The sequence below is a fragment of the Elaeis guineensis genome, chromosome 6, assembly GCF_000442705.2.
Source record: "Elaeis guineensis isolate ETL-2024a chromosome 6, EG11, whole genome shotgun sequence".
NCBI lineage: Eukaryota > Viridiplantae > Streptophyta > Magnoliopsida > Arecales > Arecaceae > Elaeis > Elaeis guineensis.
Genome location: NC_025998.2, coordinates 29,160,424 through 29,232,512, shown reverse-complemented (window position 1 = coordinate 29,232,512; position 72,089 = coordinate 29,160,424). Strand labels below are relative to the sequence as shown.

Below are 72,089 nucleotides of genomic sequence, written 5' to 3'. Positions count from 1 at the left end.
TTTTACTTGTCGAAAACATCAGCATAGAACAATAAAGTGGATCAGATTAATAGTCATAAAGGTAGTTTCACCCTGATTAACAGCCCTACAATGAGAAACACAGCATGGGTTAGAAGAATATGCTTATATTTGCCCTTTGCCCTTCACATTCAAAGGAACCGTCTTTTGCCAGAAGTGACTTTATTGGTCCTTTGCAGTCTTTTACCACATGCATTTAATTCGCCATTAAGTGGTTAGATGTGTCCAAGTTTTCAAGGTATTTGGACTCTACCTCGAAGCATCTTTACTCATCTAAAGCCTTGCACAACTATCATGATGCTGAATAGGCATAAGTACTGTAGCTACAGACAGTATGGTGTCGGCAGAACGGCGCATTGTTTTTGATCATTATGTTGTCATCTTCTTACAGGAGTATCCGTAGGTGATTTCTAGAGGATCATCGAGTCTATATCCGAAGAACAATAGGGAAAAAAAAAGAAAAAAGAAGTAAAAAAAAAAGAAAAAACCTTCTTGTAGAAACCTATGTCGCATGACCCTTGCCATCTTACACGAGATTTTTTTAGATTAACCTCATGTTGCTTCGCCGTCCCCTGCAACCCTGGGCCCCACCCTTTTTCTGACGTCATCAGCACCGTCATGTCCTATTAAAAAAAAAAAAAAAAAAAGGGAGGCTACGTGCGCACTCCCTTATACATTCCCCGAAATCTGCGTTGCTGAGAATCCGCCGTCGCCCAAAACGAAGGCATTATTGCCCACAATGCGTGCGTTAGTGGGATTCAGATTATATCTTTCACGTGAAGAGGGATATGATTGATCTTCTATCATGATTTTAACCATTAGATTATATTTTATATAATGTTCACCATATCTTGAAAGTTATGCAAAATACAAGAAAAAATCAGTCATTTTTTTATGCAAAAGATATATACAATCTGAATTTGCACTGGTAAAGCCATCTATGTAGTCAATTGCGACCACTGGTTTCTGTGATAATATATTAAGAAACATGGATAATGAATAAGATCAGAATGCGTGATCATATTGGTGCATGCATTGTAGATAATAATCTTCAAAAGGCATGAGGCTCCAGCGACGCCCACGTGGTAAGTTGACATGGTCACGCTCTCAAAATATCCATGTCTTATCCACGTGGAAAGATGTTTCTACGTACAGAATGTTGGCACATGAGTCAGCCTACGACACCGACATGTGCAGTGAGAGAGACATTGCTCGTATGAGAGTAAGAGAGAGAGAGAGAGAGGGAGAGGGAGAGAGGGGAAGAGAGGTGGTGGGGGTCGGCAATGAGAACAGTGAGGCGTATGAACCAGGCATGTGGCTTGCTGGCAGTGGAGAGAGAGAGAAGAAATAGATATACAGCAATCTCCCCTTCAACTGGTCCTCGTTCCTCCAACCCTATCCCTTCCCCACCCCCAACCGTCCTCATTCCTTGGCCCCCTCTCATTTCTCCTCTCTATGTCCTTCCAATTAATATCTAATCACTGTAGCAAAAATTTGATCTCCATTTCCTTTGATACTCCATAGAGAAACGTGTTCTTCTCAACTACCAGAAACAAACAAATGGCCAATGCTTCGTCCGCCATCTGTATATATATTCTTGCTCCACGTTCCTCCTCCTAACTTCTGCTCCCACGGTTCTATCCCTCCGATCTTTTCCGAGTAAGTTCTTCCAATCATCCCATGCTGCCTTTCGGTTTTAACTTATGTGAGAGCTCTTAATTATCTATATATAAAGGGTATTTGGTTGGGGAGTTGGAGCTTGGAATGGAAATAGAAATGAGAATGGATGACTCTCATTCCAAACATCTGGTTGAGAAAAGTCTGATTAGGTAGAATGAGAATGGCCCTCTCTAAAACTCAATCTCAACATTTTCACGAGGACTCAAATCTTCATTATGATTCCGATTCTGATCACAAGCCAAATATTTTGGAGGGTATGGCCATTCTGATTCTTATTTCAATCTATTTCAGTTTCGGTTTCGATTTCAATTCCGATCGTGAACCAAACACTCCCTATGTTCAAATGAATAAGATTCTATCATATATACATATATTTATGTTATTTTTTCGAAACATGTACTCTTCCTCTCTCATGTCTGCATGTGTACATTTTTGCTTGATGCATGTTACATGAAAGCATATATAGCTAAAAGTGATTAAGTTCTTAATTTCATTTGACTAGTCTGTTGGTTTTCAAGTGATTTGGGCTTAGCTTGGCACCACGTGCATGATATTATCTTGCTAAAGTCTGATTTCATAAAACCTTGTTTGAAGACTTGGAACACTAGAATCAGAATAGCTTTAGCCATTAACTAGTTGGAACAGCAAAGTTGACTGAAGTTATGGTTACGGCAGCAGGCTGATAGACACCCTCTCTTGAGGACGGTTCCCGAGCTCGAACTTGGGTGTGGTGGCATATCGCCATCATATTTCTGAAAAAAAGAAGCAGCGGCGCATTACCGCCGTATTGCTGAAAGTAGAAGAAGAAGAAGAATAAATTTATGTAACTCACATAATGATGTTAATTGAATATATAAACATAATCTATATTACATATAGATATGTATTTTTCATCCTGTAATTATAGTTAAGCTCATTCTGGCTAGTTGAGCTGAAAGGTCGTTGTTCTAACACAGTTCTATTGAAGGCTCAGTCTTTAAATATAGGCCAAAATGTTCTATTCAAGCTTAATAATTTTCTCTTTGTAGGATATAAGAGTGTACGGTCTAGGTTGGCTAAGTGACACCCCTTAGAGTTGTTACACTTTACTCTTATATTCTTATGTTTAATTCCTTTGACAAGTGATTATAACTCATTAAAGGGCTATTCGGCTATTTGGACTCAAAATCTTATAGGATTTGGCTATCACAACTAAAGAAAATTAGTCTGAGTTAAGCTTGTTTAGACAAAAATCTATTTGAGTGGCCAGCCAAAGTCCCATGGAAAGAAAAAATGACGGCTGATGCTAATACCCTAAAATAGATAATTGATCTATAGGAAAAATACAGTAATATCCTTCAACTTTGGATGGGAAACACTTTAATTCTAAAAGTCAAAAAACCTTTCAATTAATTTATATTTTTTGTATCAATATAGTCCAGCTGCCCATCTTCTATTTATTAGGAAATATTATAACTACATGATCAGCATGTGATAACTTGATAGCATCATTTTCCGTAACACCTTGGGCTTTCATTTTAATGCATAGGAACAAATGGCGGTCATGTGATTTTTTTCTCCAATTAACCCCTCGAAGAAAAGTACTTTGCGGTCACCACCCTCAAGTTCTCTGCCATTGATTACCTTCCTGCAAGCATACCAAAGATATATATATATATATTTTGTTGAAGTTATAATCCAAAAGTTTTTCAAGAAGAGCACTCCACCGTAACAATGACCACCAGCTCGCTCTCCAATGATGCATTCTCTATAATCTCCGTTAATGATGATATGATGCTCACAACCTAGAGCCTGAGCCCTAGGTCCAACAATCCCTACCATCATTGCCATCGATAATACTCTTGCATGGTTGGGAGTAATTGGTACAAGGGAGCCATGGCAAGGTGCTGTAGCTCAGAGGAGACATTGAAGTTGAAAGCTATGCAAAGTATGATTTAATGATTCATCTTGTGAAAGAAGATCAATTGAATTATGAGTTAGATGGAAAAGTTCGGATCCATATCTATGACTCCAATACTTTTTATTATTTTTATTTTAAAATCAATATTAAGAATATTACTATCATTTGATTCCGTCTATTCATGATACCGGGAGCTAGATGAATGCTAGACTATGTTGATACAGAAAAATATTTTCAAGAGGCTAACCAAGAACTTTTAAAAATTTAAGAGCAAAATATTTTTTCAAGTAAAATTGAAGTGATCTTGTAATATTTTTTTCTTAATTAATCTGGTACTATTTACGGACAAGCTGTTCATGCTACTGTTAAGAGCTCCAATCATAGATGCCCTCAGTGAAGGCTTATGCAAGTATACAGCACTTTATCCTCTGGCCTTCTTTTTGGGGTGTCTGATTAGCCTTGTCAAACCGTGGGAATAGTAAGGCACGTTTGCCCACATGCGGTTAGCCTTTGCGCCACGTAGTATGGGTTGAGGCGCTGGGTAGTTCAGGCACCAAGATTGGATAAAAGCAGCATGGGAACATTCTCAGTTGTCAAACTTGTAATTACAACTACTCCCATTCTCAACGATGATGGTGACATGTCAATAGAAGAATCTGTACGGGGGATAAGATTCATAGAATAGTTCCGCGGCAGCCTAATCTCAATAGAATCTACATTCTTCTTTAAAATATGTTGCATGAAAAATCTAGAGGGGATGTAGGCCCTTGTACTTTGTAGATATAATATTGATGAGAAGTGTGGTGCACAGGTTCACACGGAACCATATGTATAAGTATAATCAGACTGCATGATCATAGTTCATTGATGGATTGACTAAAAAGAAAATTCAAAGTAGGAAAAATTAAAGGAATACTTCTTCAAGTTTGGATTAGTTGCATTTAGATTCCAAAAATTTTAATTAACCATCAAAATTTCATTTTCATTGTAGTATGTCTCACTCATCAATCCGGATCTTAACATCATTAATAGAGTTAGAAGGACTAAAATACCCTTCATTAGGAGAGGTTGGATTGTGGCTTTCATATAATTTCAAAGCATTCAATCTTTTACGATTTATCCACTTGTATAATTTATAAAGTAATCCATCCTTTGTCATTAATTTATTTATATAGATCTTAAAGCGCTACATTATCTATCATCCACCTACCTAGATAAATCTTAAAGCATTCCATCTTCTATCATTTATCTGTTTACACAAATCTCAAAATACTTCATCCTCTATCATTATGCAGTTGCATAGATCTTAAAATACTTCATTTATCATCCATTTGTTTACTTAGATTTTAAAATACTGTATCCTCTATCATTCATCTATTTATATAAATTTTAAAGTACTTCACTCTCTATTATCTATCAACTTGTATGGATCTCAAAACACTTCATACTCTATCATTTATCTATCTGCACATATCTTAGAGCACTCTATCATTTATCATCCATCCACCTACAAATATTTCAAAATACTCCATCCTTTATCATCCATTCACCTGCATAAATTTTAAAGACCTGCATCCTCCATCATCCATCCGCTTGCATAGATCTCGGAGCATTTCATCATTTATCTTCATAGATCTTAAAGTGCTCTATTTTCTATTATTCATTTATTTACATATATCTCAAAGTTTTCTATCCTTTACATCTATTTGTATGCATAGATCTCAAAATGCTCCATTCTATGTCATTTATCCGCTAATAGAGATCTCAAAATTCTCTATCCTTTTTTATTTATCTAAGTAGATCTCAAAATACTTCATTCTTTATTATTTGTATATCCATATAGATTTCAAAGTACTTCATCTACTATTATCCAAATGCTCACATAGATCTCACAGTACATCATCATCTATCATCCACCAATCTATACAATTCTCAAAGCACTCCATTCTTTAATATCCATCCACTTATATAAAGTGTTCCATCTTTGTCCATTCGTGTATGATGTTCCATACTATAATAGTAGCCATCTCATATTATTACAATGTATAACATTGTAGCGATCCCATACCATAATAGCATATTCCATAGCTGATACTAGCATTCCATAATAGTAGGAAGATCCAATAAGCTAATTTTTAACGTTTAGATTCAAATACAAAATCAAATATCACACCCCTAGCAAATTGATGAGCCCGTCAAGGACCAATTCAATTTTGAGAAGTTTGAAGCATGGAGAAGAGAGACCTTTGTGAAGATACTTGTAGGCTAATCTTAATTAAATATATCACACATCAATATCCTTCTAGACTATCTTTCTCTTGCATAAAATGACAATCTTTCTTAATGTATTTAGTGCATATGAAAAATAGAAATGGAGGCAAACCAAAGTGTAGGAGGTGATCATATAAACATTTGTGATTTTTTAAGCAACTGAAGAATCCAAAAACACTTTAGGACTTTCTTGGGTGTTTGGATCCAAAATTTCATTGGATTCTTGGATTGGACTAGTGCAACTAGGAACGATCAGCCTAAGTTAGACTTGTGTTTACAAATATCAAGGGTCTTTAGAGTGAGCAGGCCCAAATCTATCGGGAAAAAAAAATCTATAGGCCGAATCCTATAGAGAGAAAAAAAAAAAAAAAATCTACCAAGGCCCCGAGTATTTATGAATATAAGTCTAGTCTAAATTATTTTTTTCTAGTTGTACTAACCCAATCCATGAATTCTATGGCATTGTGGACCCAAGATCCAAACTAGTCCTTAATGGTAATATGAGCTAGAGTATAATATTTAGCTTTAATAGAAGAATGGGCTACTATCGGTTGTTTCTTGACACTTCATCAGATAGGGTTGGACTTGAGGAAAATATAATAGCCACGAGCATCAAGTATCTAAGTCTCTAGCCCAATCGACATCATAAAAGGTTGAAGATCCAATGTACCCCAAGAAAAGTGATTGCCATGAATAACCAAGCCTCTCAAAAAATGCAAGATTCCTTTTACAATGACAAGAACATCGGATGTTGAGGTATGCATGGACTGGCAATTTTAATTAACTTCAGAAGTCAAGATCTGACCAAGTGGGAGTGAGATATTGCAATGCGCCAATAACACTACGGTAGTAAAAGGGTTTGACTATGGATCACTGGACTAAGAGCATAATTTGTGAGAAGCAATAATTTGAGAGCTATATAATTTGAAATTTTCATAGTGGCTTAGTGGGGAAGATCAAGAGCAGATTTTGTTTGAAATAAAGTAATCCGTCAACCATCGGTGTGATTTCAGTCCCTAGAACGAAGTGTAGAGGACCAATATCTATTATGAAAAAACTGAGAGCCAAGTTGACTTAGATGGGTGCTATAAGATCCATCGTTCCTAGTGATCATGATATCACAAAAATAGATTAATAAAATGGTGATTCTGTGACTGTGCCACCGAACAAAAAATATGGATCAACATGAGTACCAGAGAAACTAAACTCAAAAATAAAATTTGTCAAATAGTCAAACCAAGCTTGTAGGGCTTGCTTGAGGCTATAGATGGTTTTGTGAAACTTACGGACATGATTAGGATATTGCGGTCAATGAACCCTTGTGGCTATGAAGAATGCCAGTAAGAGAAGTATTATTGACATCAAGTCGATGAATTGTTTAGCAAAATTAAACAAACAAGGCAAGGACCACTTGACAGTAGAGGGTTTCACAACTAGGTTGAAAGTTTTATATTGTAACCAAGTTCTTGATGATAAACTTCACGATAAGTAATAACTGCATTAGTTCCTACTGCATAGGAGAGTGGATTATCCAAGTGTGATTAAATGAAGCAGCAGCCGTGGAGAAGTTGCCATGGTCAATTCGTCAACTGGTCAAGTGAAGCGATGGGTTTTGCCCACCTTTGCTTCAGAAATTTAGAAAAGAAAATGTTGGACTGTCACTATTAGTGGTCCTAACACTTCTACTTTGTCCAGATAACAAGGGCAGCGTTTGACTAATTCTTGGGTACTCTGGTCATTTGGTCACAAAATTTTATTTAAGAGTATAGCATTTATGATTTGCCAAGGAAAGTTGAATGCTTTAATGGGTTTTACGAAATGAGAATTCTTTACAGGAACCAAATCACAGCAAGGATTTCCATCCTCTGCTTTGAGACAAACACCAAATTGGCCAAACTTTAACTGGCCCTTCATTATTTCAATAATTCTCCTAGACTCCATCTGCTCATTGACATCACTACACTGCTCCTTTGTTTGGATGCAGCGGTGAAGCCGTGGCCTAAGCGTGTGAAAAGTCCCAGGCGACGTGGCTCAGTGCCCCCCTCATGAGTGAGGGGGTGACAGAGGAGAGACAGCAATCAGGGTTTTGCCGCACAAATTACGCGTGGAGGCTTAATTCTATATATTGTTAACCTGTTTGATACTAATCACTGCAAGGGGAGAAGAACATGGCAAGGGAGGAATTGATGCAGGTTTTGGGAAAGTCTTCAGAAGAACTGTTGTCTCAGGTACTGAAGTCTGATTCTTCTTTATTTCTTTCATTTATTTGTTTAAAACTGTAAAATGATTACATGTCTACTATGTGATATAGTACAATGAACATACTGTTGTTATCATGCAGGGGAATGTGCATGAGATTGATAAATTCTTAAGCTCACTTTATTTTATGAGTTTTCCTTTATCTTTTGTTTATTTGATTTTTTTGTTCCCCTTTTTTTTCTTTCCTTCTTTAACTACCATTAGTTTTGCCTTTTTCCTATACATTAAGTTTTTCTTTCTTTTTGAAATTTTTTAACTGTAAAAATACTAAAATATATTTAAAAGCAAAAACCAACGACATGAACCATTGCATGACCAATGTCAAGATGAACCAGAATCAGAATTTATCTAAGCTGTGAAACTATGACAAAAATATTGGTATTATGGAATATCTTGCTTTCTCTCTATTGTTTGCTGGTGATTTTAAAGTAGTCTCTTTGCTATCGTCTCTTCTAGCATGCCGAATTTTTATCACTAAAGTGTTACTTAGGATCACGAAATGAAATGGATATCCCCTAAATGTGTGCCTTATCTAACCAAACATCATTTTTTTTTCTCAAACGAGAGTTATGTCCTAACATGGGTTAAGTAAGAAAAAAAAATATAAGGGGATGTTTGGTTGAGAGATGGAAGTTCAGAATCGGAATCAAAATTGGTGACTCCCATTCCAATCATTTGATTGGGAAGAGTCCCATTCCGATTTCGATTTCAGGATAGAATGGGAATGGCTCAATCTATATAGAACTCAATCCCTACTCTCCACTATGGATTCAATTTTTCATTCTAATTTCGATTCCATTCTAATTCCGACCACGAACCAAATGCTTCGGAGAATTTGATCATTCCAATTCCAATTCCAAGCCATTCTGATTCTCATTTCTATTTTGATTCCAATTGCGAACCAAACACCCCCTAAATTTATTCTACCATTTTGGTGGAACAGACTTATATCATGGAAATGGAGAAAGCTATCCCCTCTAATTACCTTTTTCACCTCCGATCATTCTCTAAATATATCTAAAGTAGGAGAACAATTTCATCATTGTGATAAAATTTAAATCATTGTGGAATTCATAGATTGGATTCATGCACTTATTCCTTGCGCCAAACTATCCCACCAAACCCGGACCCATGGATGGAGTCCTATTCCTCTAATAATAACTACATAAGTTCCATTCATCCGTTCAAATTCTATTCTGCAACCAAATGCACACTAGAGCCCATAACCATTGGATGTAGGAATTTCTTAATATATCCGTTGCTACTAGATTTGGCACGGGGTTATCAATTTGCTACATGTGTAATATGAAAAGTATTTGGCTGTCTGGCTAACTATGATCTGGTGCAGAGATATTTTTTCCCATATTTTTTATTGCGTTAATCAATCAACAGTGGCAATATAGGGGAATCCAAAGAGTAATTACGCACATAAAAGTTATTCACGAGGCTTGTGTATTTGTGGTTTCTTATAATGGATTGATGATATCTTTTGGTTGTGTTAGACAATACCTATGTCTAAATATTGTTATATTGTGTTTGCTTATTGGACATGCCAAGTTCACCAATCAACAATTATTGAAATCAATCATTGAAATGTAATACCACCGGTGAATTTGAATTTTCTCATTCTGCTTGGCTCAAAAAGCTTCGTTGGTGTAAGTTTTAGGATTACTAGGGATGTGCATTGTTCGATATAGATTGATTTAAGATTAATCATCAAAACGAACTATTTTGGATTGGTTTTCTAAAACTAAAGCCGAAATCAAACTGGCCATATGGAAAAACCGGTTTAAACTGATCTGAAAAAAATGATTTGGCTCAGTTGGGTTTATCAGATTTGGGCCATTGAGTTTCTGTCAAATGGATAGCTTATGAATTGACTAACTAGGTTACTATATATTTTAAGTTTTAATTACACTAAACGGACATCTTATAGGATTGCTAAATAGGTGTTTTATGGTTCATCATTTATCTATATTTATATACACAAGTCAGTTTGATCTATGTCTAAATATTGTTATATTTTGTTGGCTTATTGGATATACCAAATTTATCGGTCAATAATTATTGAAAATCATTGAATATAATATCATCAATAAACCTAGATTTTCTCATTCTACTCCATTCGAAAAATACTAGTGGCATAAATTCTAAGGTTAGTAAGAATGCATACGGTTTGGCTTGAATTGATTTAGAATCATTTTTTAAACTAAACAAACTGGAATTGGTTCCTAAATCAAAATCAAGTCGGCCATACAGAAAAAAAAAAAAAAAAAAAATCAAATTGATCCAAAAAAATTGATTTAGTTCAATTTAACTTATTAAATTATAAATTATTAAACTTCTCTGGAATGAACAGCTCATGGAATCAACTAAATGACTTGCTATCTATATTAAATTTTAACAATACTAAATGGACAGTTTGTAGGATAGATTAAATGGATAATTTATAATTTATTAATTATTTATATTTATATATATATATAGATCGATTTGATTTAAATCAAATTTTTATTATTTAAAATAAAATTTAACTATTTTTTAAATTTTTAAATCAAAATCAAATCGGATCTTAAAAAAATAGACCCACACCAAATCAAAAATAGCTGTCTGGTTTGGAGTTTGGTTGTACACCTCAAAGGATTAGTACTTCTTTTATCAAAAAAAAAAAAGGATTGGCACTTCACTCTCAAATCCAAACATAGGGCCCCACAATACTATATATTGTACACGAGGAGCCGATTTTGATATAATGATTGAAGCCCCTGGCATCACTTACTCTCAAAATATAATTAGTGTTCATCTCGAGGACTTTAACATTAGCGACTGTCGTTTGATAATTGCTACGATCACCATGTTCTTTTCTAGGCTAGCCGTACTTACATGTTATCGTCCAAGACGCGCCCGCCCCCTAAATTCGGAGACGTTTATGCGGCTCTACTAACTATCGAAAATGACAAACCGAACCACTTCTCATATTCTTTCCTGTATCCAAAAACCCTCGTCTATTTCTCCTTTTGTCTTCGTTCGCCATTCTGCTCATCTTGTTTCAAAATTTAGACCTCATCACCGTGTGAAGAGGGGACTGCTCTTAACTAGCTTATTCTCCTATATCAGAGCACGGATTTTATGGTGCTATCTTCTAAAGTTTTTTCTTTTTTTAAAATTTCTTCTTTTAAATTGATGCTCGAGAATATTTCGAAATTTCTATTTCCGTGTAACTCTCATCTTGTAGCCCATAATTAGCTGTGCCAGTAATCACCTGATAAGTTCAGTAAGAATATTCTTTTAAGAATAGATGTTAGCAAAAAAATTAAAAAAAAAAAAAGAATATGTTGCAATTATCATATTTTATTTTTAGATTCTCATAATTATATTTACACTAAGTTGATTTAATATGTCCTTAGTACCGATAGATATGCTTACTATATAGGATTAGTTGGACTAGATTCTAATTGGATCTACATAAAAAATTTGATTGTTTTTTCAAGCAAAAGAAGGATTCATCTTTCTTCACATGAAATCTTCGTTGATCACCTACCATATAGATTTCAAAGATCTCCAAACTCCTTTACTCATCCAACAGCATCATTTCAAAGTGAGTAGTTGATGGTCCAAAAATAAATTTGTTCCGCATGAAAGATATAAGACAGTGTCAAATTCTAATGTTTAAATTACTTGAAAAAATCATTTTATTTGGATCATATCCACCATTGAGTTGAAGGATCAATCTAACCATAAAGTAACATCCACAAAGAGGTTCTATCTCCTTCGTCCCTTCTTTTTCTTCTTAGTCCATGTTTAGCCATGCTGCTTTCTAATTAGACTGATCCACCAGTTCAATGGCAGATCCGGTGCAATTAATTTCTCATTGAATGGGAGCAGTGTGTGAGGATATGTTTTACCGAGCCCGATTACCAGTTAATTATGACCCCACGACCCCACAAGGTAAGCTAATCCACTCACCTCCGGGTGGGTGACGGGATCCCAACTCTCTGTAGCATACAACGCAATTAAATCACACCTAGTCTTGGGAACGTCTACTAAGAACTAACCTCGTCTTTTCTGCCCAAAAAAACAAAAGTGACCTCGTCTCATTCTTATTATCTTCCAGACTGTTAAAGATCAGAGCACTGTGCTAATGGACCCCGATCCTCCATTCCTCAAAACATACGAGGCTCTCTTCGACAGCCAACCAGAGCCGTCCGATACTAATCAAGCGAAGGAAGTCGAGGAGTGTGAGCTGCCCCTCATCGATCTCGGCCGTCTAAATCGCGAGTCCAAAGCGGAGCAGTGCAAGCGAGACATCATGGTTGCTGCCTCCGAATGGGGCTTCTTTCAGGTGGTGAACCACGGCGTCTCAAGTGGTCTCCTGGACAGGCTACGCGAGCTACAGGTTAACGTGTTCCGGGCTCCCTTCGTGAAGAAGGCCAGCGAGAAGCTGCTGGATTTGTCACCCGAGAACTACCGCTGGGGGAGTCCGAGGCCCACCTCCCTCAGCCAATTGTCATGGTCCGAGGCGTATCATGTCCCCCTCACGCCGGCCAACGGTCTCACCAAAACCAGCACAAGGTACTCTAGCTTTTTCTAATCAAAGGTATTTACTCTATTTTTGGGCGCTTTCTCCAATCATATTTGGATTGATAGAAGTATCCCGGACAAGGTTACCAAACAACAATTTTTTCAAGGGATCGGATTGTATCATACGAAAGAATAATTCATCTTCTACGGACAAATTCGAGATCTATGCAGATGGATGAAGAAAGTGATTGAGTATTCTGAGTACTGAGATACATACAGTGTATGATCCAATGGATCATGCTTTTGGGTGAAAGATAAAATCTGTCACATGCTTAGCTCTCTATGGTTCTACCATGTAAAGTTGCCGGTGTCGAAATTTATAAATTTTGGAACATGTTTTAACAACCATAGTCTTCCCACTACAAAAAGATAAGACTGCAATTCTACTCCAATTTCTTTTAAAATCTTAAAAGCAAAAAAACTTTTTTCTCCGCGAACGAAATCATCATGTAAACAATTCTAATCTTTGATACAGGCACATAATGGAGGAGTTCTCAACGGCAATGTCGTGGTTGGCACATATACTAGCGGGGATCTTAGCTGAAGGAGTGGGTCATGATGGCACGTATATACCGGAGAATTGTAGGTGCAATACTAGTTATCTACGGCTGAATCGCTATCCTCCGTGCCCAGTAAAAAATCGAGTTTTCGGATTGGTCCCTCACACGGATAGCAGTTTCTTGACCATAGTACGCCAAGATCAAGTAGGTGGGCTGCAATTGATGAAGGATGGGAGATGGATCACTGTTAAACCCAGTCTTGATGCATTAATTGTCAACATTGGTGACTTGTTCCAGGTGTGTATACATTCGAATGCCACAGCTTTCTCCTAAAAAAAAAAGAGTTATTGAGAACGATTATGTTGCTATAACACAAAGTGGCATGACTGGTAAAATTTAGAGGAGCAACCATGCTATAACATGATCTTGTTTTAGATGATTAGATGTCCACTGAAGAAATGGTTAAAGTTGGTTCTAATTACTGTGGTTTGTCTTGCATTTTGATTTTTGAACCCATGCAGGCATGGAGCAATGGAGTGTACAAGAGTGTGGAGCATAGAGTTTTGTCCAACCCTCATCAGGAGAGGTTCTCAGTGGCATACTTCCTATGTCCCTCCCATGACACTGTGATACAGAGCCATGCAGAGCCTGCGATCTATAGAAATTTTAGCTTCGGGGAGTACAGACAGCGGGTCCAAGAGGATGTTAAAGAGACAGGTCGCAAAATTGGGCTTGCAAGATTCCTTGTTCAAAGCACATGACAAAGAAGGGCTAGTAATCATCAGAAGATAAAATGCAGGAGTTTCTTCTTCTTTCTTTCAGAGCTCTCACTTCTTGCAAGTTCTCCTATTTCCTATTTTTCGGCCAAAAGGCTAGATTTTAATATTTCGCACAGAAATAGAAGCCTTCGTGGAGGCAGCATATATTGCAATCAAAACAGGTTTACAGCATCTGAGATGACATATTAAGAATTACGGAAAGCAAATAAAAGATATTAAAGTGGCTGTTAATCTCCAATTCAAGCGATTTAGCTTGGCAAAATAAGTCAAGCGTTTGGTTTGCTCATCCAGAAAAGGTTTTCCTGAGCTGTGTATAATCATTTTTAAACAACCTTCTTTCAACTGTCATATTTCATGCATTAACCTTAACAAGCTATGGTAGATGCTATTAAGCATTTGTTTAGTTTCTCCAGAATCTTCAACTTTTTGTCCAAGGAAGACCACAATCAAATTAGCAATAATAGTCTCCTGATGTTTAGGTGGACTAGGCTACAAGTATCATCTATGAAAGCAGTTGTGCAACTTACTAACTTTAACCATCAAAGCAATGCAGTCAGACATGATTTACTAGTGATACATAAATCACGGGATAAATCATCTCTAGCAAATACTCATCAAATGACATACACAGCAATATATATATCATCCTCATGTATGGCGCCAGTAATGAAGCAACAAGTAAAAGAAAACAAGCATAGCCAAACAACATATAGATTTTGACATCGGGCACCGGGTAACTTCTTTCCACAATAAGGCCCACATATAATCCATTCCTTCACTTATCTAGCTATCCTTAGTCATGATCAGTTCTTCAATCGCTATCTTTGGACATAGCAATTTTGTTAGCAACATTGAAAGAACAAGCAAAAAAGAAGCTCCTCTCACCCATTATATGAAGCATACTGCCAGTGGAAAAACAGAGTAGGCATAAGTAGATTTATCTTTTCATGCATTCAGCTCTAACTGTTTGTTTATTGGAACAGACCAACAAACTGAGTTTTCTTTTAATTGGTGGATTAAGAGTCTAAAATTGATAATTACTCACCCATAAATAAATAATTTGAAAAAGCTATGATGCTAGAGCCAGACTGTAGGCTATCACAGGCTCAGCTGCAAGTACAGCATGCAGCTTAAATGTACTTGAAAACCATAGAGGCGGTAACAGGATGTAAACCTGTGATAGGCAGGAATTTGAATTAACAGAATTGATAATTTGAGTTTTAAAGCTTGACTTGAATTTCAGAAATTGACCATTTTTCAAACTGTGAGGGAAATCCTTTGAAAGTGAATAGCAATTTTTGGTGCAGCTGCAAATGAAAAAGTATTGACATCCCAATTTCAATTACTAAATTTGATCCAAATTTAGAACAAGTTATCACCTTAGAAACTATTTTAATGTGTCTGCTGGAATTCTAAATCATAAGGGAAATGAAATGAAATGGCACAAAAGATGGGATGAACTCTATTCTATTGAGTGTCAAAGTAATTGATTTTTTGTAGACTCAATCATCAGATGAAATATTATATATAATATCATCCACTGGATCAGACCATTTTGTAGTCCAAAGGAAGCAATTCATCATTGACATAACCATTTGCCGCTGATCCTATTATCTTCTCCAAAGCTGATAAAAATTGCATCAAAAGATGGGATGAACTCTATTCTATTAGGTGTGAAAGTAATTGATTTTTTATAGACTCAATCATCCGGATGAAATATTATATCTTTAAACATATCATCCACTAGATCCGACCATTTTGTGGTCCAAAGGAAGCAATTAGATTTGTAAGATTATTTGAGTTGCGCTCCTCAATGAATTGAAGATGGAATGATGATCAATGACAAAACCATTTGCCGATAACACTGGTATCTTCTACAATGCTGATAAAAACTACATCTCTTCTTTGAAAATCATACTCTATGATTTTGACACCATATTTGGTCTTTCCATAAACTTCCATAAAAGCTTTGTTTCACTTATAGCTCTTAATGACACTCAATTATTGGAGTGTGCAGCTTCGTTAAATTGTTGGTACTCTTTATCTACCTATCAAGTATCTTGGGCTCCCTCTTAATGCTTATAGGCTCAAGAAAACTAATTGGCTTCCACTCTTATCTAAAATGAAACCTAGGCTTGCTAGTTGGAAAAGTAAATTCCTATCATTTGGGGGTAGGCTTATTCTTATCGATGCTGTCCTTTTGGCTATACCACGCTTCTATATGTCACTCTTTAAACTACTTTCGTGGTTAGTCAAAAGAATAGATTGTATTCAGAAGGCCTTTCTTTGAAAAGGGGCTGAAAAGGTCAATGGTTTGTATTGCAAAGTCCCTAGAAAAAGGCTTGCATTGCTAAACCTGAAGATGGGCTTGGCATTAAGACTTGGAAGAATTCAATGCTGCTCTATTAGCTAAATGGGTTTGGAGATATCTCAAAGATGATCATGCCCCTTGAAAAAGATTATCATCTGGCTTCTACTTTAAAAGGTGTAAACTTGCCGATTGCTGGAAACTTGGGAGGAAATGCTCCCCAATCTTTATAGGCATTCTCTTTTCCTCGCAACTTTTTTAGAATAGATCCTCTTTCATTGTTGGGAATGCATTGAAAGTTTTTTTTTTGGAAGCACAAATGGATCCTGAATTTCCTAACCTCTATTAGGCTTCTAGACTCAAATCAGGAGTGGTGCTCAATTCTTTAACTGGAATCTAACTCTTGGCACTTCCGGTGTGGAAATTCTCTCTCATTTGAGGCCACCAGCCTCTTTGATGTGTTCAGGCTGGACCCAAACCTCTTTATTGCCTCTGGACTATTTGTCACCATATTTATGTATGGATTTCTTAATTCAAGGGAATTTAAATGGAACCTTGCTCCCACTATTTGAAAACCTAAGGTTCCTCTAAAAATCAGATGTTTCCTTTGGATGACTCTTCTTGACAACCAAAATACCAAGGGAAACATTTTGAAAGAATAGGCGATTCCCTCGGTCGTTGTCCCAGTTGCTCTGATCCTTCAGAAATGGTTAATCATCTATTTCTTTCATGTCGTTTGGCCTCTGAGCTGTGGATCATTTTGTGCTTGAACCTAAATATTCCTTGTCCAATGGTGATCTATAGAACCTCTATATTAGTTGGATTGCAGCCTATTTTCCATAGGACACTCGCTCTTAGGGGTGGCAATTAGGTCGGGTCGGGTCATATACGAGTTAGATCAATGCGAGTCGGGTCAGAAAATCACCAATCCAAACCCGATCTATTTATTAAACGGGTCAAAAATTCAAACCTGAATCCAACCTGTTTATTAAATAGGTAATCCAACCCTACCCATTTAACTCGTTTATTAAATAGGTTAAATTAGATTAAATAGATTAAATGGGTTAAATGGATTAAACTGATTAAATAGGTTAGATTAAATGGGTCAGAAATAGATTAAGTAGGTTTTAAACATATTAAATTTATTTTAAATGGGTTAAACAGATTAAATATCAGGTTAAATAGTTCATAAATAAGTTAAATAGATTTTAAACAGATTAAACATGTTAAATAGATTATCTGACTCAATCTAATCTGAATATTAAATGAATTATATAGGTTAAATGGGTCACATACCTAAAATCCAAATTCAATCCAAATATTAAACGGGTTAAACGAATTGATTTATTTATGATCCAAACTCATTTAGCCTAAATCCAAATCTGTTTATGACGAGTTGAACATGAGTGGGGTTGGCAGGTCGGGTCACATTTAGCTGGCCCTACTCACTCTACTGGGCTAATACTAGTTGTTGATTTACTTAGTGTTGTTGGAAAGAACGGAATAATTGAATCTTTCTGAATCAAAGTTCCTCACCTTCTTCCATGGTTTTCTCTGCTATTAGCTTGGTTAATAGTTCATCTATCCTTCTCGACCACAAATCCCTTCTTGGTTTTTGTAAGCTATAGGATCGGATTAGAAAGCTTCGAAAACCAAGTGTCCTCTTGTCAGATGAGCATGGATGATACCCTCTTTTTAGTTGCCGATATCTTCTATGAACTTTCTGATTGAGATGAAATATTATTTTTGCATTTTTTCTTTGCTACTATTTTCACTAATGGAGACTATGATTTTTTTTTTTGATGGAAAAGAGAAGTGATGAATTGGCACCTGGCTTTTATTCAGATGTATATCTACAATAGAAAAAGTATACAAGAGTAGAGTAAAGAGCAAAATATTAAAGAGGACATATTCCTCCAAACAAGAACATTGAGGTTATAGTCAAACTAACAAGGATATGTTCATTTGTATGTGACAGAAGAACGCAATAAACTAGAGTAGAACTTGAGGACTTCATGTGCTTGTAGTTCCACTGGATCCTGAGGAGCTTGAGAGTAGTCCTTGCAATTTAGTCCAAAGAGCCTCATGTCTGGCAAACCTCTTTATAGTATAAAGATTCTCTCATATCTTGAATCTATGGAGTATTCTTTGAAGGACTGAATACACAATGCATTTTTTTTGTATAAAGATTCTACTTTTTTTTCAATCATACTTCTCAACACAAAGCCGCAATGAGTTGATCCTCTGCTCTTCTTATTGTGATATTGAAAATCTTTCTTCTTCAACTAGACCAATAGTCATTGAAATTATCTAGCCAACCTTTAATGTTGTGCTGTAACTTGAGAGCATATAGAAATGACCGAGTAAAAGAATACTTAACAAAGAGGTGAGAAGTAGTTTCTTCAGATGCACCACAGAGAACGCACCCTTAGTTGATACTTAAACCCTTTTTTGCAAGGTTAGCTCTTGTTTGGATTTTATTCCTCACACTCAGCCATAAAAATACCTTAACTTTTAAAGAAATTGTGGCTTTTCAGATCACCTGATAGTAAGGACAAATCAATCAATCAGATGGAGACTATGATGGATGAAACCTTTTTTGATGTTGCTGATGCTAATCTCTGGACTATGAGCATTGCGTTAGAACCGAAGTCTTTTGTGCTTCTTGAGCATTCTGTTAGGCTCTTTTTTTTTTTTGCATTTGCTTCTCTCAGAATGTTGTCTTTTGGTTCTTCATGACTTTTGAACACTAGTTTTATCTCTAGGTCTTTTCTTTTTCCTCTCTCTTGTATATTCCTCCTCAAACCTAACATGATGTGCATATCTTTTTTCACTTGAATAAATTTGCTGGTGACCAATGTGGTAAACAACCCAATAGTCTCCTTTATCCTCAAAAAATAAAATAAAATAAAATAAAAATAATAAAATAAAAGAAAAATAAAAAAGAAGGGAATCAGCCAGATTTAAAAGGGGAAGTTTTCACCTATTTCCTATTACAAAAGTTAATAGACACCTAAGTAGGACTGACCAGCAAGCAGTTCAATCCAGAAAAAAAATTCTCAGGTTCATGAATCTAAGATTACAGCTCATAAAATAAATCTAATTTTTAATTTCATAAAGTGAGTCTGCGCTTTTTTATCTCAGTTACTAATAAGTGACGTAGACTAAGTCACTTTTGCCCAAAAAATATTTATTAAACTGCCAGGAATATTATAGTTGGATGGTTAGGGCTGCTAAGCAAAGTCAACTCGGCACTAGGAGCAACCTAATGATCTCTGAAAAGAAGAGTAACATGTCATGAATGTGGTGGTTGAGTTTTTTCTGGATAATATAGCCCTGCAAGTTGATTGCATTAGTATTGAATTTCAAGATTATTAGCATAATTTATTATATTTCTTTGACTGGACCCTATCTAAGTTACTTTCAACAGAATTCATTATCAACAACTCATTCATTATTAATTAAAAAACATTAATTATTTTGAGCATAAATTGATGATTATATAAAGTTATTATCTTTATTTCGATCTGTTTCCATTTTGGATTGGATTTTATATTGATCCAATCCAATCCAATCATTGATATATATCAGATGGCAAAGATATTCACGGCCAGATCTATACACTGCCACCAAACCAAATTGTTTGCTTGCGTTGAACTTTCATGAGGATACCTGATTGATTGTGGGGTCATAGCTTCTCTGATTTCAACATTGATGCTTTATTAAATTTCAAATCAAATGGGGCACACGTTTTCAATCCATGTGCCATCAACGCTTCAACTGATCCGCCCATCAAAAATATTTATCATTTGCATTCTCAGCAACATATGCATCTTAGATGGGACGTGTTTGGTGTAAAATGAGTGCTGACTTCATGGTTTATCTATGAGACAACGACGCGAGTGAACATATGTGATATATTGGATGATGTTAAGATGATGAAGGCAGATTCCAAGAAATTTCATTTGGTGAGGGATTAACCGTGTTCATACATGCAAATGAAATCCTTTCCACTCATTTTGTGTTAAGATTTAAGGGTGTGTTTGGTTTCCGATTAAAATCGGAATCGGAATGAGAATTGGAATGGTTATATTCTTTGATATATTTGGTTTATGGCTGAAATTGAAATGGAAATCAAAATTGGATGGTAGTTTGAATACTGAACGAGAATCCACATTGGATTTTAGAGTTTGGGATCCGGAATGAAACTCTCTCCAACCAAACAACTAAAATGGGAATTACTCTTTCATTCTTATTCTAGAGTCCAACTCACTCCAAGTAAGTATGTCTTAAGAGAGAAATGCTCAACGTACATCTTAAAATAACTGAAATGAGCTTTAAATGGGGATTTTATATGCAAGGCAGGTGACGTATGAAGAGCTTTATTATCCATTTTGCCTCTAGGAGTTCACAAAAAATCAGGCCAAGGTATGATAAGGATATACGTAGTATTTTTCCTATCATGAAAGTGTACAGCATCAAATGTGAAAGTAAAATCAAACATGCAACTTGGTTACTTTTTCTGTGAACATATGAGGCGTGAAGAAGTTGGAATTGCCATGGTTGCCTAAATATTTAGTGTTGTTAATCCATTGAATAATAGTCGTAGAAGTAACGCTTAACCCAAAATCTTGTTGGTTTTAAGCAGCCAAGGGCTATCTTGATTCCTTCCCCAGTAATTGGCAACTACAAATCTGGCACTAGGCATTTGATTAGATGAACGACTTTAATGCATAGAATCTTGCCCTGCTGATAGCCAATAAAAAATCTAGCACCAGAATATAGCCATTAAAGTTCACCACATTGATAGGTGGGTTCACCCAAAAATTGGAAACTGGGCGAAGTCAGAGGGCTTGTTGAGCCAAGAATATCCTACAATGCAGTCTATCATCTCTAAAATAGATGAATTCATGTAAAATTCTAGTAGCCTAGTTAGTAGTGTATGCAGTAGTCCTACTTTGTCTTTGAAATTCCCTTCAATTTCTCAAGTTATGAGGTGGCAATTCACAACGACATATGGTGCATTCCATCAATGAATAATAAAATAGAATGTCTTGGTTAGAACCTCCAACATAGATTAAAAAAAAATGTTCAATCTTCTAGGAAAAGTTATTTTTATCGATGTTTATTTATAAACGATTTTTGGTATCACCTTAATTATAAAAGAGATCATAACTAGTCCAGGTTTAGAAACCATTATATTTTGCTCCATAACACAAACAGCATGCAACTTAGATGCATACATTTTTTTTAGCAATTATAGTGTAAACTAATTTTATGGGAATTTGATTCTCTTGTGTCGCTCACAATTGTGTGCTCTTTTTTTTTTTTCGCACGAAAACTTTTGCATTTTATAGATGGCCTCGTGATTTCATCAATGTTTGCGCTTAGAAGCAAGTTCACAATAAGCACTCATTAAAAGGAATTATATTTAATATGATTAGAGCTAATAAGTGATACTTAACAAGAATTACAACATTCTGGCACCAAAAAAGTGGAAACAACATTCCAAAAAGTCACACCAAACTTTGAAATACCCCTCTTTCCTGCTTCAAATGTCCCACCCCTTACTTTTCTCTCCAGAAATGTTTGTGGAAACAAGTGGCGTTGAAAATCCTGTTTTTTTTTTTTTTTTTTTTTTTTTTTTTTTTTTCAATATTTTGTTTAGAGATATATTTTAGAGCATTGAGAGAACAAGGCCTAGGCCAACAACCACTCCTCCCTTCTCACACGCTAATGTGGAATCCCAGTATTTTTGTTCCTGCCTGTTAGAAAAAGAAAGGCATAATCTCTGTCCGAAGCCATCTCCCAGCTCTCCTCGACTCCCCCAAGCTCCATCTCTTCTTGTGGATCCGCCCAAGAAGTGAGCCCCCTCCGCTATGGCTTTGCCTGCAATGCCACCGCTCCCTGGGCTCTTCGCACCTCCCATCCTCCGCTCCACCATCGACCGCTTGGCCTCCCACCTAAACCCCCTCCCCCCCTCGTCCTCCGGCCTCGAGGAACCACTCCAAACGCTGCACCGCGCTTTGCTCCGCGTCACAGAGACGATTCCAGCCAAAACCCAGTGCTCGCATGACCTCATGAGCCAACTCAGAGACGTCGCCTACGCCGCCGACGACTTGGTTGACGAGCTCGAGTACAGAGCATTACAACAACGAGTGGAGGAGATGGCCGAAGCTTCAGCCAATCAAAAAACTGCTGGCCTCAATCTCTCGGTATTCAAAGGCTTCCAAACCGGAGAAAATGACGCCGTGAATCAGCCTGTGATCCCGAGCCAGCCTAGTGGAGAATCCTCGGTCACTACATCTGGTGGCGGATCCTCGCTGCCGGTATCCGACGGTGCCGGCACCGGCGGCGAAGGTGAAGAAAACCAAACAACTGGCGCAACCGGCAAACAAGGCTCCAATAGGAGAAGAAGTCGATCCTCGTTAACCCTATGCAGCTGCTTTCATGATACAGATGGTCTCACGGACTCAAAAGTTGGTGCATCCTCTAATCCTATTCAAACTCCAGAGCATACTGAAAGACGACCAAGGAGGGGCTCTTCACTGACTCTCTTCAAACCTTTACGTTCCGTGAGTAGTCTAATTATCAAGTGGCGGCGCAAGGAAGTTGGCCAGCATCAAGTTGGTGATGATGCTATGGACAAGAAAACTGGATCCCCTGCTACTTTGCGAGATGATCCAAGTTTTGCTCAAAACAATGCCAATTTGCAGGCTGATGGTGTTGCCATGAATGAAGCAAGTGGCTCTTCAGATTCGACGCACAAAGATGATGAAGGTACCACCGACGAGGTAACTGATTATAATCTACCAGAAATTTCTTATGAAAAAGTGATTGCAAAAAGGATCGAGAAAATTGTAGAGCAATTAGACCGTATTTCTAGTCAATTGGAGGATGCCTTGAACATTCCACGCATGGATAATGATCTTAGAGAACTACCTGAGAAACTAAACAGCTGTAGGATTACCTCAACCACTAAGCAAGGGGAGGTATATGGTCGTGATGGTGAGAGAGAGCAACTGGTAAGGATGTTGTTGGATTCGGGAGATGGTGAGAAGAATGTACCTGTCATTGCGATATTTGGTGCGGGGGGTGTTGGCAAGACAACTCTAGCTCAGTATGTGTATAGTGATAAACGAATCGAGAAATATTTCCATTCAAGGGGGTGGATCTGTGCCTCCGATGATATTAATGTGATGAGGATTGCAGGAGTGATTTTGGGGCATCCCCGGCATCCCCTCACTAATAGAGTTGATGAAATTTCTCAATTTGAAAAACTAGACTTCCTAGAAGAGATTCTAGAGAAGGAGCTGGAAGGAAAGAGGTTCTTGCTTGTGCTCGATGATGTTCAGAGCATTGAGTGGACAAGACGCTTCGCTGCTATAAAATCTGGTCAAAAGGGCAGCAAGATTGTGATAACAGCTAGAAGGGAAGAAGTGGTACATAAGGAAGTTAAGAGGAACAAAATTGTTTTGGAGGGTTTAAATGGGGATGATTTTTGGTTATTCTTCAAGAAATGTGCATTTGGTGATGAAGACCCAGATAAACATCTAGAATTGCAGAGGATTGGGAAGGAAATAGCTGAAAAGCTGAAGGGTTTGCCGTTGGTGGCGAAGGTGGTGGGAGGGCTGTTACAAGTTAATCTGGATGGTGGCCACTGGACAAACATTTTAAGAAGTGAGTTATGGGAGTTAGCCAGGGATCCCTATGACATCATGCCATCTCTGAGATTAAGTTATCAATGCCTACCTTCTCACCTCCAATGGTGCTTTGCCTATTGTTCAGCATTTCCCAGAGGTTACCCGTTTGATGTTGACAAGTTGGTCAATATATGGATTGCTCAGGGATTAGTTCAATCAAAAGACATGAACAAGAGACTAGAGGATGTAGGAGGAGAGTACGTTAATGACTTGCTATCCAGGTCTTATTTGGAAATCCCCAACTATACTAAATCTTACTGGCGAAGAAGATACCATGTGATGCATGATTTGTTGCATGAGTTGGCAGTATCTGTTTGTTTGGATGAATGTCTCATAAATGAGGGTAAGGACTTAGGAATCATGCCAATGACAATTCGCCACTTATCTTTGTCTCATTGGGCTGAACTTAATTGCTTTTCTGAATGGGAGAGCTTGCGAACCCTTATTGTTAACTCCATGCATCGCATAGATTTTGGAGGACTAAGAAGCATCCGGGTGCTAGATTTATCTTACAGCTACATGAGGCAGCTGCCAGATGCTGTCAGTCATCTGATACATCTTCGATACCTGGATCTTTCTGGCAATAGTATTTACAGTTTACCTGAATCACTGTGTAGGCTTTACCATCTACAGACACTGATCGTACCTGATATATGTCACAGATTACCTAAAGGGGTGACTAATCTAATCAACTTGCGGCATCTCAGTGCAAGTGATGAAGCAGTATCTTGGATTGCTGGAATTGGAAAGTTAACCTGCCTTCAGGAATTGAAGGAATTTCATGTCAGAATTGTCAGAGGACATGACATCGGGCAGTTGAAGAACATGAGGGAGCTTAGAGGAGAGCTTTGCATTCAGAGTCTTGAAGATGTCGGAAGTAAGGAAGAGGCAATTGAGGCTAACTTGAAAGACAAAATCCATATTGAAAAGTTGCAACTGAAATGGAGTCGGTGGATTCGGAAGAAGATCAGGCCTGATGCGCAGGAGATACTTGAATGGCTCCAACCACCACCTGTTCTCAAAGTGCTGGAGCTGCATTGGTTTAGAGGTGCCCGGTCTCCGAGTTGGCTAGCAGCACAATGTCTCCAATCATTGCAGTCTATTTATCTAAAAGGCTGTGAAAGGTGGCGGCGACTCCCGCCTCTTGGACAGCTGCCTGTTCTTGAGGTTCTCCGCATGGAAAGTATGGATGTGGTAGTTGATGGAGGTGATTCAGTCATTGAGATATTTCCATCCTTGAAGGAGCTATGGTTGGTTGGCATGTCAGTCTTGTTTGAGGGCATCTCATTTGAAGACCAAGGTCGCAAGTTTTTTCACCACCTTCAAAAGTTGAAAGCTTTGAATTGCAGTAAGGTGAAAGGATTACCCCCACTTTCCATGCTTTCATCACTAGAAGAGCTTGAGGTGAAAATGTGTCCTGATCTTGAAAGTGAGCTGCCTGAATGCTTGAAGGCCCTCACTTCTCTTTCCTCACTAAAAATGTCAGCACCAAAGCTAACTTACTTCCCAGGAGAGGTAATGCAATACCTCAAACACTTGGAGGTTGATTGTTGTCCATCTCTGTCATCCTGGTCGGTTGAGGAGCATGATGAAGCTGGAACGTCGTCTCTCATCTCTCTCAGCATGGTTGAAACACCCCTGCCCACAGGACCAGTCCTCATGAGATACCTCACCTCCCTCCGAGAGTTGAAAATTGACAATGTCCCGAAACTCACATCCTTCACTACCGAGCAGAAAAAGTGGTTTAAGAACCTCACCTCACTCCAGGAGCTATGCATCTCCAATTGTAAGAGTCTCATTGCACTTCCTATGGAGCTACATGAACTTCCCTCTCTGGAGAAGTTGGCCATAACATATTGTCCTAAGATCAGAGCTTTGCCTATTGGCTTGCCTACCTCTTTGAAAAAGTTGGATATTTGGGGATGTAATCCGGCATTGGTAGTACAATGGCAAGGTGAAAGAGCTCCTGATTGGGTCAATTGTATCCCTTACAAATCTATTTATTGAGCAAGCAAGAAGGTAAAGAGCTTGAGAAGAAAGCTCAAGCTATTGCTGCTTTCATGTTAACTAGTGATATGAATACATTCTCGCTCCTCTCCTCTCCTCTATTTCTCTCCCTTTACTGACAACTTAATGGCTTTTGAAAGGTGTTTGGTAATGTCTTAAAATTAAAATGATAGCAAGGCCTGACCAATTGATTCTTGCTGGTTGAATTCTGATCTGAAGGCCTATTGCATGTCATTTTTATGCTCATACTAAGGGGTTAGCCTTGTATCAACTCTATTTCTATTTTAAATTTCTAAGGCTGTCATTTTTTAATGAACTTTGATATGGTTTTGAATGGAAAGGGAGAATTTAATCAGTAAATAGTTGAGGCCAATATGGACTATATGAGCTAATTTAATCAATAGTCTGTTCAATTTCTAGAGAATAAAAACGTGGGTTCAATGTGATTTGCACTGTTATATTCATGAATTGGGGATTTCAATCTTTCTAAGTAGCTTTATTGATGTTGTTGCAATTTCCTCTGGTGCTAGGGAGAATGAACTTACTGCTGCTTGGACTGTTAGCTCTGGTATGATTGAAAGCACTTGCCTTACACAGGATTGCAGTTATTTTCATTTATGAGAACGAACACAGTGGTTTTACTCATCTCATGAAGCTTGTAATTTGAATTTTTTTTAACTGGTTACATCCCTGTACTAATCTGATTTAGAGATTTTGGAATATATTTCATCTTCTTCATTTTTTCTGCTCTGGTTATGTCATTTCAATGTGCTTTATTTTTTTTTAAGCGCCTAACATGAAGGCCTGGAATGTATATTATCACCTTTTGCTGCATGAATCACTTTCATTAGTGTATTGACTTGAGGAGATTTAGCGACCATGCATCCCTTTTTATGCTGTATGGTTTGTGGCTAATCATCAATATTCTTCTGGTATCATTTGGGGATCTATGATGACTTGCAAAGTGGGAATGCTTTCTATCTTCATGTTGTACAAAAATATCAAATAGTATGCATACCACGCATTGTCGCAGGTCCATGTGTCTGTGTTTGATAATGCACATTCTCATCTCAACTTCATTGAGATGTCATTATGTGTTGCAGGGGCTGAGGAGACTTCGGAAGGTCATTCATGCACTAACAATGCACTTACCATGATATTTCCATCTGGACCAAAAGATGGTAAGATTAGGGTAGTTTGTTGACAGTATCATTGCCAGCAAGACTCCAGAAATGCTGATGTGGCTGGAGTCGGATATGAGATTTGTATCGGTATTGAGTTATATTCGATGCTTAATATGAGATTTCATAGTTTATATTTTTTTTGATATTATTTATCTATTATATTTGAATTATATTATTATATTGATGTGGATTTTTATTGAATTGTAAAGCTCACATTTCCTCTTTCCTTTTCTAGAGTTATAGAAAGCATATACTTGGTTATGATTGGAATCATGGATGAAAGGATTGAACAAATAGAATATTATTGGTACAGTTTGGATGATTGAGTTTTGTAAATTGTATAAGTTTTGTTATTTATTAATATAAAATATTTTGTTGTGAATTAAGATTATTAGGATTCGTAGATATTGAGATTGTAGTAGATTTTTAGGTCTCCTAAATTTCTTAGGACCTTGCTGAGTGTGCGTTCGTATCGTTTGGTTTATCCATGTAAAACTCTCTAATAATTATTTTATAGATCCTTATGTATAAATGCTTATAAGAAGTTTGAAATACTCTGCCATAATCTTTTGTAGCAGTTTTTATAGGAGTTATGTGTAAAAGTGAACGTGAATCATCACAGCAATTCTTTTGCAGTAGTTAATTAGTTGAATATTGTGGAAGAACACAAATAAAGTATTAATGTGTGCATCTTTTTGTACAGAATTACTATTGCATCAGGGGCTTTATGTAAAATTATTGTAAATTTGATCATAATCGATAAAATTTTATAAAAATAATTTTGTATCGAGCTCTTATGGCCCATTTGGTTGGAGGTAGGTTGTATGAAAAAATAAATCTCATGCCAAATTATCATATTTCAAAGTGACAACGTATGAATAATATTTATTTTTTATTCTATATTACCGAGTGCGGACACGAAGATATCACTTCCTGAGGAAAATATGCTCATTTATCTTATATTGATATTATATTAGTTATATTATATAATTAATATTTATTATATTAATATATTTATTTATAAATATTATTATTAATAATGGCTAAAAATATTTTTTTATTTATCAAAAAATTTAATATACAATTTATTAATAACTAATATATATTTTTTTGATATATATAATTAATTTTAATATTTATTAACTCATATAAATATATTTTAATATCTAAAAAATAATATTAACAAGTCCATGTGACTAGATTGACAAATTAAAAAATAAATATTATTTTTAAAATATGTTTTGAGAAGTACCATTAGAAATTTGGTAATATTTTTATAAATATATTTTTTCAAATACTACTATTTTTTGAAGTAATTTTTTTATTAATAATAAAATTTATTTTGTCCACAATCATTTTTTTTTAAGATAAATGACCCTCGTAAAATCGGACATCCTTCTCCTTAGAGCTATCAATTTAGATTGGATCCGTCGAATTGGTCCGTCTGTCATGTAAATGGGGTAGGTTGGATTCATATTTTAGTAATTCATTGAAATTGGATCAAATGATCTGTCCCATTTGGATTGGTGGGTCGGAACGGATTGGAACGGGTTCGGATTGGTTGGTCTATCTATTTTATATAATCAAAAAATATTATTAAATTTTTTGAGGTTTTGATCTTTGTCTAATTATTTAGATATTTTGTTTAGTAAAAAATTATCCGTCCATCAGACATCGTGAAGACGGCGTGGAGAGGAGAGAAAAAGATTAATAATTTTTTTTTTATTTGACCGTGAGAATTTTGATGGATTGATCGATTTAATCGGTAGTCTATGATGGATCGAATCGGATAGAAATTTTTTCAATCCTCCGGTTAAATAGATCGGTCCGCCCCATCCCATTTCGAGATAGGTCGGATCGGATCGGCCCGTCTTGGAAGCTCTACTTCTCCTTTCTCGACCGCTTCTTCCCATCGGCCTTCTGGTGAGAAGCTTTCGCCCCTTCTTCCCTTTCCTACTCCGGTTCGTCGTTCCCCCACCGACGACCGTCCCCACCGCAATCGGCGCCACCACCGTCTGGCCAGATCGCCGGTCCGAACCCTGCATCGCCCGGATTATAGAGCGCCAGGCAAACGACAAGGAGACGGCGTTGGAGTTTAAGGGAAAACTAAAAAAAGGAAGAAGAAAAAGATCGTAGCCGAATCCATCTGGTGGGTTCTCCTTTCGATCTTATTCGTTTTTCCTCCCCCTTTTGGATTCTTTGAGCTTGATATATCTCCAAAAAAACCGTTTTTCTGATTCCTAGGGTTCGATTAAGAAAATTATACCCAAATTTTACGATCTCTATCATTGGAAGCATGGAGCCAAAACCTAGCGATTCCGATGACTTCCTTGAATCCACTGTGCTTCTGGACGAAGCGCAGTATGAGGAGGGATTCAAAGACGGGTATAATGATGGCTTGGTCTCTGGAAAGGAGGAGGGGCGAGAAGTGGGCTTAAAGCTGGGATTCCAAGTTGGGGAGGAGCTGGGCTTCTATCGTGGCTGCGTCGATGTATGGAGCTCAGTGATTCGGGTTGACCCAGAGGCATTCTCATCTCGTCTTCGAAAGAGCATTGAACAGCTGGGAGAGCTGGTGGATAAGTATCCCTTGTCAGAGCCTGAGAATGAGCATGTTCAAGAGTCGATGAACACGATCAGGCTAAAGTTTAGGGTTATTTCGGCGAAGTTGGGGGGGAGGTTGGAGTATGAAGGCTACCCAAAATCATTGGAAACAGAGGATTTTTAATTTCAAAGGCTTCTCTTTTTGGTTTTTTTCTTTCTTTTCCTTTTCAAGGAGTTTGGGATTTTATTTATAGCTATTGTGCATTACTAAGAAGACTCGTTTGTTTTTGCTATTCTCTCAGTTGGTGGTCGTTGAATTTGATATTTGTTGAAGGATAATAATCATGGTGTCATAATTTGATTGCTATTCTAATGTATCTTTGATAACTGACTTAGATTTATTAATATGTGACGATTTTTAGATCTTTTGATGTGCTTCTGAAGTTTGTTTGTGCTAACTTGTAAATTGTAAGTATGGCTGAATGCAATGTAATGCACGATGGTTGCATGTATCCTCTGGGTTTTACCGTTCTCTGTCAAGCTTGCAAGTATGAATTTCTTTTTCAGTAACCACAGTTATTTAGAAGTTGAATTTTGATGTTAGTGATTAAAAAAATGATTACATTGGATTTTTGTCATCAATACCCATATACTTGATACTCGTTATCAATACCCATTTTTGTTAGCTTTTACCCATAAATCAATGTTCGTGGAATTTTATGTGAGATGAATGATCTTTAGGCACATAGTTAGCAAATTATATATGCGAGGATTGTGCGACCTGTGAGCAGAACAGATTGTGCCATGTTTTTGTTTTTGTAGGTTTTTATTGTACGTTGTGTTCTTGTCAAGTAGCAGTAGATGTGGTTGCACTAAATCTGAAGCTGTGTCCGTCTTCCTTATTTAAGCATCAAAATTACTACATGACAAACAGAGTGAGGCGATATTGTGGGCATGAACAACAAAAAGGGAAGGGTCGCACAGGATCTGTTTTGTAAGCCACTTGTACTTGATCCTTAATTTTTTTTCCTATCTTTAATTGGTTTGGAATTTGGGAATAGATACTTTTTATGTGCTTTCTCATGTTTAGTTCTGTTTCCTTCTTTCTTTTACCCCTTTAAATTATCATTTCTCTTTTTGTTTGGGCAAGGTAAGGGCAGGGTGTTGTTAGGGAAGAGAACCCAGTGGATCCCTATGGTTCCATGTTGTGGAGTTGGAGAATGAATATTTTTTCAGATTAGTTTTGACAAACAACTCAAGACATCTTGCAGTAACTGCCCTCCCCCAACTCCTCCAGCACTCGATGAATTGTTAATTTGATGCCATTTGTTCTACCTCATGTTTTTTTTCTTTTCTTGTGGAGATTGCATATTCGTGTCCATTTCTATTGCCAAGCAATCCTGTCTATGTGTTGAAAAATCCTGGCCACAAAAGTTCTTACAGATAAGATGAAGATATTTTTGTTTACTTCTATCTTTTATCATGAACCTTTTTGAAGCAGGGCAGGAGAAACCAAAAATGCTGAAATCAATGCTTGCTTGCTGCAAGCTCTATATATCTGAAAGCCGTAACTCTCTTGCTCTGGAATCCATTGAGCTGGCAGCAAAATTATACCCAGAAGCTGTTGTCATCAACAAATTCAAGGATGAGGCCTACAATAGAGTTGGCTATACACTTGTCTCATACTTCGATACCACCTCATCACATGATGTTGCCCCCCTGAAGAATGCAGTGCTCAGCATGGTTAAAGCAGCTTTTGAAAGCATTAATCTGGAGTTGCACTCGGGAACTCATCCTCGGCTTGGAGTTGTGGACCACATCTGCTTCCACCCTTTAGTTCAAGACTCGCTGGACCAGGCTGCAGGGATTGCAAAGTCTGTGGCAGCTGATATTGGCCATAAACTCCAAGGTAGGCCCTTCTTACTTGTGATAAAAGTTCTTTTACTAGTCCTATATTGGCTGGAAGAAATTTAAACTTGTGGTTTGCTGTGATCTCTTCCATTTTTTAGTTGTTGCCATTCTAACTCGATCATTTTTGCATTACACAATGTAGTCCCCACCTTTGTCTATGGAGCAGCTCATGAGGGAGGTAGGAGTCTTGATTCTATAAGAAGAGAGCTAGGCTATTTCAAACCAAATTCAGCTGGCAATCTATGGGCAGGAGGGCTAGGATCAGAGCTCTTGCAGCTGAAGCCTGATGCAGGCCCTCTTCAGTCAGCACCAGGCAAAGGTGTTGTGGCCATAGGGGCAACCAGCTGGGTGGATAACTATAATGTACCCATCCAGTCTACTGACATCAAAGCTGCTCGAAGGATTGCGAGGAGGCTGAGCGAGCGAGGCGGTGGCCTTAAATCAGTGCAGGCGATGGGGCTAGTGCATGGTGAGGCAGTGACAGAGGTGGCATGTAATTTGCTGGATCCCAGTAGAGTTGGAGCTGATCAGGTGCAAATCGAAGTCCACCGGCTCGCTTCAGAAGAGGGATTGACTGTAGGCCAAGGTTATTTTACCGATTTTTCGCAAGAAAAGATTATTGAAATGTACCTGAAATCCATTTCGTCTGATTAAATTCTTAGCAAACAAATTGATTGTAGCCATCATCTTATAGCTCTAGAATAATTTGTTTTAACTACATTATGTTTAGTTCTTGCCTGGGAATGCATATTCTCTGTGTATAGGCCGCAAATCTGCCGAAGTCAGACCTAAACTAGGGCCCAAAAGTCAAGGCCAGAATTCAAGGCATTGATGGCCTCTTGTGAGGTCAAATGGGGGTCGCTAACAAATGGGCATGACTTCGATGAACTCCGATGGATCCAGTTTGATCAGACAAAAATATTAGTTCAAACTGTTTAAACTCACACGACGTTACTTTTTCCCTCGTATGAAGTGTCTCCTGAGAAGATAACCAACGCACGTCCCGTATTTTGGCATCACTCAGGAAAAAGTGCTTTGGCAATTAAGATAGATTTTTGACATCAAGAGAATGATTAAGAAACAATAGGGCATGGTTTCAGATTTTTTTCCTTTATCTGTATTTTTTATCTTCCGTACATTGCAAAAATATTTCCGCGCACAACACATGCATGATCACAGTTAACTTACTTGGGCAATTTCATATGGCTGATCTTCAGTTGGAAAATATGGTTATATCCTGAGAGCTGATAAATGAAGCTGTAATAGAAGGTGCGCTGCTTCTCTATAGGGATGGTGGATAAGTTAATATTTATATTTATTTTATAATTAAAAATTTTATATCCATATTTGTTTCATATTGGTCTCAGGTTGGATCGGATCGAGAAAAATAAAGGTGCGGTCTGATAGGTAAAAGAAGTCGAATCGTATTTAATTAGGTCAGATGTAAATGTTATAAAATAATTATAATTTTAAAAAAGAGATATAGATTAAGAATATATCGGATTGGGTTCAGGATGGGCATATCAGTATCAATATTCGATTCAAGTTTATTTTAAATATTTTTTTATAAATTCATACCTGTCTCGAGTTTTAATCAGATTGCATAAAATCCATCGTATCCATATTGGATCAAATTGAATATCTGATGGACCCGACTAAATTGTCATTCCTATTTCTTCACATCGCCGTAGTTGCTTCCATGGCCAAGTCTCTAGAAGCATTCCATCTGCTGACATACTATTGCCGATATCTTGGTGTTGCCCCCTCTGGGATGCCCCAAGGTGTGCCAGATAGAAAGGCTCCACTAACTAAAGAGGACTTTTGACGTACTGAAGCCATTGATTTCACCATCAAATGGGATGATGGAGCACAGTCCCAAATCTTAATCATGCACTCATCATCCTTGTCCGCATTGCACACACCGGGAAGACACCCTTGTCAATACATTCAGCTCAAAAGAGATATAAGGTGGTAAAAATTCCCATTGCCATGGGTGTGGAGTTGCCCTAAATTTGAAATCAATCCAGGGAAGTTGTTTGGATTAACAATAAATCCAGTTCTTTTGTGGTCCATTAGGAAGGCAAGGGCCATTTAAGAGAGTTGGAGTATACCAACAGAATTTTCAAGCAAAACCCTGTTTGGCCAATCATGGGTAAGCAAGATTCTAAATGTTGCTACATGGTATGTAAGAGACGATGAGGTTGGTGGCTTATCACATTGGATTTTTAGTCATTGTGATGATTGCCTTTTTTTAAATGCAGAGGTAACTAGAAAAAGCAATATGCGGAAAAATCATGGAGATACCCCTTTAAGTTTGGGTCTGTGAAACTTAGATTCCAAAAGTTTAAAATGTTCGATTAACCACCAAATTTTCATTTTTGTTGAAATATAGGCCAACTATCTATTTGCATCCTGACACCATTAATGGTGGGAAAAAAGATCAAAATATACTTGATTTAGAGATGCCGGATCATGGCTCTCACATGATCTCAAAGCACTCCATCCCCTATGATTCATCCACTTGCATAAATCTTAAAGCGCTCCATCTATCATTCATTTACTTGCATGGATATTAAACACTCAATATGTTATTCATTCATATGCACAGATCTCAAAATACTTCGTTTGTTATTTATTCACCTATATAAAACTCAAAACACTCTATCATTTATCATCCTTTCGCTTGCCAAATCTTGAAGTACTCTATCATCTATCATTATTTTGTCGGCATAGGTCTTCAAAAACTTCATCCTTTATTATTGTCTACACAGATCTCAAAGCTCAACATTCTCTCTCATTTATCTACTTTGATAGATCTCAAAGCACTTTATCTTTTGTCATTTGCCTATCTACATAAATCTCAAAATATTCCATTCTCTATTATCTATCCATCTATACAAATGTCAAAGAGCTTTGTCCTCTATCATTCAATTGCTTACATAGATCTTAAAATACTCAATCCTCTATCACCAATCCATCTATACAAATCTCAAAGCACTCCCTTTATCACTTATCCACCTACATAGATATCAAATGACCCCATCCCTTGTCACCCATTCACTTGCATAAATCTGAAAGCATTCTATTCGGGAAAACTTCGTATGGGTAGATGATATGAAGAAGCTTAAGGCCCAGGATATCCAACCTAGCAAGCTCGCCTACTAAGGCCTCACCGACCCCTAGTCGGTTGTAATCGCCATCACTCTATCGATGATTGATCTTCGACATTCGTTCAATCAGCATCGAGAGCCAATGAAGACTCATCAATTGTCGTCTAGGTAACTCTCACACATGACCACCGATATCTCCTTAGTGGCTGACTCTTGTAGACTAGACTGATGAATCGACAGCATGCCCGAATGGCCAGCTCAGTCCGATTAGAAGATAGTCATCAGCCGATCACATCCGACAGACCAGCCTCCTTCTATCGAGCAGGTCATCAGTTCCTGACTTCCTTATCTGAAAGCAGCATGGGGCATCCGACTTATGATCGTGACCGACCAGTCGGCTCATTGACACCAGTTGGCATGCTGATTCAAAATTCAATACTAGCCAGACGACAACTATCACGAAACTGATAAAGCAACCGTAACCGTCATATCTCAAAAATCTTGAGTGATGGTTCCACCACTACACGTAAATTGTGCCCTAGCTGGATGGGATTGTGCCAACCAAAGCAACCACCTCCGTCCATAAAAGGAAGCCCAAAGAAAAAAGGTATGCCATTACTCTGTTTCTCATGCTCCTCCATCTATTGAACGAGAGTCTTGACTTGAGTGTCGGAGGGTCCTTACTAGAGCAACCTCCGGTCAAGATTTTTTTATAGGTCATATCTCGGCAGATCCCATCTCGCCATCCACTCTAGCATCTCGGTGCCTTGCAAAATCTCATACCAACACATTCTATCCTCTATCATTAATCTACTTGCATAGATTATAAAGTACTCCACCTTCTATCATTAATTTACTTGTATAGATATCAAAGCACTCTATTCTCTATCATTAATCTACCTGTATAGCTCTATAAGCACTTCATCTGTTATCAGTCATACATATGTACAAATCTCAAAGTGTTCTATTCTTTATATTTATACACATGCACGTACACAAATCATAAAATGCTTTATCTTCTATCATCCATCCATTTATATAGATCTCAAAGTATTTCATTTTTTATCATCTATGCACTGTGTAGACCTTAAATTATTCCATCTTCTATCATCCATCCATCTATATAGATCTGAAAGCACTCTATCCTTTATCATATATCTACTTTATACGTATCTTAAAATGCTACATCCTTCATCATCCATCCATTTGCATATATCTCAAAGTAATCTGTCTTCTATATTCATTTGTCTATATGAATCTCAAAGCATTCCATCCTCTATCATTAGCTTACCTACATAGATTTCAAAGTACTCCATGCATCTTTTATTATCTATCCGTTAGTATAAATCTCAAAGCACTCCATCCTATGTCATATCCATTCATTTATATAGATCTTAAAGCACTCTATCCTCTATCATTCATATGCTTGTCCAAATCTAAAAGCTATCTATCCTCTATCATTCATCTACTTGCAGAGATCTCAAAGCGTTCTCTTTCAATTCAGACCAAAACAAGTTTCTAAGTTACTAGGAAAGACAGTTTTAATATTTTATAAAAGTTTAGTTATCAAACCCTCATGTGAAAATGTTTTATAAAAAATATAGATGGTTGGGGCATATGGCAAAGAATTTGAAGTTCTTATGGCTAAGTGATCACAGTTTCAAAATTTTTGGGATCTAAGAATGCATGGCTAAAACTTGGAGGGATGTATGCATAATTTTTTCATAGAAAAAATTGAATGAGTGTGCAAATTTTTGTAGCTAGGTCTTAAATATGTATGCCTTAGAGAATATGAATATGTTCTTTATACGTGGAGGTTGATTTTCCTTGATATTATGAATATGTTGATGTACTTTTTTTTTTAATACTTTTGCTGTCCAAAAATTTTATGAAAACAACATATTGTGTATGAGCGTATCACTTGTGCCTTTCCTATAATCTTACTGTATTTGTCATTATTTAATTATCAAGTTGTTTATCCTCCAGATAGTTATGAGTCATGGTGTTTTATTGGAATTTGATGAACGTGAATCAATAATCAAATGAATTGTGAATGAAGAAATCCTCTCTCTACTTATTCATCTTTCTATATTTTATTTTTATTATTTTAGTTACTACATTAAATCTCATGAACATATCTATTTAGCTATAGAAAGTAGAAACCAATAGATGCTAATTACATTCTCAGATAACATATTACTGTTCTATTTTTTAAAGTTCTAACAGGCAAATCCTTGTCCTGCGCCATGAAAAACTGGTCTTGCAAATGGGCTGGTTAACACCCTTTTCAGGAGGACATGGCCTGAGAAAGTCTCTGAGAAACGTCAAGCTTGAAAGCCTTTGCTCGACCTACCGCTGGCACCCATACTCAAGACCACCACAACACCATACAAAGAAATTTGCCTTTTATTTATGTATATATATTAGTTAATTATTCCTTTGGTCTTTGTCTCAAAAGCCACTAGCCTATCAAGCAAGCAGGACTAGAGACCACCATGCCCCCCAGTAATCACAGCCCACTTTTTTTTTTTTTTTTTTTGGAACAAGTGGGTGTTTGTTGTACTGTGACACCACTTGTTGAGAGAGAAAGAAAAAAAAAATATTATAAACAAATCAAAATAATATGGATTGATCTCAAGCCTACCTCCTCTGGATGTGCAAGCTTCATTATGAGAGAAAGAAAATCAAATAAATACAAGAGGAACTCACTACTCAATCCTTATACAAAGATTTCTCAATAAGAAGCTTCAAAATTCTCATAAAAATTCTCTAAAATCTCTCTTAAAATCTCTTTACACGATCAGGACATTACCAACTTCCGATGCAATAAACGGCTCATCAATTGGAGCTATATAGACTTTAAAATCACAAAACAGTGTTTCACTAGGATATCAGACTCAAATTAAATCTTAGAATCCTTTTGGACCATCTGATCGTGACCGGCTCGAACCAGAGCCCTCCGATCATGCAATCAGGGTCCAGATCACCTCCAAATTTGATCTAGGCTGTCCGATTGCGATCAGCTCACTCCAGAGCCATCATATCGCGCCTCTGAACTCTAGTTCCAATCCAGATCAAGTCTCAGCCATCGGATCCTCTCTGCAAGCAATGACGGCCATCTGATCGTACCAAAATGACCACTGGTCCATACACACCTATGAGCCGCGATAGAGTGCATGGTCCATGGTGGATCGCGACACCCAGCAGGCTTGGGCGCCCATGCTCGTGGGCCATGCACGTGCCTGGGCCAGCCCAGCACTGCACCCCATGCACACTACGTGCCTGGCTGGGCCTGACCCACTCCTTGGCAGCCTGCGCCAGCCCATGGGCCCCTCTGATGGCCCTTGGGCTGTACCAGCTGTTCTTGGTATCTTCTCTCGCATGTATCTCCTCCGTTTGAACTTTGTTTGGGCTGATCTTGGTCTCGTTGGATTCCATTCGTTGTCCTAGATCTCATTCTGGGTTTATTATGAATTTTAATCTTGAGACATTTTTCTCAACAATGTCTATCTTGACTCGATGTTCGGCCTCCATCTATCTTTGAGAGCCTATGATCCGTCTCGCTTCCATGCCCTGGGATATGCCCGCTGTCTTATAGATGGGCAAACATGCGAGTTGAGCTAGGTTGCTCGATCCCACCTCTATCATGGGTCGTGTCCACTCTGATCAAAGATTTGCTCGAGGAAGTCTCCTACAGTAATAGAAACTTCACTCTGCAACATCACCTCTCATCCTCCTGAGTCTTCCATCTCGTGTCCGATCCACCTCCACCTCGAGCTCCACCTCGCTCTGGGCTTCGTCTGGCTCTTGAAGCTCCATCTCACACTGGGCTCCCTGTCAGGTAGTAATATCCTCTCATCCTCTTCTTTTCCTCCAGAATAATCCTATTGCCACAGATAACCTTCAGGATTTTATTACCAGCTACCCACCTGTAGCCGTTTGAATCCAGTCTGCTCAGTGAGATAAGATTCTACCTGAAATCTGATATATATCGAACCTTACTTAATCTCTTTATTGCACTATCATGTATCCTTCAGCTAACCATTCCGATGCCTCTAATCGTATAGCTTGATCCATCCGGTAGATGAATAGTACCCTCACTGCTCTTCAGGAAGTCAAACAGCTTCTCTCTGTGACATACATGATAGGTTCATGCAGAATCTAAAATCTACTATTGGGAAGAAATAGATATCTCATCAGATATTATTAGAATATCATCTCTGACTCGCTACTAGCCGTCGCTGTAATAGCCCTCACCTGATCTCTGAGTTGAGGGCAATCTCTAACATGATGCCCCAACTCATTACACCAGCCCATGTGCACCACATGCTTGGCTAGGCCTGCTCCCTCCCTAAAGGCCTGCATCGGCCCGTGGGCCCTCCGACGGTCCACGGGCCATACCAGCTGCTTCCAGTGCCTTCTCTTGCATGTATCTCCTCCATCTGGACTCTGTTTGAGCTGATCTTGATCTCGTTGGATTTCATTCGTCATCCTGAACCTTGTTCTGAGCTTATTATGGATCGAATCTCGAGATATTTTTTTCAATAAAATTTAAACTAGTCTAGTCCAAGAGCAGTCCAAGAAATCAGTAAAAAAAATATCCCTCAGGGCCCATGGATAGTCGTCACCTTGGCACAATCTTCAGTCTCCAGCATGCTCAGCAATAGAGGATGCCACCCAGTCCACCGCACTATTGACCTCCTGTAACACATACTGACTAGACACTACAATGCACTCGCTAGTGGCCCTCAAGATGTCATCGAGGAGCGGATGGGCCTCGTGGTGCTTGGTCCCCTCTTGGATCTAGCTAATAACCGTCAGAGAATCCCCCTCAATGATGATCCTCTGCGTCCGCAGCTCCCAGATTGTACAGATGACACCAGTCCATGTAGCACGAAGCTCAGCATCCGTTACGGATGCCTCATAAAGTGGTAAGCCCCCTACAATCAGCATCCTCAAATCCGGATCCCAAATGATAAAATTCGAACCATCTCTGCCATCCCTGACACTGCCATCAAAGTTGATCTTAACAAACCCAGAGGGTGGGGCTCCCAAGAAATGAATAAAGTCCTCCGAAATACTGCAGGTGCAGTTAGGGAGACCCAGAAACTCGGGTCGGCTAAGGTCAGACCAGCAGAGTCGAAGTGGTGATACTCAGTAGCTAAGCAGCAAGTTCTCTCCAGAATGCGCCTAGTAGGCATAACCTCGATATCAAAAACAAGGCTATTCTAGGATAACTAGGTTTGATAGGCAATATATGTAACACCCTACCCCTAAAATCAGATGACGGTGCTACACCCCATCCTTAAATAAGGGCAAAGAAAATTACTAAAACTATAACTGAGCTAATAACCTATTCACATTTAATTTAATAAACTTTTCAATCTACTAATACAAGTACTTCAAATTACTCATTACTTCTTGAAAACAATCCATGATTTCATTCATCAAACTATATTCTATACATATAGTTCCATACTATCATACATTTAACATTCTACTAGTTTTCACAACTCAACACACACATATATATAACCCACATACATCTCAAATTGCTCTCTCACAAGCGAGCATAGACAACTTAAGATACTGATACTTTAGCTATCTTGGCCAATCTTCTACAAAATTAGTGCTGATAAAGATGCTCTCTATGCTGAACTACAATACTTCAATCTGTCAAGAAAAGGAAAAGGAACAACATAATGAGACCAAAATCCCAATGAGTGAGTGATCATCTAACAATGAGAAAATAGGAAAGTATAGCTGTAATGCTCATAATAACAGATGTTCCACAATACTGATAAGCTTTCAAAACTTTCATATGCTAAACAAAAATAAAGCTGTATAGAAGAACCATTTTCAAAGCTATGTAGGAAATCATTTTAAACAAAATACTGCTGGACTATCATCATCCACACTACAGTGCATCCCTATCGTGGGCAATCAATACAGTGCGCCGGATAAAATTGGGCCATTGAGCATATTGGATCGCAAGGAGGTACAGCTGGGCTACCATCAACTACACCGCAGCGTACTTCTACCATGGACAGTCGATATGGTACATTTGATACTACTGGACTCCATTAGACATAATATTTCACAAAGTGTCGGCTGGGCTACCATTGACTATCTCAGAGTGCACCCCTACCATGATAGTCGATACAGTACATCTGATATTGCTGAGCTCCATTAGACATAATATTTGTAAGTAAGTGTCGACTGTCTTTATGCTGTATGAAATGATAATAGTCATGTTTATGCTAGAAAGCTGAATTACATATGCTGAAATGCTGACTCAAAAGTATTTCTAAATCAAAATACTCATCTGTCTAAACTGGATACACATACATATCTATATATTCTTGAATAGCTTTTCAGTATAATTTACTTCCTGTTTCCATGCTTGCATATACATAAATTAAGATTAAAAATAACAAAAATTAAACTTACTTTTGAAACAATTACTTCTATAACAAACATCATAAGTAAAACACCACAATTAGATAGAAAACCTACTCACCTCCACCTCAAGCTGGCTATAATACTAGCTTGATGCTTGACTTCACCTAAAGCACTTGTCAAGATCTTTCTTCCTCTCCTATAGAGTTGATACACACTGATTAATATCATTCTAATATGATACATGAGTAGGAGAATACATGTTTGCTTTCTTATACTCATTCTTCAACCCTTCAAATTCTTACTTGATTCTATTCTGTTTTTACCTTGCCTAGGGTTTTCTAAATCCATATATAAACTTTAAAACTTCCAGCAATTTAACTATTTTTTTTTCATTTCTATTATCTATCCCAAGTTTAGATCATAGTAACATCATCTAATTGCTGAAGTAATTCAGACAATTTTTAGTAAAATCTACAACAATACTGATTCTTCAATTCAAGTTCATAATTCATATATTTCAATTCCCTAGAATAACAAAGCTTATACCTATCATTCAGAATTCAACTTAAATTCAGTCTAGGGTTTGACATTATTACCTTATTTAGCTGAAATATTACAGCCACTAATACAACTTCAGTTACTTAAGGACTGTTTAAATATTTTCAGCAAATTAACAATACAATTCATCCTCAATTTCAGGTTTAGATGCATATTTTGATTTCCCAAAATATCAAATATGATAACTAAGGACTCAAGATTCAGGTTGAATTTAATTTAAGAATTACAATGCTTACCTCAAATAATTAAAACTCTACTGCCACTACTAGCCTCTTCCTTTTTCCTACTAACAGCAACTATTCTTCCTTCTAAAGAGTTAATTAACAAATCCCACTTTCCAATTGATTTTTCTTTCATTATGGACTGGGAACATCACCTTCTCCAGCTCCTCCCTCTCTCTTTCCTCTTCTACCTTCTCTATTTTTTTCTATTTTTACTAAAAACCAAAATAATAGCAAGAAACTGGTGGAAGGGGGGTGAATATCCTTGAATATGAATATTTTAAAGAATTAGCTGATTAGGTGTCAATCCCATGCAATAACCAGCAAATATCTTGATTTTTCATCCGTTTATTTATATAAAAATAGTTGCTGAGTAATCTCCACAAAAATATTTTTAAAATCTCTAACTTAGCAATTCTACAGAATCTCGCCGCTCAAGCTCTCTGGTGGCTCAAGTCGACTCCACTAAAGCTCGAGTCGACTCTATCCCTTGGATTTCAGAATTTTGCTTCGAATCATGACTTTATACTTCCAAGTTACCACCCACACCAATATTATCTAAAGGATCCTTCTAAATATTATTTATTCTATGCTCAATAACCATCAAAATTTAACTTTAATACCATTATTATTAATCAAATTTCTCAACCATTTTTTTTTCTCAACTAACAATTAAAGTTACATGTTATTACCACTAACCAACTACTCATTCAATACTTAGATATATTAGGAATGATAAATCATGTCACATCTGAGTAAATGCTAATATGAAATGCAAATCTCTCAAGCTATCACATCCTCGGTTCGGGGTGTTACAATTCTCCTTTCCTTTAAAGAATTTCATCCTCAAAATTTAGTTACTTTTAGTCTAGATTAATTGAAGATATTTACTTTCATTTGATCTTCTTTTCCTCCATATAACTTCTTTTGTAATGTGATTCTACTATAGAACTTTAACTAATAATATAACTCCAAGAACACAATTATTATTATTATTTTTTTATACTAGTTCATCTTTTTAACCTCTATCTTCTACGGGTGGCTGTTCTTAATCAAATTCTTATATTATCTATACCATGGTACCATCTTTCTCTAAAATATAATTGCAATAGTCAAACTTGCTGACCTTAAGAATAATTTTGATAACAACTCAACATTGAAACATTAGAATATACTATTATCCTTCAAATTATTCTTAAAAATATTTTTTATCGATGAAAGTACCATTAAAATGAGATTGAAAGCAATTAGGAACATCTTGAATAAATGAGACCTGAATTGGAGATAAATTTCATATAAAAAGATCACTTGAAAAATTGGAGTCAACTCAAGATAAAATGGAGTCGGCTCTGGCACAATTTTGAAAGCTAGCACATAGGTCTGGCATGACGTTGAGTCGACTCAAAATCAAACTGAGTCGACTACATCATAGAGAACAGAAGATTAAATTCTGCAGTCTGAGATCGAGTCGACTCGAAGAGAAAATGAGTCGACTCCAAGAGAAATCAAGCTGGCTCAAGAACACCCCTTCCCTTAATCAATCTTGAACATTCTTCCAAATCATCTTAATCATTTTTGCATTTATTTCACTATAGCTTTTTTTTTAACCATTATGATTATAACTTATTATTCAGTCGACATGCTAACCTTTTTATAACAACAAACATAATTATACTATTTCATAAATGCATGAATACCACTTTGAATCTTCCAATTTAGGCTAGCACTCAAATAAACTCAAATTAAAATATTTTCAATCATCAAGTGTGCATAAACTTATTCTAAACATTGGTAATCACATCTTTCTTATCTCCTCCTCAACCTCAAATTTCTCCAAAGGATGATTCAGTATCGGGAGGAAGTCCCTCTCTTAATCTTCTCACCTACTGTCCTAAGGCAGAACATTCATCAATATGTCTTCTATTTAGGTCACTCAGTCTTTGATATTCTCATCTCAACTGTTGAAGTTTCGTATTTGCAGCATTATATTTTGTTTTTACTCTTCAAAAGAAATATTTATACTTTTCAATATCCTCAAAATTAACATCTTGCACTTCAAACTGAAAATGATTTTTAGATTATTGTGAGCATAAACCACCACCTGCTCTTTCGATCTCAATGGCTCTACACCCGAAGGACCCATTGACCTAAAAGTCTTATATGGTTACTCTCCTCTATTAATGGTTAATTCCACATAAGATCTAACATATCATCCCTAATTTACCTCTGCTTCATAGACTGGATCTGGAAGTCCCAACTTTCTTGTGATCTAGATTAAGATAATCTTTGGAGATATATCGATTATTTCTATAATCTACAATTAACATTCTAAATTAGTCATCACTATAAAATCATCTCTAGCAAAAATAAGATTTACTAAATGATTTGATACTCATACAATTAATTGTTCCTTTTTTTTTTAGGATTGCTTCTCATACCATCTTATACAAGAACTCTTCACATAACTTATGAATTACAATCTACTACTCACCAATTAGAAATCAACATTCAACATAAGCAGTGAATATTAAAATTTACCTATTTCACTTATCTCAAGAACTATCAGTAATATAGATATACTTGCTCAAGTTATACTTATTAGCCAAAATATCCTTTCCCTAAACTGAGTAGGGGTATGATAGCCAAGCAGAGGTTCGCTGGCTGTTAGAAAATCGGGTAGGATGCATGCATAGATTTCAAAAATCTTTTCAAGAGTAGGAAAAATGAATCGGATTAAACCCTTTAACCTCATATGCATTAGATCTCATCTAATCCTACCCAAGCTCAGGAATAAAGATATATATATAATCTAAAAATTAAAATAAAAATGAGAGTAAATCTCAATATCTTTGTACGGATAGAAATCCACGACTATCAATGATCTTAGATTCAAAAGTCCTTGAGCCACACATGTATCTGATATCTATAGATATCTATTGGGATCAACCTTGAATCCTTCTTCTCATGATAGATCCTTTTTCTTTAAGAAAGATCTATGCCTCTTTGAACCTTGATCAGTAAATTATCTCGACTGCAACTTTAATCCTTGAACTGCAGCCTCCTTCTCCTTGTTTCTTGCTGTAGAAGAGACTCTTCTTCTTCTTGACGTGTGAAATATGGATACCCAATCCTTGGGCATGGGAAAGAGAAGAGGGAGAGAGGGTGAGGCATGGAGAAGAGAGAGAAGAGAGTTTTGATTTTTCAAAATTCTATTCTTCTAAATCCTAAGAGACTGTCTCTTTATATAGACTTTTTTTTTATCCAAATCAAGAACCAATTAACTTTAAAAGGCTAGTCCTTATCTCATAAGAATTTTTACCTTTTTAATCTAATTATTTTTTATTAAAATCAGACTTAATTGATAAGATATCAATCTTTTTTGGCAAGCATATGGGGCGCCCCAGTCAGATAAAGCAGACTGAGTGAGTGCTCCTTATAATAGAGGGTAGGTAGATGGGGCGCCAACACTTGGCGCCCCTTAGGATTTTTTCATGCACAAGAGAAGGGGCGTAGCCCCTCTCTCTCTCTTTCCACGTCAATACAAGAGAGAGGGTGGGCCCCTCTCTCTTCCTCACGCCAATCCAAGGTTGGCGCCCCTTAGATTTTCCAAAAGAGATGCATAGCGCCATATTTTCTTTTCCTTAATTCCATACATAATATCAGAAAATAAATGAAGAGATAATGAGGAGATGATTTAGCCAACTCATTAACTTAATCCAATCCTTTTAGGCTCATAATTAGGCATCCAACTAAATCCTAATGGATTTAGGTTAGGTTCAATGTAATGAACTTGATCCAATCGAAGTCCTGAGAAGAATTAGGTTTAACCATGTGCTAGCATGGTTCTCTTAAATCAAATAGAATTTCAGTAAATCCTAATCCAATTAGAACATTATAAGTCCAATTGACAAATTCAAGATTAAATCCCTTAATGTGTGACCCCATAGGTTCCATTCTATCTGATACTAAGATATATTGTGATCTCTATCATAATATCATCGAAACTTTTTCGATGGATTGAAACAGTTCTAACTTTATCTTTCGAGGATCATCGATCATCAAGATGACGTCCGATGAGTCTTATAATCTATCAATAACACTTAGCAGTATGTAGTAGCAACCTAGTAGAATAAAAGTATGAACTCCTAGGTATAATTATCGTATGATTCAGTCATTCTATCGTGAGTCCCAACTTGACGGAGGTCATGGAGAACTCGTCAGACCCCATCGTCAGTTATATGCTAGATTGGCTCAACTTGAGTTCACTTATGAATTCTGTAAAAAATTTTTTTCAGTATTCACACTTGCTTTGACCAAAGATTTTTTAAACTCAGTCTCGTGAATCACATAGGACTTCTCCTTTTCTACCAAGATCGATAGATTTCTTCTAGGTGCATCATAATATAAACAGCGAATCTAAACTACTGTAGCCAACATACACAATAAGGATCCGAATGGCTAGGGATCAAGAAAATGTGCAGTCAAACCGAATAGCCTCATTGGAATAGTCGATGACATCGTAGGTCAAAGGACCACTCACACCACTGCAGCATCGAAAGATCACTGACGAGCGAGTAGACATTCAAGTAGTTTCTCATGTTAGTCACATTCAATGTAAGTTATTCTCTAACAATCACCCACACCCTCATCCAGTGTCCCTACACTACAGACCCGAGACTCATCTGCCCATAAGGGAGGTGAACCATGCATCGATCTCGAATGGATTGATCATTGTTCTCCATGATGATCCTTTGATCAAGAGCATTTAGAAATTAATCACTAATTAATGTATATCTCAAATTCTTAATATCTTGAGAATATACAAAAATCATCTTTATTAATTTCTAGGACAAATCATGGACACATAAACATGATTGGAATGAAAAAATCTTTTATAGATTATAAAAGAATTACAAGTACAAGATTAAGTTCTAGAATTATAAAATATGTCAGCCAACAATTGACTTCTAAGACACAAATCTAACAAACTCTCACTTGACCTAAAGCCAATTGGCCATATGCCTAAGACCTATCTTCTCAAGGTGAGCTTCGGTCTTCTGCTGGCTGAGAGGCTTGGTCAGCGGGTCTGCCATATTTTATATGGAGTCGACTCTCTGTACCTCGATGAACTTCTTCTTGAGGTATTCATGTATGATGTAAAACCGTCGCTCTATATGCTTGGACTTCTAATGAGATTTGGGCTCTTAGTGAGGGCTATGACGTCGTTGTTGTCATAGTGCAATGCAATGACATCTGATGGCATCACACCCAACTTCGCAATGAACTTTTTGAACCAAAAGATTTTTTTAGCAGCTTCAGAGGTGGCAATGTACTTGACTTTCATGGTCGAATCTGCAATGATCGGCCACTTGAAACTCTTCCAGCTAACTGCATCACTATTATACAAGAAGATACACTCCGATGTATACTTTTTATCATCGACATCAGTTATAAAGTCTAAATCGGTGTGTCCCTCAACTTTCAGCTGCGATCCTCCACTAAAGATCAATAACAAATCCTTAGTCCTTCTCAAGTACTTAAAGATATTTTTAACAGCAATCCAGTATTCTTCATCTGGATTTGCCTGATATCTGCTCGTGACACTCATGGCAAGGGCTATATCGAGTCATGTACATAATATGACGTACATGAGCTTCTTATTATCGAAGCATAAGGGATCTTACTCATATGCTGGATCTCCTCAGGTGTGTCAGGATACATCTTCTTGGAGAGATGAATGCCATGTCTAAGGAGCAAAAGATCCCTCTTGAAGTTTTTCATGCTGAACCTCTTCAGCACCTCCTCTATGTACATTAGCTGTGAGAGGCTTATCATCCTCTTAGATCTATCTCTATAGACCTTCATACCAAGAATGTAGGAAGCTTTTCTTAGGTCTTTCATGGCAAACTCTTTTGACAACCATACTTTGACCGATGTCAGCATGAGAATATCATTCCCAATCAGGAGGATGTCATCCATGTACAATATGAGGAATATGACAGCGCTCCCACTAACCTTTTTGTACACACATAGCTCCTTATTTTTGATGAAATCAAATATTTTGATTACATCATTAAAGCGAGTGTTTCAACTCTAAGATGCTTGCTTGAGTCCATATATAGACCTTTGCAGCTTACAGACCTTGTGATCACTATCATTGGATGTGAAACCCAAAAACTGCTCCATATACATATCTTCCTCAAGATATCCATATAGGAAGATAGTTTTCACATTCATCTGCCAAATTTCATAATCATAAAAAGCTGCTATCGCAAGTAGAGTACGGATAGATTTCAACATGGCTAAAGATTTCATGATAGTCAATATCTTCACATTGACTATAACCTTTTACGACTAACCTTACCTTATAGATCTTTACCTCACCATCCGATCCAATTTTTTTTTTATAAATTTATTTACACTCAATAGGTATAATACCTTCAGGTGGATTTACTAAGGATCAAATCTGGTTAGAATGTATGGAGTCAATTTCTGACTTCATCACTTTCATTTCTCAGAGTCTATATCTAACATTATTTCATCGTAGGTCTTAGGATCATTCCTAATATCCCTATCTTCCACAAGGAGTATTTTCTCTAAATCCTCTGTAAGAATACCTAAGTACCTTTCAAGAGGATGAGAGACCTTATTTGATCTACAAGGTGGAGGAGCTATCACATCTACTGGCTCATTACTGGGTTCAGATTTTTAGACTCGATGCTCTTCAGAGATTTTCTCTTCGAGCTCAATCTTTCTCCTGCTGCCTTATCTTGGATAAATTTTTTTTTCAAGAAAATGGCATGACGGCTCACAATCCATTATGATCCTCAAGAAGATAGAAGTAGTATCTCATGATTTTCTTAGAATTTTCTATAAAGCAAGCCCTAGAGGATCTAGCCTCTAACTTGTCCGTCTGCTATCATTTGACATGGGCTGAACATCTCCAAATCTTGAAGTATCCAAGAGTTGATTTCTTACCATGCCATAACTCATATGGTGTGGTAGGAACGGATTTAGAGTGAATCTTATTTAAAAGATAAATAGCAGAAAGTAAAGCATGTCCCCATAGAAAGATAGAAAGGTCTGTGAAGTTCATCATAAATCGGACCATATCTAATAGAATCTAGTTCTCTTTTCAGATATCCCGTTGAGCTGAGGTGTCTCTGGAGGTGTCTATGAGACTATATCATTATCCTTGAGATAGATCCAAAATTCTTACTAAGATATTTTCTTCATTGATCTGATTGAAGAATCTTTATAAATTTTTTAATCTATTTTTTTACTTTATGTCTGAACTCTATGAACTTTTCAAAGGCTTCAGACTTATGGTGCATCAAATACATAAACCCATATCGTGAATAATCATCGATAAAATTTATAAAGTAGACATAGCCGCCCCTGGCTTGTACATTGAATGGACCACACACGTCAGTGTGTACTAGGACTAATATCTCAGTAGTCTTTTTTTCTTATCCCACAAAGGATAGCTTGACCATTTTTTCTTGGAGACATGATTCATAAATCGGATAAAACTTAGAAGTCAATGATCCAAGAAGACCATCTTTCTCCAGTTTGTTGAGTTTATCCTCTCCAATATGATCTAGCCTAAGGTGTCATAGATACTTTTGGCTAATCCTATCTCTAAGTCTTTTAGACCCTATGGCATTCATAATTTGCTCGTTAATATTTACACTCGCATCCATATACAAATGATACATACCATCAATCAAAAAAATACATGCAACAATTTTATTTTCAAAATAAATCAAACACATATCTTTATTGAAATAAAAAATATAATTATCCTGTGCCAGCATATATATGAAAATCAAATTTTTACTAGCTACAGGTATATAATAGCAGTCTTTCAAAATTAAACTAACTCCTAACAATAATCGCAGAGGATAGGTCACGACGGTCATAGCAGCAACTCTTACTCCATTATCGACCAGAGAGTGATCTCGCCTTCCTTCAGCCCTCTCATTTCTTCAAACTGTGCATAGAAGTGGACAAATGAGTACTTGAATCAGAATCAAGAATCCAACTAGAAGAAGAGAAAATCGTTAGATTAGTTTCAATAACGAGCATATCAGACGTACCTTTAGAAGGCTCATCCTTCTTCCTGCTCTTGACAGTCACCAAGTAGACCGGATAGTTTCTCCTCTAGTGGCCTTCGATGTTGCAATAAAAATATTTTTTCTTATCGTCGGTCTTCTTTGGAACCTGCTTTTTGGGCTTGGCCTCGTTCTTTTGCTTCTTTGTAGGCTTCTTCTTCTTCTTGAAAAAAGACTTTCTTTTGGAGAAAGCCCGCTCTACAGTCAGAATTGTACCCCTTAAACTCTTCAAGATGCTCTCTGCTGTTACCAGCATGTTCAGTAACTCGGGTAAAGTACTTTCAATTTTATTCATATAGTAGTTCATGATGAACTATCCTTATGAATCAGAAAAAGACTGGAGGATCAGATCCACCTGCAGTTCTTATCCATGTTCATGCCGAGTTTCTAAAGCTCCTCGATGTCCTTGATCATTGTCAAACAATGATCATTGATGGACTACCCATCATGTATTTTCACTCTAAATAGTCTCTGGGAGACCTCCAAGCGAGCTATGCGACTCTGTTCACCATACAACTCTGACAGATAAGTTAGCATTTCTTTGACAGTCCTCATGTCTTCATGTTATCATTGAAGATCATTGGACATAGATGCTAAAATATAACACTTCATCTTGTTATGTTCATCTACTTCTCAAGTACGGCTGGTTGATTAAGGGATGGACAAGATGGTAACACAGGCACATCATAGTCAAGGACATAGGTAAGTTTTTTGAAATTGAGAATGATTCTCAAATTCTGAAGTCAGTCTTTATAGTTTGTATCGGTCAACCTAGTGGTATCGAGGATACGGGCTAAGGGGTTGAACTCGACATGATTATCTATAGAGAGAATAATTTTTAGTTAAATATTTACACTTATAAGAATATTTATTCTAAAAATTTTTAAAAATAAATAAAGATTTTCACTATTTTTTTGAATCTCCCACACTCCTCGGGTGGAGAACGAAAATCTATATGCGATCGATTTCAAGTGGATACTGTAGTCTCATTAATCTATATACATCTCACCTAATAGTTATTGATCAGCACAAACTAATGAGTAGACAACACTTTATCTATTGCTTCACTAAGCAAGATGCAGTGGGCTTGTTCTCTAAGTCCTATGGCCTCACTTAACAGTTATTAGTATATTTCTTAATTAAGTCAGATCCATCGTTCACCAGCAGATGCAAAACTGTTATTAGACCCTCACTTAATAGTATTAGGCCCAACTCCATCTCTATCCTAGGACATCAAATGTCAATAGAGTGATTATACCTTTCTGATATAATCGAACCACTAACCAGTTGAGAATGATCAACATCAGGAAGGCACCCACATCTCTACAATTATGGAAGACCTCTAGACTTAATATTTAGTGAGGAGATTTAGGTTTAGGTCTCTTCAAATCAACAGATATAGCATCCAACTAATCAAATTTAGATCAGTACATCCACATGTCTAACAAGCCTGGTCGGTATGGGTGAACTTGAGTCAATAAGTAACCTAGCACGAAACTGAATCTCTCAAAATGGTCAGGTAAGTTAAGATGAGTGGGGGTCTCCCCGTAGCTTTTCTTAGACACCAATCAAATTGGTCATGTCAGATAATGGAATCAATTAAAAAATCACTATCTAAATACTTTCTTAGATACCAATTCGTTGATTAGAATCAATCAGGTTAACCTATTGAAATGGACCCGAACCATTGAGCCAAATTTGGTATTGAGTCAATCAATTCATATTAAAATATGAATCGATGCGACCAACTATAATTAAACTCAACTTTGATCCTCTTTGATCTAATCCTAATCAACCATTGATTAGGTTCAATCAACTGCTCAAAATCAATAGTGGGTACTTACCTGATCTAATCAATTTGACCATAATTATAGTTTGATCACTAGACCTAATTTGTTTAACCCATACCACATGCAATAATATAATTTTAGATCTAAAAATAATATTTTAGATTATATTTCATTATATGAATTAGTGGTTTATGATCTTGAAACTATTTCAAATTTAAACCTAATGTCGTATATCACATATATATAGTTTCAAATCTAAACTAAAACATATATCACATATACATAAATTTCAGATCTAAAACTAAAAATACATATATCAAATACATATATAATCAGATCTAAAAATAATGATTAAAATATTTTAAAAATATTTTTGAAAAAAAAGATTCGCATGAAATTAGGATAATCTTTTCAATATAGGGGGTAAATCCTATACCAGGACAACCTTATACCAGTTTGATGTGAACATTTAATCATTCTAATTTCAGATCTAAATATGATATAAGATATATCATATATATCAATTTTTAGATTTAATAGATTGATTTAATTACTTCAAAAATAATTTTAAAATTGATTAATCTTGTGCTAGGATAATTTTTTCAATATAGAGGGTAAACCCTATACCAAGACAACCTTATACCAGCACAAGATCAATTTTAAATCACCAAAATTTTTAAATTAAGATAAAAATCAGATTATATATGTCTTTAAAAATCAATGGCTTTGACACCATTTTTACAAAATCAGATAGGATGCATGCATAGATTTCAAAAATCTTTTCAAGAGCAGTGAAAAAAAAATCGGGTTAAACCCTATAACTCCATATGCATTAGATCTCATCTAATCCTACCCAAGCCCAGAATAAAGATATGCATATAATCTAAAAATTAAAATAAGGATGAGATCAAATCTTAATACCTTTACGTGAATAGAAATCCATCACTATTGATGATCTCAGATTCGAAGATCTTTGAGCCGCACACATGTCCGACCTCTACAGATATCCATCGGGATTAACCTTGAATCCTTCTTCCTTCTTCTCTAAGAAAGATCTATGCCTCTTTGAACCTTGATCAGCAAATGATCTTGACTGTAACTTCAATCCTTGAACTGCGACCTCCTTCTCCTTATTTCTTGCTGTAGAAGAGACTCTTCTTCTTCTTGACGTGTGAAATATGGATACCCAACCCTTAGGCATAGGAAAGAGAAGAGGGAGAGAGGGTGTGGCATGGAGAAGAGAGAGAGGAGAGTTTTGATTTCTCAAAATTCTATTCTTCTAAACCCTAAAAGACTGTCTTTTTATATAGATCATTCCTTGATCCAAATCAAGAACCAATTAACTTAAAAAGGCTAGTCCTTATCTTACAAAAATTTTTACCTTTTTAATCTAATTATTTTTTATTAAAATCAAACTTAATTGGTAGGATATCAACCTCTTTTGGTAAGCATATGGGGCACCCCAATCAAATAAGGCAGACTGAGTGGGTACCCCTTATAATAGAGGGCAGGTAGATGGGGTGCCAACACTTGGTGCCCCTTAGGATCTTTTCATGCACAAGAGAGGGGGTGGGCCCCTCTCTCTTTTTCATGCCAATCTAAGGTTGGTGCCCCTTGGATTTTCCAAAAGAGATGCATGGCGCCATCTCTTCTTTCCCTTAATTCCACACATAATATTAGAAAATAAATGAGAAGATAATGAGGAGATAATTTAACCAACTCATTGACTTAATCCAATCTTCTTGGGCTCACAATTAGACGTCCAGCTAAATCCTAACAGATTTAGGTTAGGTTCAATATAATGGACTTGATCCAATGAAGTCCTGAGAAGAATTATGTTTAACCATGTGCTAGCATGATTTTCTTAAACCAAATAGGATTTCAATAAATCTTAACCTAATTAGAACTTCATAAGCCCAATTGGCAAATTTAAGATTAAATTTCATAAAGTGTGACCCCATAGGTTTCATTCTATTTGGTAGTGAGATATATTGTGATCTCTATTATAATATCATCAAAACTCTTTTCGATAGATTGGAATAGTTCCAACTCTACCCTTCAAAGGTTATCGATCATCAAGATGATGCCTGATGAGTCCCCCAATCTATCAGTGACACCTAGCAGTATATAATGGCAACTCAGTAGAATAAAAGTATGAATCTCTAGGTACAATTATCGTATGATTCAGTCCTTCTATCATGAGTCCCGACTTTACAAAGATCATGGAGAACTCATCAGATCCCATCGTCAGTTATATACTAGATTGACTCGACTCAAGTTTATTTGTGAATCCCATGGAAACTCTTTTTCAGTATTCACACTTGCTTTGGCCAAAGATTTTCTAAACTCAGTCTCATGAATCGCATAGGATTTCTCTTTTTCTATCAAGATCGATAGATTCTTTCTAGGTGCATCCTACTATAAACAGCGAATCTGAATCTACTGTAGCCAACATACACAGTAAAGATCCGAATGGCTAGAGATCAAAAAAATATACAGTCAAACTCAATAGCCTCACTGTGAATAGTTGATGACACCACAGGTCAAAGGACCACTCACACCATTACAGCATCGAGAAGATCACTGATGAATGAGTAGACATCCAAGTGATTTCTCACACGTGTTGGTCATGCTCAATGCAAGTTGTTCTCTAACAACCACCCGTACCCTTATCCCAGTATCCCTACACTGCAGATCTGAGACTCATTTGCCCATAAGGAAGGTGAACCATGCATCGATCTCAAATGGATTGATCACTATCCTCCATGACGATCTTTTGATTGAGAGTGTTTAAAAATTAACCACTAATTAATGTATGTCTCAAATTCTCAATATCTTAAGAATATACAAAAATCATCTTTATTAATTTCTAGGACAAATCATGGACATATAAAAATGATTGGAATAAAAAAGCCTTTTATAGATAATAAAAAAATTACAAGCACAAGATTAAGCCCTAGAATTACAAAATGTGTCAGCCAACAATTGACTTCTAGGATACAAATCTAACACTAGCATCTTGTACCCGAGATCACAAGCTACTATTAAACCCTATTCGTCTGGCATAGCTTACTATAATTCAGATCATTATATCTCAATCTATAGAAAAACTTGTAATCTTATTTATCTCAAAAATATGCATAACAATTCATAGTATCACAAAAGTTTGTATTTTATTTTTTAAATAACCATCCAGTTTATGCTCAAGATATAACATCTTCTAGGATCTAAAAAATACTTATAATTGAATCACTAGTTTTTAATATCATTTGCACCACAACCTCTAATAACTATAAACCCAAATTCTCTTTTCACTTGAATCATAATCCCAAATGATCATAAACCTTGACTCTATCTCTCAAATAATCATAAATCTTTACTCTGATACCAAATATGTAACACCCCACCCCTAAAATCGGACGACGGTGCTACACCCCACCCTTAACTAAGAATGAAGAAAATTACTAAACTATAGCTAAGATGATAACCGTTTACATTTAATTCAATAAACTTTTCAATCTACTAGCATAAGTACTTCAAATTACTCATGATCTCTTGAAAACAACCCATGATTTCATTCATCAAACTATGTTCTATACATATAGTTCCATACTATAATACATTTAACATTTTATTAGTTTTCACAACTCAACACACACACACACACACACACACACATATATATATAACCCACATACATCTCAAAATATCCTCTCACAAGTGAGCATAGACAACTTAAGATGCTGATACTTTAACTATCCTGGTCAACTTCTATAAAACAAGTACTAATAAAGATGCTCTCTATGTTGAGCTACGATACTTTGATCGATCAAGAAAAGGATGAAAAACAACATAATGAGACTAAGTCCCAATGAGTGAGTAATCATCTAACAATGGAAAAACGAAAAACTATAGCTGTAATACTCATAATAACAGATGTTCTACAATACTGATTTGCTTTCAAAACTTTCATATGCTAAACAAGAATAAAGCTATATAGAAGAACCATTTTCAAAGTTATGTAAGAAATTACTTTAAACAAAAAATTATTGGGCTACCGCCATCCATGCCATAGCACACCCCTATCATGGACAGTCGATACGATATGTCAGATAAAATTGGACCCCACTAGATATACTGGATCGCAAGAAAGTGCCGCTGGACTACCGTCAACTACACCATAGTGCATCCCTACCATGGGTAGTCGATACGATGCATCTGATACTGCTGGACTCATTGAGCATAATATTTCACAAGAAGGTGTCTGCTGGACTATCGTTGACTATCCCTCAGTGCACCCTTATTATGTTGTCAACATAGTGCATCTAATACTGCGGAGCACCACTGGGCATAATATTTCGCAAGAAGGTGCCAACTGTCTTTATGCTGTATGACATGATAATGGTCATGCTTATACTGGAAAGTTGAATTACATATACTGAAAAGCTGGCTCGAAAGCATTTTCAAATCAAAATAATCATCAATCCAAATTGGACACACATACATATCTATATATTCTTGAATAACTTTTCAATATGATTTACTTCCTGTTTCCATGCTTGCATATACATAAATTAAGCTGAAAAATAATAGAAATTAAACTTACTTTCGAAATAATTACTTCTATAATAAACATCATAAGTAAAACACCATAATTAGATAGAAAATCCACTCACCTCCACCTCAAGCTGGCTACAATACTAGCTTGATGCTTGACTTCACCCAAAGCACTTCTCAAGAGCTTTCTTCCTCTCCTATAAAGTTGATACACACTGATTAATATCATTCTAATATAATACATGAGTAAGAGAATACATGTTTACTTTCTTATACTCATTTTTCAACCCTTCAATTCTTGATTCTATTCTGTTTTTACCTTGTTTAGGGTTATCTAAATCCTTATATAAACTTTAAAACGTCTAGTTATTTAACTATTTTTTTCATTTCCATTATCCATCTCAAGTTCAGATCATAGTAACATCATCTAATTGTTGAAGTAATTCAAACAATTTTCAATAAATCTACAGCAATTTTGATTCTTTAGTTCCAGTTCATAATTCATATATTTCAATTCCCTAGAACAACAAATCTTGTACCTATCATTCAAAATTCAACTTGAATTCAGTTTAGGGTTTGACATTATTATCTTATTTAGCCAAAATACTATAACCACTAATACAACTTCAGCTACTTAAGGACTGTTTAAATAATTTCTAGCAAATTAACAACACAATTTATCCTCAATTTTAGGTTTAGATGCACATTTTGATTTTCCAAAACATCAAATATGATAACTAAGGACTCAAGATTCAGGTTGAATGTAATTTAGGGATTACAGTACCTATCTCAAATAATTAAAACCCTACTGCCACTACTAGCCTCTTCCTTTTTTCCACTAACAGCAACTACTCTTCCTTTTAAAGAGTTAATTGACAAGTCACCATTTTCTTGCTGATTTTCCTTTCATTATGGACTGAGAACATCACCTTCTCTAGCTCCTCCCTCTCTCTTGCCTCCTCTACTTTTCTATTTTTTTTTTCTATTTTTACTGAAAACCAAAATAGCAATAAGGAACCGATGGAAGGGGGTTGAATATCTTTGAATATGAATATTTTAAAGAATTAGTTGATTAGGTGTCAATCCCATGCAATAACCAACAAATATCTTAGATTTCCATCCCTTTATTTATGTAAAAATAGCTGATGAGTAATCCCCATGAAAATATTTTTAAAATCCTCAAGTTCAGCAATTCTGCAGAATCCCATTGCTCAAGCTCTCCTACGGCTTGAGTCGACTCCATCTCTTGGGTTTCAGAATTTTACTTTAAATCATGAATTTATACTTTCAAGTTGCCACCCACACCAATATTATCTAAAAGATCCTTCCAAATATCATTCATTCTATGCTTAATAACCACCAAAATTTAACTTTATTGCCATTATTATTAATCAAATTTCTCAACTATTTTTTTTCTCCATTAAGAATTAAAGTTATGCTTTATTACTACTAACCAACTACTCATTCAATACTTAGATATATTAGGAATGATAAATTATGTCACATCAGAGTAAATGCTAATATGAAATACAAATCTCTTTCAAGCTACCACATCTTTGATTTGGGGTGTTACAATATACACCAACCGACAAGCTCCAAATGGTCTGTCATCAACACTTTGCTGAATGGCCTCTAGAAAGGGAGAGAGCCCGGGGCTAGTGCTCGCACCCCATGGCTGGCTACCCTCCATCTTCCAGATCAAGTTCACTCTAGGATAGTGGAGGGGAGCATTTTCTGTGGATTCCTACTCCAAGCCGTAGATGGGGCTGTCAGGCAAAATCTCTATAAGAGTGCGCGTCGAAAGTTTATCCCATTCGACTTTCCAAAGAGTTTAACCCTAGAGTGAGCCTCAACCCTCTAAATCTATGTCGCATCGATCCTCCTCAGTGGCATAGGTCTGTACAAATCGACAAGGTCCCTAGTCGACATCGTAGATCGGCACGACAGCCCCCACACCCTCACATCATGACTTCGATAGACAAAAATCAGGATAGTGAAAATCCTGTCAGCAAGCTGTTCTCCAAATAGATGGGTGACCAACTGCCTCCTCCAGCACCTACCCTCATTAGTGATCAAGTCATAGACATGCAAATGGTCGTGCACCTCAGTGCTGACAACGGTCGGCCATCGAAAGAGCGGTAAATTGGATATTCAAGCCTTTTAACTCACATCGATCGAAGCACCATCACCAATCAGCCACTTAATCTGGGCCGCAATAGCAAAGGCATGAGCATAAATCTCTCCAAATGAAGGAGCAGCCACGCTCACTCCGGACACTACAACAGAAAAGGATATTTGTGACACAACCAAAGTGTCACAAATAATAAATTTTTATCATAAATAATTATTTATGATGAAACTTTTGTCACTAATAATTTATCACTAGAAATAGGGTCATAGATAATATTTTATGATGAAAAAATAATTTCATCGCTAATAAATACTTTTTATGATGAAATTTTTTTATCATAATTTTTTTTTATTTTTTAAATTATTTATGATGGAACAATTACATCATAAATAGGATGAATTTACAATGAAAATATTCATCACAAATAATTTAAAAAAAATTTAAATTATAAAAAAATAAAATATTTATGATGAAAGATTTTCATCCCAAATAAGTTTATTTAAGATGGATATTCCATCACAGATAATTCCATCATTAATTAAAATATAATATTTTTTTAAAAAATAATTTATAAATATATATTTTTAATTTATTTTTAATATTTTATATTTATCTATAAAATTAAAATAAAAAATTCACATAATAAACCCATAAATAAAATTGATTATTTTATTATATTAAAATATAATTATAAAAAAATAAATTTAATAATTATAAGAGGTCCAAAATAAAAATAAAAAAATACAGAAACAAACTGCTGGCCATCAAGCATCAGTATCTGGAGAAGGAGAATGGGTGGAGCATGATGAATCGGTCTGCTGCTGCCTCATCAGCTCTATCATCTGCTCCATCTGTGCCATCTATTCCATCATTCGTGCTTGAAATGATTGGTAGGAGTCGACGCGTGCAGCTAACTCATCAGCCCGCTGTCGATCCTCAGCAGCCCGCTGTCGATCCTCAGCAGTCTATCTTTATATCTTTGCCAATCGGACATCGTAGGCAACATAGATGTCAGCCCTAGATGAGCATGAGGATGGGGGAGCTCTGATCCCATATCCTAGCTTCTAATATAACAGGATCTCGTACCAAGCACTTGATCACAGATCTCATCATCTATGGGTGCGGTCGAGCCCTCAAAGGTAGGCTGGAATCGTATTTCTATCATACGATCCTGAAAATTAAAGTTATAGTTATTCTAAGTTTGTACTGAAAATCAAAATATTAATGAAAAAAATAGTTAGAAAAACTTACATAAAGCTCTTGGCTCTCCGCCATCCACTCTCTTGACCATCACTGGTGGATCTACTGGTAGATTTTGATTCTATCAGGAAGCTCACCACTTTCTATATCTCTCTATAGTTTGAGAATAATTAATAAAAAAATTTTAATAGTTAAAAAATTAAAATATACTAAATAAAAATTACTTACCCTCTACTCTACATGACGAGTGAACGGTCTCGAACCCCCACAGTGCGAGACAGTTTGTCTCGTCCGATTCACGATATTTCGAAAATATCGATCCTATACAGTTAACAATCAAATTAGTAACTAACTAACTAAATTTAAGAATAAATGATCCAATTATTAAACTCTAAAAAAAATAAATTTGGATGCTTAACCTGATATACTAGATCTTCATACCTACGATATATGACAGTCCAGTCCTCGATACTGATGCTATCATATAGCCGCTATCGTACTGCCTCCACCCCCTAGTCCTCAACTACAGCATACCAATGGCGATGAATGCGATATCGGTAATTCTTGAAACGTGAGTATAGATGGTCATCCATAGCTCGTCGCATGTAATCGTGTTCAAAATCAATAATATCAAATACAGCCTGTCAATAACAAATATTATAAGAATACAATACTAATTAAATATTTCACTAAATATTATTTTATCTATAAGTGGCTATAGAAGACTTCTCTCTGAGCCGATGTAATGTGATGCCAATCGAAAAGCATCACAGGAGCATAGCTGTGGCATATGATGCCCAGCTTAGTCTGCCATGGCTCACACCAATCCCTAATGGGCGTGGTGAAGTCAAACGAAATCTCGATACGGAGATGCTATCACTCGTGCTCGCATCTCCAACACTCCAAGGTGAGATTCTTCAACGGACCTCATCCTCGCCTCACCACCTACACTGAATGGCCTGAAACAATAATGAATAAATCATTAGTATGATAGCTATTTATAAACCTAACAAATACAATTAAAATCAAATTTTATTATGTAAAAAAATTTAAAATACCACTCAGATCCACCTCTGCAACACCTTTTGGTGGCTTCGATGGTGTGGCAGTAGAAATGGGGGAAGCCTCATCCTCAGGGGGGCTGGGAACACAATGTGGTCGTCTTCCTCCTGGCGCTATACCTGCAATGCTTAAGCCATGCATATAACTAACTTGAGATATAAATGAATATAATAATGAATAATAATAGTAAAAAATATATAAATACTAATGAATAGAATTGTATTGCATACCATTATTGTAAGAAAAAAAACATAATAAATACATCCTATCACCAACTAATAGATAAAGATAGTTCCTATCCCTTTCAAAAATGCATCACTTTTATTGTTGCCATAGTTTTGTTCCTTATTCCATATTCAAAAAAAATTAGGCAGCATCTCCCTGCAGTTCTCCAAGTATACCATATAGATGGATCATATTTTAACCACATCTAATATGTATCCGAAGAACAAACGAGATAACTGTGATAGAATTTTTCATAATAAAACAAAGAACACCATGACAATAATAAAAAATTGATGCATTTCTGAACTGCCCGAATCAGGGCATTCAAGAGCCATTCACAGAGTTTATTTTGGAGACTCTAGGATTGACTCTTGAATAGGAGTCTAAGGTTACATCAATGCACGCATTAAATTACTACCATACATCTCTCTATGAAAATAGAGAGATGTACTCGAATCTGACCCAGATCTCGATCCAAATCGATTCTCGATCCGAATTCCAATCTCAATCTGACTCAGATCGTGACTCAGATCTAGGATCGGATCCTGGCCCGGATCCCAACCCGGATCTGATCCAAATCTCGAACCAGATCTGAGTCGAATCAGATCAGATCCGGATCAGATCGCAGATCGAATCTCAAATTCGGCTAATCCTAGTTAAAATATTAAATCATAATCACAATAAAACATAGGAACTAAACAAGCAAAAATATTAAATTATAACAAGCAAAAGCATTAAATTATTTTTTTAAAAATAATATTTTATCATTATTTTAAAAAATATAACTATTTTCATTACAAAAAATAATTTATTTTTAAATATTTTATTTTATTTTTTATTTTTAATTTTTAATACTTATTATTATTATTATTATTTTATTTTTATTAATAAATTATTATTTTTAAAAAATAATTTTTTTATTTTTTTTCCTTTCTTCTCTCGCATGCCACAACTCCCCCCCACGACCATCATTACTCTCCGACCTGTCACCACCGCCCCCCACACCCCGCGACGCCCCTCCGCCCCCCACCCCCTGCGGCATGTCCCCGCTCCCTTGTCCTTCGCCCCACCCCACGTCACCCCTACCCTCTGGCCCACCCCGCTCGCAGCCCCCACAGCCCCCCATCCTCCACCCCATCTTGCATCACCCCCACCCCTGGCCCGCCCTGCTTGCGGCCCCTATAGCCCCCCATCATCCATCCCCTGGCCTGCTCCACTGGCAACCCCCACTCCCCCCATTCTCCGTCCCACCCCGAATCACTCCCACCCAGCTGGTCCGCTCCACTTGCGCCCCCCATCCCCCACAGCCCCCACCCCCCATCCTCTGCCCCATCCCATGTCACCCCCACCCCCTGACCCACTCCGCTCGCGGCCCCCACCTCCCGATCCTTCACCCCACCCCACGTCACCCCCACCCTCTAGCCTTCTCCTTTCACACCCCCAACCCCCCGTCCTCCACCCCACCCTGCGTCACCACCACCACCCCCTAGCCCGCTCCGCTCGCACCCCCCCTCCGCTTTACCCTTCTGCGTGGAGCCAAAAAAAAAAGGGGTTTACCTCACAGCGACGGCGGCGGTGGTGATGACGGAGAGGAAGATCGACGGTGATGGTGGTGATGACAGGGGCTCACTCGTCGGCCGGTGGATGTCTGAGAGGGGGGAGAGGGAGAGGGTTTCACATGAAGTGATGGGCAGATGGAAGTGACGGGCATAGTTTTAATAGAACTTTTAGCGATGCAATATTTTCATTGCTAAAATAATTATTAGCGATAAAAATTTCTTGTCTGTCGCTAATAATTTTCATCAAATTTTTTTTTTAAATTTTTTTTCTAAAATAATTTAACCAAAAAAAATTTAAAAAAAATTTACAATGAAAATCAAAATTTTTATTGCTAATAATAGTTATTCATGATGCAAATAAAATTTACATCGTAAAAAATTTCTTTTTTAAATTTTTTTTTAATTTTTCATTGATTATTTATGATGAAAACTTTACATTAGAAATAATTTAATATTTATGATGCAAAATATATTTACATCATAAATAATACTTATTTGTGACTCAATTTTTACATCAATAATAATTGACTCATTTATTTTTTAAAAAAATTAATTTTCATTGATAATTTTTTGATAAAAATTTTGCATCATAAATAATTTAATATTTATGATATAAAATTTGTTTCCATCATAAATATAAATTATTTGTGATGGTAATTTTCATAACAAATACTTCGATCGCAAAAATTTTATTTTTTTATAGTCTATTTTTTTTTTTTTTTTGAATATAGTATAATTTTAAAATTTAAAATCTATCTTCATCGTTTATTATCTAAATAATTATTATTAGAATATCTTTATAAAAGATCACCTCAATCTGATAACCCTAACTATGTGATCAATAAAATTTGATTTTGATGGTAACGAATGATCGTATAATGATCTGATAGATAAAGATCATCGATGAATCTAAAAATTTACAACAATAATTTTAATAATATTTATAGTATATTATAAAAATTTTACTTCAATCGGACATCATTATCATAATTAATTTAGCACAGAATAATTTGAGTCATTAAATAAAAAATAAGTGATCAAAAGATCAAATGACAATTGATTATAAGGTGATTTTTTTAGGTAAATGATCTTTGTTACTACTTTGATCATTTATACGGTGGTGATCATAAAATTCAAATCATGCATATATAAACCATCCAAAATTATGTGTATCTTGATACTAATTCTTAAAGTCTATAAGTAATTATACTTGTGCCTTTATAACATCTACTTAACGTAGATGGTTCATATATGCATGGTTTGGATTTTACGATCACCATCGTATAAATGATTAAGGTTGTAGTAAAGATCATTTAGTTAAAAAATTATCTTATAATCGGATGCCGTTTGGCCTTTTGATCACTCATTTTTTATTTAACAGTCCAAATTATTTCATACTAAATTGATCAGATAATGATGTCTGATTAAAGTAAAATTTTGATAGTATGCTACAAATATCATTGAGATCATTGTTACAAATTTTTAGACCCATCGATGATATCTATCTATCAAATCATCATGTGATCATTCATGACCATCGAAATCAAACTTTATTGATCAATATAACTAGGGCTACTAGATCGAGATGGTCTTTTATGATGATATTCTAATGATAATTATTTAGATAATAAATGATAAAAATAAATTTTAAATTTTAAAATTATATCTGTTACTTCATGAATTGATTTTGATGATTACAATACATTTGAGGGGGTTACTAATGATTTTGGCTTGAAAAAGATTTATTGTATTTCAGGGGCAAAACTATAATTTTATTAAGTTCTGATTTGAGAGTCTCAAAAGTAAGAACAGAAGATTTATGATGTATTGAAGGTAATTTCATATTTTTTGGATATATATTTTGAGAAAAAATTAAGTTTAAACAAAAGAGTTGACCCTATGAGTCGACACCTGTCAAAAGGGACTGAATGGTATGCTATTTTTGGCTGGCACACCCAAAGAAGATGATCCTATCAGTCGACCTCTATTGCTGTATAGGTCGAAGATACAAATAGTGACTTTCTATTCTGCACCACAGAGGTCGATCCTATGAGTTGACCCCTATGCAGAGATCGACCCTATGAGTCGACCCCTGCGACAGAAAATCTTCATAACGGCTAGTTTTTCAGCTCTTTTTGATCATATTTAATGCTTATTTAATTCACTTTAATGGCTCTAATCCTGTCCAGATTTTTCTCTAGCATCTATTGAAGATATAAAGGCACTTGAAGGAGGAAAAAAGATAAGGTTTTCAAAGTTTTTCAAGTATTCATTTTCAGCCTTAAGCAAAAAATCCTCTTTAAGCAAAAGAAACTTTCATTTCAAGCTCACCAACCCCTCAAAAGTTCATTTAAGTCTTCAACAATCTTGAAAAAAATCAGAAAAGCTTCTTCCTTGTTGTGTAAAGTATATTTAAAGTTTTTATTTACTCATTAAAGGAGCAAAACTTGTATTTCTCGTCATTAACTCTCATACTCTACTTTTGTCTTGATTTTTAGTTTTGAAAGAGTTTTAAAACTTGGATAGGTTGATCCGAACCTTGAATCGGATTGTATTGGATTGGCTTGTATCTAAAAAATAAGTATTCTAGTTTGGGATAGCTAAAGTCAGAGGTACCGACGTTATATTCTTGTTGAACATATTTTAGTGGATTTAAATTTCTAAGTAGGAGCTTGGGAAGTGGATGTAGCTGCAAGGTTGGCATCGAACCACTATAAATCTTGTTTGTTTGTAGTGTGTATACTTACTCTCTATCTAAATTTCCTTATTTTCTTGCATTCTTGCATCTCATTTCTACACTTAGCTTAAATCACTTACTACACATAACTTGCTTATTATTACTTAATCCTTGTGGTTCTAAATTAACTTTAAAATTTCAAAAATCCAATTCACCCTCTCTCTTGGGTTGCATAGTTGGGAACAAGTGGTATCAGAGTATAGTGCTCTAGCCCTATTTTGATTTAACCATCAAAGAGCTAAAGATCTATGGCAACTCAAGTTGGTGCTTCACTAGCCGAGGGGCAGTCCACAAACTGATCTCCACTTTTCAATGGGTCAAACTATACCTATTGGAAAGCTCGGATGAAAATTTTTATCCAAGACTTGACTATGATATGTGGAGTATCATAGTTAATAGACCACACACTCCTACTAAGATAATTGATGGTATAGAATCAATCAAACTCGAAAGAGAATGGAATGAGGTTGACAAGAAAATGGCTCAACTCAATGCTAAAGCCATGAATGTCTTATATTGTGCTTTAGATACTAATGAATTTAATCATATTTCAACATGCATGTCGGCTAAAAAATATAGGATAGGTTAGAAGTAACACATGAAAGCACTAATCAAGTTAAAGAATCAAAAATCAATATGCTTGTGCACAAATATGAACTCTTTAAACTAGAGCATGATGAATCAATAACTAAAATATTTACTCGCTTTACGGATATTATTAATAGTCTAAAAAGTCTTGATAAGTCTTATTCTAACAGTGATCTTATGAGAAAGATTCTTAGATCTTTACCAAGGACTTGGGAGGCTAAAATGACCGCAATCCAAGAAGTCAAAGATCTGAATGTCTTACCCTTGGAGGAGCTTCTAGGATCGCTAATGACACATGAGCTAAGTATGAAACAACATCAAGAAGAAGATGTCAAGAAGAAGAGGACAATCACCCTCAAATTACTACTCAACTCGATGAGAAATTCGATGAAATAAAAAATGAAGAGCAAGATAAAGAAATAGCCCTCAACACTAGAAAGTTTAAAAGATTTATGAAGAAAAAAAAATAAAGGATGAGAAAGAGGCCACCTACAAAAGGAGAGCATAGCAAGGAAAAAATAAAGAGAAGCCTCTTATTTGTTTGAATATAAAAAGCTGGGCACTTTAGGTCTGAATATCCACAACTTAAGAAGGACCCCAAAAAGTACAAGAAAAAGGCTATGGTAGCTATATGAAGTGATAGTGATGAGTCAAGCTCCAAAGAAGAAGATTCATATGAACAAGCCAACTTGTGCCTTATTGCACATGAAAATGAGGTAAACACCGAAACTCCTAGTGACTTTATCTTTGAAGAACTTTAAGAAGTATTTTATGATCTAGTTGATGATCTAAAGAAGTTAGGGATAAAGAACAAAGAATTGAAATCAAAGAATCAATCTTTACTAAAAGAAAATGAGATTATTTCAAATAAAAAATTGATCTTGACATAAAAAAAATCTGAACTTGAAAAATAAAATTGCTTAGTTAAAACCTATGATAGAAAAGTTCACTCTAAGTTCAAATAAACTTTAAATGATATTTGATAATCAAAAGGTCGTTTATGATAAAGTCGGTCTTGGATACAATCTTTTAAAGAAACAAAAATTTTTGAAAAATATCTTTGTGAACTCATTAAGCAACAAGTTCTCAAATATTACTTGCTTTAAATATGGTAAAGTAGGACATAAATTTATACATGTTTCTCTAGCAATTCAGAAAATTCTAATGTGAAAAAAATTTGGGTTCCAAAAGGAACCATTGTGACTAACCAAAGAGGACCTAAGAAAACTTGGGTATCTAAAGTGAAAACTTGATTGATGCATGTAGGTGTGTCTTGCATCCCAAGGAATAAATCAAAATGATATCTTGATAGCGGGTGCTCAAGACACATGACTGGTGATGAATCTCAATTCATCACACTTGATGCAAAAGATGGAGGGATGGTCACCTTTGGAGACAATAGCAAAGGAAAGATCATCGGTATAAGTAATATTGGTATCATTCCCTCCAAGTACATTGAAAATATTTTATTAGTAGATGGTTTGAAATATAATCTATTAAGCATTAGTCAATTCTGTGACAAAAGGTACAAAGTTATTTTTGAATCTTCATTATGCATAGTAACTAGTCCCAATGATGAAGGATTAAATTTGTTGGACATAGACATGGTAATGTTTATATGGTAGATTTGAATGATCTTTCCAAGATAAACTTGCAATGCCTAGTAGCCTTGAATGCCAAAATTAATGAGACTAGTTGGCTTTGGCACCATAGGCTTGCACATATTAGCATGCATTCACTTTCAAAACTTATTAAAAAAGAATTGGTTACCGATTTACCTAAATTAAATTTTGAAAAGATAAAATTTATGATGCATGCCAACTAGATAAAAAACAAAAGTTTCATTCAAATCTAAAAATATTGTTTCAACTTCTAGGCCATTAGAATTATTGCACATGAATTTATTTGGACCCACTAGAACTACTAGTTTAGGTGAAAAATGATATGGCTTTATAATTCTTGATGATTTCTCTCATTTTATATGGATTTTTTTTTGACACATAAGGATGAAATTTTCATGTGTTCTCAAAATTTTATTGAAGAGTTACTAATGAAAAAAAAATTTTAATTCAAAATATTCGAAGTGATTATGGAACCAAATTTAAAATCAAGATTTTAAAAAGTTTTGTGATGAAAAAGGCATTGACCATAATTTTTCAGCACCTAGGACACCCCAACAAAATGGATAGTAGAAGGAAAAAATAGAACCCTTGAAGAAATGATCCGTACCATGCTATGTGAAAGTAAATTCCAAGATATTTTTGGACGGAAGCAATTAACACGGTATATTATATTTTAAACCATGCTTTAATTAGATCAATTCTAAAGAAAACACCCTATGAGTTTTGGAAAGGAAAAAAATCAAACATTGCATATTTTCATATTTTTTGTTGCCAATGTTTTGTTTTGAACAATAGTAAAGAGAGATTAGAAAAATTTGATGCAAAATCCTATGAAGCTATTTTTCTTGGTTACTCCTCTTCTAGCAAAGCTTTTAGAATTTTCAATAAAAAAACTTTAGTAGTAGAGGAGTCAATACATGTTATTTTTTATGAGACTAATGATCTTTTTCAAGGAAGAGTGAAGGTATTGATGATGCAGATCCTCTTATAGAAGGGATGAAGGAGCTCATCCTAAAAGACTCAACAATTCAAAATAAAAAAGAACATGATAACAAACAAGAGGATGAAGGTAAAGAACAACAAGAACAACCTCAAGGTACAAATGATCTACCCAAAGAATAGAGGTATGATCACAATTATCCCAAAGAATTAATCATTGGTGATCCTACATATAGAGTAAGAACTCGTTCTTCACTTAGAGATGCATACAATCATTTTGATTTATTTCTCATTTTGAACCTAAAATCATAGATGAAGCTAAAAAAGATTATAATTGGATAAATGCAATGCAAGAGAAACTTAATCAATTCGAAAAAAATAATGTATGGACTTTAGTATCAAGATCTAAAAATTATCCAGTAATTGGCACAAAATGGGTATATAAGAATAAATTAGATGAACATGAAAATGTAATCAGGAATAAAGCAAGATTGGTTGCAAAGGGTTATAATCAAGAAGAAAAATTGATTTTGATGAGACCTTTGCATCTGTTGCTAGATTAGAAGCAATTAGGCTTTTACTTGCATATGCATGCTTTATGAATTTTAAGTTATTGTAAATGGATGTCAAAAGTACTTTTCTAAATGGTTATATTGCTGAAGAAGTATATGTAGAACAATCCTCTGATTTTAAAAATTATGCTTTTTTAATTATATTTTTACATTAAACAAAGTATTATATGGTTTAAAACAAGTACCTAGGGCTTGATATGAAAGGTTAAGTAAATTCTTGCTTGATAATAATTTTTCAAGAAAAATGTAGATACAACCTTTTCATTAAAAAAAATCATAATGATATCTTAGTTATACAAATATACGTTGATGACATTATATTTGGATCTACTAATAAAACTCTTTGTCAAGATTTTGCTAAGCTCATGCAGGGGGAGTTCGAGATGAGCATGATGGGAGAACTTACATTCTTCCTCGACTCCAAATCAAATAAACAAAGGAAGGATCTCCATCATCCAAAGCAAGTATATAAGAGAACTACTCAAAAGATTTGGAATAGAGGGCTCCAAAGCAATTGGTACCCCCATGAGCCCATCATGTAAGCTTGACAAGGATGAAGGAGATAAAAATGTAGACTCAAAATTTTATAGAGGCATGATTGGTTCTTTATTGTATTTAACTGCTAGTAGATAGATATTATGTTTAGTGTTTGTCTATGTGCATGCTTTCAATCAAATCCAAAAAAATCACATTTAAATGCAGTTAAAAGAATTCTTAGATATTTAAAAGGTACACAAACTCTAGGATTATGATATTCTAAGGCTCATCAATTGACTTAATAGGATATTCAGATGTCGATTTTACTGGATGTAGATTAGATAGAAAAAGTACTAGTGAAACTTGTCAATTTCTTAGAGTTAACTTAATCTCTTTGTTTAGCAAGAAGCAAAATTCGATGGCACTGTCTACGATCGAGGCCGAATATATTGTAGCCGAAAGTTGCTGTGCTCAAATCTTGTAGATTAAGCAACAACTTGAGGACTTTGACATCAAACTCAATGAAACTCCCATAAGATGTGATAACACTAGTGCTATTAATCTAACTAAAAATCCAATTCAGCATTCTAGATCAAAGCATACTAAAATTAGACATCATTTCATAAGAGAACATGTCCAAAATAATAATATAATTCTTGATTATATTTGTACTAAAAATAATTGGCTGACATCTTTGTCAAGGCCTTAAGTAAAGATAGATTTTGTGAAATTAGGAGAGAACTAGAAATTCTTGATCCATCAGCTTAAGTATCTTTCGAATTCCAAGTTTTTTTTGCTAAAAATTTATTGAGCCAAATTTTGAGCTCAATTCTCTTCTCTCCTTTCTTAAAAGCTCAAAACTTTTTTTCATATGATCAATCTCTTAAATAGACACCCTTCTCTTAAGTTTTAATTTTTTTTGAAGTTTTTTCATCATTTTTTTCGAATTTTTCTAGTCATGAGTCGACCCATAGGGTCGACCCAAGGTAAACTTGTAATTTTCATTAAAACTCATCAAGCATTCTGTTTTATTGAAAAATCTCCTTTTGTAAATGAGCCGACCCTTTGCCTTTCATCTTCCTCATCCCACCGACAAAAATCTTCTCCCTCTCCACTCTCTCAACCGCAAAAATCTCTTAAAATTCTTCTTTCCACCGATTTTCTCCATTCAAATCGCCCTCTTAGAAACTAAATCCCTTTTTCCTTCTCTTCCTTATTTGGGCGAATCAAGCTTACCCTAGCTTCAAACCCTTGTCTTCAAACCGACGGTTCATCACCCTAAAAATCCTTGTCTTTCCTCTAAAATCCTTTCCACTCTACCTCTTATTTGGTCTCCTAAGCTGTTTGCAAGTCTCTGTTATCCGAAATGGCTCCCAAACTGAAGCTACTGCAGAGAAGAAAGTCTGTTCGTGGGTTAGAGAAGTATGTGCGCAGAAAGAGAATGACAGCCGAGCTCTCTCCTGCTCCAATCTCAGTTTCAGATCCTGCTCTAGCTTCTTCACTGTCCCCACTCAGTCCAAGCAAGATACCTCTCTCAAATCGAAGAGTAGAACCGGGAAGAACATAGATTTTAAGTTTTTTGAAAAAGAAGGATTCTCTATTGGATCAAAAATTAAAAGTCAAAGATGGAAGTTTTACTGTCTTTTGAAGGAAAATACTTATGTTGATTTGGTCAGAGAATTCTATTTGAATTTAAGTTACTGTAATGGAATAGTAAAATCTTTAGTGAAAGGTGTTAACATTGTTTTGATCCATTGCATTTGGGACAAATCTTGCACTTGTCTTGTGAAGGTTATACTTATATGGAGTTCCCAATCAAAGAAGAAGGAATAAGTGTTATTTTAGGGAGAAGTTTTACTAAAAATTAAATAAATTAGAAGCAAAGATTCTTTCAGTAGAGATGAGACTTTTGCATCACATGGTTACCAAACTTTTTGTCCCTAGGAGAGGCAGGCATGACCTCTTATCTGGTAGGGATATTTGCATCATGTATCATGTGATCATCGAGACCCCCTTGAACCTTCCTGCTTTGATGTTTGAGGCCATGAAGGAGAGCCTGAATAGGTCTAAGGCTCACTTGCCTTATGGAATGGCACTCACCTTGATCTTTAGGAGGTTCGAAGTCTGTTTTGAGGGAGAGCAGTCACCAGATTGTCACATTCTGACACCATCAACCGCTACACACTGCATCGTATGGGTTTTTCAAAGACTGATGGTGGTTGGTCGAAGAATATTGAGGAGAGAGCAGAAAAGAGAGCAGAAGAGAGAGAAGAGGAGAGAGCAGAGGAGGAGGGACCGTCTTCACCTCCTCATGATCACAAAGCATCTCCTGATATTCAGTTCATGTCTGATCATGAGGCTGGTCCCTCAGAGTCAGTGAGGAGGCATGTTTCTGTCCCACAGTCTGAGAATAGAGTAGATCTTTTAGAGATCAGACTAGCAGACGATCAGATTGAGTTGATGTCCCAGCGGGTTGCCTCCATTTTATCCCTACAGTTTACCACCTCAGGTTTTACTCAGAGGATGATATCTCAGGCTGTTTCAGACCAGATCTTGATCCCTCATATCTCTACTGTCTTTCAG

At 36.1% G+C, this 72,089-nt stretch overlaps 4 protein-coding genes across 8 annotated transcripts; all 4 read left to right on the top strand.

Moving 5' to 3' along the window:
- Nucleotides 1-7,853: 7,853 nt before the first annotated feature.
- LOC105046893 (gibberellin 2-beta-dioxygenase 8) lies at nucleotides 7,854-14,226 on the top strand. Of its 3 annotated transcripts, none has more exons than XM_010925639.4 (5): nucleotides 7,854-8,097; nucleotides 11,978-12,076; nucleotides 12,243-12,700; nucleotides 13,185-13,506; nucleotides 13,731-14,226. In XM_010925639.4, exons 2-5 carry the CDS (start codon nucleotides 12,056-12,058, stop codon nucleotides 13,968-13,970), a joined length of 1,041 nt encoding a protein of 346 aa, XP_010923941.2. In that variant the 5' UTR covers nucleotides 7,854-8,097; nucleotides 11,978-12,055; the 3' UTR covers nucleotides 13,971-14,226. The 3 variants fall into 3 exon arrangements, with proteins under 3 accessions (XP_010923941.2, XP_019706636.2, XP_073115524.1); XM_019851077.2 differs by having other exon boundaries at nucleotides 11,967-12,076; XM_073259423.1 differs by lacking the exon at nucleotides 11,978-12,076.
- Nucleotides 14,227-21,980: 7,754 nt separating this feature from the next.
- Nucleotides 21,981-26,840, top strand: LOC105046918 (putative disease resistance protein RGA4). The gene is made up of 2 exons (XM_073259419.1): nucleotides 21,981-26,018; nucleotides 26,537-26,840. The coding sequence occupies exon 1, from the start codon at nucleotides 22,176-22,178 to the stop codon at nucleotides 26,004-26,006; it is 3,831 nt and encodes a 1,276-aa protein (XP_073115520.1). The 5' UTR covers nucleotides 21,981-22,175; the 3' UTR covers nucleotides 26,007-26,018; nucleotides 26,537-26,840.
- A 2,106-nt stretch (nucleotides 26,841-28,946) lies between these two features.
- LOC105046892 (formiminotransferase cyclodeaminase-like protein) lies at nucleotides 28,947-32,360 on the top strand. Of its 3 annotated transcripts, none has more exons than XM_073259421.1 (4): nucleotides 28,947-29,339; nucleotides 30,554-30,725; nucleotides 31,233-31,640; nucleotides 31,785-32,360. In XM_073259421.1, the coding sequence occupies exons 2-4, from the start codon at nucleotides 30,686-30,688 to the stop codon at nucleotides 32,294-32,296; spliced, it is 960 nt and encodes a 319-aa protein (XP_073115522.1). In that variant the 5' UTR covers nucleotides 28,947-29,339; nucleotides 30,554-30,685; the 3' UTR covers nucleotides 32,297-32,360. The 3 variants fall into 3 exon arrangements, with proteins under 3 accessions (XP_073115522.1, XP_073115521.1, XP_073115523.1); XM_073259420.1 differs by having other exon boundaries at nucleotides 29,435-30,725; XM_073259422.1 differs by lacking the exon at nucleotides 30,554-30,725 and having other exon boundaries at nucleotides 28,948-29,339.
- Nucleotides 29,487-29,915, top strand: LOC140858772 (uncharacterized). Its single transcript, XM_073260066.1, has one exon. The coding sequence runs from the start codon at nucleotides 29,487-29,489 to the stop codon at nucleotides 29,913-29,915; it is 429 nt and encodes a 142-aa protein (XP_073116167.1).
- Nucleotides 32,361-72,089: the final 39,729 nt, after the last annotated feature.

Bases quoted from the DNA above. Each gene is read 5' to 3' on its own strand.
- LOC105046893 (XM_073259423.1), top strand. From the start codon at position 8,038: ATGGCAAGGGAGGAATTGATGCAGGTTTTGGGAAAGTCTTCAGAAGAA. The intron at 8,098-12,242 runs GTACTGAAGTCT...ATTATCTTCCAG, and splicing joins CAGAAGAACTGTTGTCTCAG to ACTGTTAAAGATCAGAGCAC. The intron at 12,701-13,184 runs GTACTCTAGCTT...TCTTTGATACAG, and splicing joins CTCACCAAAACCAGCACAAG to GCACATAATGGAGGAGTTCT.
- LOC105046918 (XM_073259419.1), top strand. From the start codon at position 22,176: ATGGCTTTGCCTGCAATGCCACCGCTCCCTGGGCTCTTCGCACCTCCC.
- LOC140858772 (XM_073260066.1), top strand. From the start codon at position 29,487: ATGGAGCCAAAACCTAGCGATTCCGATGACTTCCTTGAATCCACTGTG.
- LOC105046892 (XM_073259421.1), top strand. From the start codon at position 30,686: ATGAACAACAAAAAGGGAAGGGTCGCACAGGATCTGTTTT. The intron at 30,726-31,232 runs GTAAGCCACTTG...TTTTTGAAGCAG, and splicing joins GGTCGCACAGGATCTGTTTT to GGCAGGAGAAACCAAAAATG. The intron at 31,641-31,784 runs GTAGGCCCTTCT...TACACAATGTAG, and splicing joins TATTGGCCATAAACTCCAAG to TCCCCACCTTTGTCTATGGA.